At 37.3% G+C, this 72,089-nt stretch overlaps 1 protein-coding gene across 1 annotated transcript; it reads right to left on the bottom strand.

Annotated features, from left to right (window-relative positions):
• Positions 1–43,240: 43,240 nt before the first annotated feature.
• On the bottom strand, positions 43,241–49,214 carry P2RY1 (purinergic receptor P2Y1). Its single transcript, XM_080929144.1, has 2 exons — positions 47,438–49,214; positions 43,241–45,179 (listed from the first exon to the last, which is right to left on the bottom strand). Exon 1 carries the CDS (start codon positions 48,593–48,595, stop codon positions 47,474–47,476), a length of 1,122 nt encoding a protein of 373 aa, XP_080785270.1. The 5' UTR covers positions 48,596–49,214; the 3' UTR covers positions 43,241–45,179; positions 47,438–47,473.
• Between the last annotated feature and the right edge of the window lie 22,875 nt (positions 49,215–72,089).

The raw sequence follows: 72,089 nt of genomic DNA, 5'->3' as shown, positions 1-72,089 counted from the left end.
ACAAACCCAGCATTACAATGAATTTTAGGTAGAAAACCCAATACAATGAGAGAAAATACAGCCTAGTAAAACAAGAAAACTCCTAAGAAAGAAAACCAAAAGAAGAAAGAGACAGAGACACAATTCAAACAACAAAAGCAATAACAGCAGGAAACAGTAACCACTATTGCTTGATATCTATTAACATAAATAAACTCAACTCTTCAATAAAGAGACATAGGCTATCAGACTGGATACAAAAACAAAATCCAGCATTTTGCTGCATACAGGAAACTCATCTAAGAGACAAAGACAGACACTATCTCAGAGTAAAGAGTTAAGAAAAAAACTTCCAAGCAAACAGCCCAAAGAAGCAAGCTGAGTGGCTATTCTAATATGGCATAAAGGAAATTTTTAACCAAAAGTTATCAAAAACAAATTAGGAAGAACATATTTTATTCATTACAGGGGAAATCTGTCAGGAGGAACTCTGAATCCTTAACATATATGCTCCAAATACAAAAGCACACACAGTCATAAAAGAAACCCTTGCAAAGCTTAAATCACCCCACACAATAATAGTGGGAGACTTTAATACCCCATTCTCACCAATAGAAAAATCATGGAAACAGAAACTGAACATGGACACTGTAAAACTAGCAGAGATTATGAACCAAGTGGAATTAATAGATATCTACAGAACATATCATCCTAAAGTAAAAGAATACACATTCTTCTCAGCACCCCATGGCACCTTCTGGAAAATTGACCACATAATTGGACACAGAATGGGTCTCAATTGATATAAGAAGATGAAAATACTCCCATGCATCCTATCAGATCACCATGGTCTAAGGCTGGTCTTTAACAACAAAAAAGACAACAAAAAGCCCACATACACATAGAAACTAAACAACACTCTGTTAAACAATAGTAGGGACAAAGAAGATATAAAGAAATAAGTAAAGGATTTCCTAGAATTCAATGAAAATGAAAACACTAAATACCCAAAAATATGGGATGCAATGAAAGCAGTACTGAGAGGAAAACTCATAGCTCTGGGAGCTTCCAAAAAGAAATTGGAGAGAGCATACATCAACAACTTTACAGCACAGGTAAAAGCTCTAGAACAAAAGGAAGCAGATATACCCAAGAGGAGTAGATGGCAAGAAATAATCAAACTTAGGGCAGAAATAGACCAAATAGAAACAAAAGGAACAATCAAAAGAATCAACAAAACCAAGAGCTGGTTCTTTAATAAAATCAACAAGATTGAAAAACCGCTACCCAGACTAACTAGAGGGCAAAGAGAGAGTATACAAATTAACAAAATCAGAAAGGAAAGGGGAGATATAACAACTGAAACTGAGGAAATTCAAGAAATCATCAGATCCTACTACAAAAGTCTATACTCCACGAAGTTGGAAAATCTGGAGGAAATAAATGAATTCCTAGACAGATACTAGATCCTAAAGTTAAACCAGGACAAGGTAAACCATCTAAATAATCCCATAATACCTAAAGAAAAAGAAGTCATCGAAAGCCTCCCAACCAATAAAAGCCCAGGTCCAGAAGGGTTCAGTGCAGAATTTTATCAGACATTTATTGAGGACATAATATCAATACTCTCCAAACTATTCCACAAGATAGAATCAGATGGAATACTACTTAACTCATAAACTGAGGCTACAATAACCCTCGTTCCTAAACCACACAAAGACCCTACAAGGATAGAGAACTTCAGACAAATCTCACTTATGAACATTGATGCAAAATACTCAACAAAATCCTTGCAAACCGAATCCAAGAATGCATCAAAATGATCATTCACCACGAGCAAGTAGGCTTCATCTCTGGCATTTAAGATGGTTTAATATAAGGAAATACATCACAGTAAACCACCATATAAACAACCTCAAAGAACAAAATTACATGGTCATCTCACTAGATGCTGAGAAAGCATTTGACAAAATTCAACACCCCTTCATGTTAACGTTCTGGAAAGAACAGGATTCCAAGGTCCACACCTAAACATAATAAAAGCAATATATTGCCAACCAACAGCCAACATCAAACTTAACAGTGGGAAACTTGAAGCAATCCCACTAAAATTATGGACTCAACAATGCTGCCCACTCTCCCCCTACCTATTCAACATAGTACTAGAAGTCAAGGCTGGAGCAATGAGACAGCAAAAGAAGATCAAAGTGATACAAGTCGGAAAGGAAGAAGTAAAAACATCACTCTTTGCAGATGACATGATAGTGTACTTAAGTGATTCCACAAATTCCACCAGAGAACTCCTACAGCTGATAAACAAGTTAGGCAAAGTGGCTGGATACAAAATTAACTCAAACAAATCAGAAGCCTTCCTATATTCAATGGACAAACATGTGGAGAAAGAAATTAGGGAAAAGATACCCTTCACAACAATCACAAAAACTCTGAAATACCTTGGTGTGACTCTAAGCAAGTTAAGGATCTGTATGACAAGTACTTCAAACCTCTAAAGAAGGAAATCGAGGAAGATCTCAGAAAATGGAAAGATCTCCCATGCTCATGGATTGGAAGGATCAACATTTTTAAAAATTGACATCATACCAAAAGCAATCTACAGATTCAGTGAAATCCCCATCAAAATTCCAACCCAGTTCTTCATTGAGTTAGAAAGATCAATGTGCAATTTTATCTGCAATAACAAAAGACCTAGAATATTGAAATCCATTCACAAAAACAAGAAAACATCTGCAGGAATCACTATCCCTGACCTCAAGCTATATTACAAGGCAATTGTGCTGAAAACTGCATGGTACTGGTACAGAAATAGGCATGTGGATCAATGGAATAGAATAGAAGATGCAGAAATGAGCCCTCACATATATAGTCACCTGAATTTTGACAAAGGAATTGTAAATATACATTGGAAAAAAGGACAGCCTATTCAACAAATGGTGTGGGTGCAACTGGCACTCAGCATGCAGAAGAATAAAAATACACCATTCCTTATCTCCTTGTATAAAGCTCAAGTGTAAGAGGATCAAAGATCTCCACATTAAACCTGACACATTGAAACTATTAGAATAGAAAGTATGAAAAACCTTAGAACACATAGGCATAAGAGAAAATTTTCTGAACAAAACAACAATGGCTCAAGTTCTAAGGTCAATGATTGACAAATGGTACTTAATGTGATTGCAATGTTTCTGTAAGGCCTACGAAATTGTCAAGAAAACAAAACAGCAGCCAACAGAATAGGAAAATATCTTTACCAACTCCATAACAGATAGATGCCTAATAACCAAGGTATACAATGAACTCAAACAGCTAGACACCAGAGAATCAAACAATCTTATTAAAAAATGGAATAGAAAGCTAAACAAAACATTCCCAAATGAGGAATATGGAATGGCTGAGAAACGTCTAAGGAAGTGCTCAACATCCTTAGCCATCAGGGAAATGCAAATCAAAACAACTCTGAGATTCCACCTCAAACCAGTCAGAATGGCCATGGTCCAAAACTCAGATGACAGCAGATGCTGGCGAGGTTATGGAGATTGTGGAACACTTCTCCACTGTTGGTGGGGTTTTAAACTAATACAACCACTCTGGAAATCAGTCTGGCCATTCCTCAGAAAATTGGACATAGTTCTACCTGAAGATCCAGCTATTCCACCTCTGGGCATATACCCCAGAGACACTTTAATTCACAACAAAGATATATGCACCACAATGTTCATAGTGGCTCTATTTATAATAGCCAGAGGCTGGAAAAAACCCAGATGTCCTTCAGTAGATGAATGGATACAAAAATTGTGGTACATTTACATAATGGAGTACTACTCAGCCACCAGAAACAATGACTTAACCAAATTCTTAAGAAAATGGTTGCATCTAGAGAATATCATCCTGAGTGAGATAACCCAATCACAAAAGAACAGACATAATATGCAGTCACTTATAGTTGGATGCAACCCCCAGAGGCTTGGACTGCCCCAGAAACAACTCACAGACTGTGTGAAGCTCAATAAAAAAGAAAACAAACAAAAAAAAAAAAAACAAACAAAAAAATTATGCTCAATCATTACACACCAAAAAAAAAATTGACTAATTTGGGGTTCCATCCTGTTTTACTTGTACTTTTTACTATTGTAACTAGTAAGACCTTAATGCAGAGTATCAAACCTTAAAAAGAAGAAGAAGAAGAAAAAAGAAAAAGCCAAGCAGTGACAAAATGTATTTGTATACATTTATGTAATAATGCTTAAATTTTTTTTTCTTTTATCTTTGTTTTTCTAAATAAAGTTTTTTAAAAAAAGAAAACTCATCTCAAAGACAAAGACAGCCACTATCTCAGAGTAAAGGGTTGGGGAAAAAAACCTTCTAAGCAAACAGCCCTAAAAAGCAAGATGGACTGGCCATTCTAATGTGAATGAAGTAGATTTTTAACCAAAAGTTATTAAAGTAATTAAGGAAGGACATTTTTTACTCATTTCAGGGGTAATTTGTTAGGAGGAACTCTAAATCCTTAACATAGATGCTCCAAATGCAAAAGCACTGATATTCATAAAAGAAACCCAACTAAAGCTCAAAAAATACATTGTGTACCACACAATAATAGTTGGAGACCTCAATACCCCACTCATACCAGTGGACAGATCATAGAATCAAAAACTGAACAAGGACCCTGTAAAACTAGCAGAGACTATGAACCAACTGGAATTAATAAATATCTACAGAGCATATCATCATAAAAAAAAAGAAAACGCCTTCTTCTCAGCACCTCATGGCACCTTCTCAAAAACTGAACATATAATTAGTCACAAAATGAGCCTCAATCGATATAAGATACTGAAATACTCCCATGCATCTTCTCAGATTACCATGGTGTAAGGCTGTTATTTTATAACAACAAAGACAACAAAAAGCCCATATACACATGGAAACTAAACATTGCTGTATTAAACTATAGCAGCGTTAAAGAAGAAATAAAAAAAGAAATTAAAGATTTTTTAGAATTCAATAAAAAGGAAACACTATATAACCAAACCTATGGGATGCAATGAAAATAGTACTGAGAGTTAAACTTATAGCTCCTAGCACTTCCAAAAAAAAACGGGGGAGAGCATACACCAGAAACTTGACAGAAAACTTGAAAGCTCTAGAACAAAAGGAAGCAGATACAATGAAGAGGAGTAGATGGCAAGAAATAATCAAACTTAGGGCAGAAACAGACCAAATAGAAACAAAAAGAACAATTCAAAGAATCAACAAAACCATGAGCTGGTTCTTTGAGAAATTTAACAAGATTGATAAACGCTTAGCCAAACTAGCTAGAGGGGATAGAGAGATTATCCAAATTAAAAAAAAAAAATCAGAAAAAAAAGTAAAGACATAACAACTGAAACTGAAGAAATTCAAGAAATCATCAGATCCTACTACAAAAGCCTATACTCAAGACAACTTGAAAATCTGGAGGAAATGCATGAATCCAAAGACAGATGCAAGATAACACAGTTAAACCAGGACCAGGTATACCATCTAAATAATCCCATAATACCTAAAGAAATAGACGCAGTCATCAAAAGCCTCCTTACCAAAAAAAGCAGAAATCCAGATGGGTTCAGTGGAGAACATTATCAGATATTTATTGAGGACATAATACCAATACTCTCCAAACTATTTCACAAAATAGAATCAGATGGAACACTACCTAACTCATTTATTGAGGCTACAATAACCCTCATTCCTAAACCACACAGAGACCCTACAAGGAAAGAGAACTTCAGACCAATCTCAATTATGAACATTGATACAAAAATACTCCACAAAATCCTTGCAAACCAAATCCAAGAACACATCAGAAGAATCATTCCCTATGATCAAGTAGGCTTAATCCATGGGATGCAGGTATGGTTAAATATAGAAAAATCCATCAATGTAATCCACCATATAAACAAAATCAATAGAAAAAAAACCCACTTGGTTATCTCACTAGATGCTGAGAAAGCATTTGACAAAATTCAACACCCCTTCATGTTAAAAGTCTTGGAAAGAACAGGAATTCAAGGCCCATACCTAAACATAAATAAAAGCAATATTCAGCAAACCAACAGCCAACATCAAACTTAACGGTGGGTAACTTGAAGCAATTTCACTAAAATCAGGGACTAGACATAGCTGCCCATTCTCCTTCTACCGATTCAACATAGTACTGTAAGTCCTGGCCAGAGCAATTAGACAGCGAAAGTATATCAAAGGGATACACATTGGAAAGAAAGAAATAAAAACATCCCTATTTGCAAATGACATGATAGTGTACTTAAGCGACATCACATATTCCAACAGAGAACTCCTACAGTTGATAAACAAGTTCAGCTAAGTGGATGGATTTAAAATTAACTCAAACAAAACACTAGTCTTTCTCTACTGAAAGGACAAACATGTGAAGAAAAAATTAGGGAAAAGATACCCTTTACAATAGTCAAAAAATAAAAAGTACTTTGGTATGACTCTAACTAAGCAAGTAAAGGACCTGCATCACAAGAACTTTAAACCTCTAAAGAATGAAATCAAGCAAGATCTCAGAAAATAGAAAGATCTCCCATGCTCATGGATTGGAAGGATCAACATTCTAAAAATTGCCATCTTACCAAAAGCAATTTACTGATTCAATGCAATCCCCATCAAAATACCATCCCAATTCTTCCTTGAGTTGGAAATAGCAATGGGCAATTTCATCTAGAATAACAAAAGACCTAGAATATCTAAATCCATCCTCAACAAGAAGAAAACATCTGCAGGAATCATCATCCCTGACCTCAATCTATACTACAAGGCAATTGTGCTAAAAGTTGCATGCTACTGGTACAGAGAAATGTATGTTGATCAATGGAATAGAATAGATTATCCATAAATAAGCCCTCACATACATGGCCACTTGACTTTTGACTATGGAGCTGTAAACATTCAATGGAAAAAAGACAGCCTCTTCAACAAATTGTGTTGGTCCAACTGGTACTCAGCATGCAGAAGAATGAAAATAGACCCTTTCTTATCTCCTTGTGAAAAGCTCATGTGTAAGTAGATCAAAGATCTCCACATTAAACCAAGTGCACTGAAATTATTAGAAGAGAAAGTAGTGATAACCTTAGAACACATAGGCACAGGAGAAAATTTCCTTAACTGAACACCAATGGCTCGAGCTCTAAGGTCAAAGATTGACAAATGGGACTTAATGAGATTGCAAAGTTTCTGTAAGGCTAAGGACACTGTCAAGAAAACAAAATGGCAGCCAACAGAGTGGGAGAAGATCTTTACCACCAGTACATCAAATAGAGGCCTAATATTCAAGGTATACAAAGAACTCAAGAAGCTAGATGCCAGAGAACCAAACAACCATATCAAAATAGGGTACACAGCTAAATAAAAACTTCTCAATTGAGGAATATCGAATGGCTCAGAAGCATCTAAGGAAGTGTCTGACATCATTAGCCATCAGGGAAATGCAAATCAAAACCACCCTGAGATTCCACCTCACACTAGTCAGATTGACCAAGATCAAAAATTCAGATGACATCAGATGCTAGAGAGGGTGTGGAGAACAACATCCACTGTTTGTGGGTGTTGTAAACTGGTATGGCCACTCTGGAAGTCATTCTTGTAGTTTCTCAGAAAATTGGACATAGTACTACCTGAAGACCCCTTTATTCAACTTGTAGGCATTTACTCCAAAGATGCCCCAACATATAACAAAAATATATATACCACAATGTTCATAGAAGCTCTATTTATAATCTCCAGAAGCTGGAAAGAACCCAGATGGCCTTCAGTAGATGAATGGATACTAAAATTGTGATACATTTACACAACGGAATACTACTCAGCTATCAGAAACAGTGACCTTATGGGATTCTTAAGAAAATGGATGCATCTCAAGAATATCATCCAGAGTGAGATACCCCAATCACAAAAGAACAGACATAATATGTAGTCATTGATAATTGGATACTAACCCCGGAAAGGTCTGAACACCCCAGAAACAACTCACAGACTTTGTGAAGATCAAGGTAAAAAAAAAAAGAATAGAAATTAATAAAACCATTATGTTTACTCTTTACACAAAGAAAATTTTGACTAATTGCAGGTTACATGCTGTTTTACATGTACTTTATGGTTATTGTATTTAATAAGATCTTAATGCATACTATCAAACCTTAAAAAAAAGACTATCTAGTATTTCTTAAGTTTTGATTGAGAACTTACTTTTTGTTGATATCCAGCTTTATTCATAAGCAGTACTAATAATTAATTTATGTAATTGTTATTTCAAAAAGCATTCTTATAATACAGAGAATTATTATATTAGAAAAGATCTTAAGTAGTCTGATTTTTATTATAATTCCTAGTTAATTTATTTTATGTTTCTATGCACTCAATAATATAATCACAAAATATAGAACTTAGAAACAATTCAATTTTGAAAGAATTCTGACACACATTAAAAAATGCTTACATAATCAAAAGGTATCTAATTAGAAACTCATAGTAACAAAAAAGTATTATTTCATGTTTATTGACATGTCAAAAGAGGTAATAAGGGATAATGAGGCACAGGTGCTCCAAAAAAGAACTAGTAAGTATTACTGCTGCTAAGCTGGAAAGAGAAAAAGATGAGGGTTTGTAATGTAAGGTAAGGACTAGGTCAAGATCACAGCTACAGAAGGAGCTTCTTGGTAGTTAAGGTACACATCAATAGCTCATGGGAGATGAAAAGTGTGACTCAGACTCTCACCCTTCTTTTTTTCATTTCTTCTATCTTTCCAGCTGTGTCTAACAAGAGCAGCATGGATACTAAGAGCTGGAAAGAGGATTTGGCCACCTCCTAAGGCAACAGTTCACAGAGAAGGAGTCATGGGGGTGGCTCTGGAGAAACACATGAGACTATTAGCCTAACACCTGTCCATATCCCTCTGCCAAAGCCTGCAGTAGCTATTGAAGGAGTAAGCTATTTATAATGAAAAATAGCTTGCTTTGTGCTCTCACATAAATAGAAGGTTCAGCAAGGCATCATCAGGAACACATAATATGCAATGTGTATGCCAAAACCATATGCACACACTTGTGGAATTATAATTTTTCCCAGCTGTCATTCATTCAGTACTACATTCAAGGCACTTTTGCAAAGGCCTTGTATGGAGTTATTCTGATAACATTTAATTATAAGTAGTCATTTTCTCTGTCTTACAGGCAAGGGAACTGAAGCTAAGAAAGGTGTCTCAGATTAATAATTTAAAAAGACAGAACTGAACTCAAGCAAATTTTTGAGAAATTGTCCTGAATTTACATACAAACCCCAAGTTTAAACTTATCCAGTATCCCCAAATATCCAGACATATTCAACAATTTCTTACTAAAGGCCATAATTATGTGAACTTATTGTGTCTCCCCTCACCATTATATGTGAGTAATAATTAGCCAGTTGGGAAGCTAATTTAATCTTTTAGATGACCCAACTCCCAAATTCTGAATTGTAAAAATTATAATCAGGATTGTTCTGTTGGTTCCTACTCCTGATTGCTAGGATTGCTGATAGATATTACTATGTTCATATTTACACAAGATAAAATATATTGTAACAATTTAATATCTAAAAGTAATAATATCCTGACAATTTATTTTTAAAGTTATTAAATATTTAAAATATTAAATATGCTTTCACAAATACCATGTGCCTTTCACTCAATAGCACTATGTGCAAATGTATTAGTTTATATGCTTATAAAATTGGTTATATTAAAGTAACATCATCTAAGGTTTTAATTGGAGCTCTAAAGAGTAATAAATATATGTCTGTACAACTCTAATGGTTACTGATCAGTACTTTTTCACTGTAAAGTCAGTTTTTGCTTCTTAAATCCATAAGTATTTTCTGGGGTATTTCTCTTATTATCTCATCCCACAACAAGCTTTTGACTTACTCATGTATTGATTTGTGTATGAATTGACTGTTTTCCTATGTTATTAAATAGGCAATAGTTGTCCAACTGCCTTTACTGCTTATTTTAATGTTTATCTTGTCTCCAACTGAGTCCTCTTCTCAGCACCCCATCTCATTCTCTATCCTCACTTTTTTTAGATCTGACTGCCATGCTGGGCTACCCTCAAAATGCATCCTTAGGACACCCAGAGCTTAGTCCCCTGGTCTAGGCAACTGTAGATAGCAATTCTGACAAGAATGACTGTGTGGATATGCTCTGACCAAATGGGTTAAGTCTATTGTTCAAGAAAGAAGAGTAGAAGAAAGAAAGGGGGAAGAAAGGAAGAGAGAAACTGAAGAAGAAGAAAAAAAAGAACCAGAATTACAATATCACAATACAGGTAATTTAAAACTTAAAAGTTGCTTAAAAAAACTTTTATTTTCTCAATTTTGAGCAAGAAAAACATCCTTACATTCTTAAATAACCCATACTTCTATAGGGGTCAGAAAGTGTTTGCAGCATACACACTCCTTCTTTTTAATGTAAATGTTTTAATGCTTGTCTTAGAGTGTGTACTGAGTCTGGAATAAGAAAGAGAGAGAGAGAGGATTTGGGGGAGGATCTAGTCACACTAAAAAGAGAACAAATGATGGATTCCTGAAAAGACTCTTTCAGAAGTTTTACAAGCATGCAATTTAAACTGTCTGCTCTCTAAAGATAAAATAATAGGGTATAAATCAAAGTACTTTTAGTATGATAAAAGAAAATATTTCCTTTTAAGGCTAGAACTCCTATGAGAATACTAACTTGGGCCCATTATGCCCTTGGAATGTAAACTTTGAATCTCTTGGAACTTCAGTGAGAAACATACTACTGAAGAAACCTGTCCACATATTTCTTGAAAATATCCCAACAGAAGGGGAATCAGCCACATGACCTCCCACTACTTGCAGCTTGTGACCCTGTATGATCTGCAGGGCTGAGCAGCCTCCAGATCCCTGTACTTCTTGTCATATCTTCTCTACTGTCCTATACTACCATCCATCCTGAAAAATATTTGGTGGTTCTGCATTGCTTCATTCATGACAATACAAACAAATTAGATACATAGACCATCCATTTCTAGCCACTTTTGTTTTTGTCTAAGTATGATTCTACATAGCAATGGGTATGTAATTGTTAAGTGAGTGAGTGAGTCAAACAATTAACCAATGAATTGGTGTTAGTTTATACTTTTGCCCACCTTGAATACTCTTTCTTGGGACAAGGTTTCCAAGAGAGAAAAAAAAAATCTTGCAATTAATGGCCATGTTTGTAGCTTTGATTCTGTGACTTCAAAGCAATTTCCTTTCATAATTAGGATTTCGCATAAGAGAACGTTTCTGGCAGTTTTAGGTAATTCATGTCTCTATTTATACATTTGGAAAATTGCTAAAGCAGCTAAAAGATGATTACATTGTTATAAAAGTCAAATGAAAAGTTTTAAATATAATATTCCTATTCTGTCCCCTCCCCACAAAATAAATGTTTCAGAGTCATTAGAAATTTGGTCACATTATTAAAATGTATGATTATCAGAGCTTTACTCATCACAGAAAGCATTTGTTTTTGCTCTGGTCTATCTACATTAGTTATCATAAAAAAGGGATATGACAAATATTTTTAGTATTGTTATGTAAGTGAAAATTAGAGTATCCTTTTAGAACAAAATGTAATCCTAGTATCCAGGGTCAGCAAGTGCCATTCTGAAAGTTACTAAAGGTTTATAAGCCAAGTTAACCTTTAAAAGCTATTCTAAAGATCTTTATGACATACAGTCCTGAAAACTAATATTTATACAAAATACTGTAAGTATAATAAACCCTCTTCCTGCTCTTTCTCACTTAATGTGCAGTTCTCTATGTCTAGCTGTAGTTTTCTGTGGGTAACTGCACAGTATTTGAAGGTGCAACCCATATAATAGGGATTCTACTTTTGGTCCTATTACAACCTCTCTAAGCCCTTGCTGTTGCCCAATAGCCTAGGTGTGATGGGAACACTGCACCCTGGGGTCATCATCCTTGGTAGTGCATCATTTTCTACCATTCTGAAGTTTGCAGGCTTTCTGTTTGATGATGTGGAATTAAAAGGACTTCTACCTTTACATCTTTACTTTTAATTCTGTTCAGTGTAGGTCTAGTGATCTAAAATGTGACTTGGTGGATGTAAAAATGCTAAACTTAGGTTCCACTTCTGGGCATATACCCCAGAGACACTTTAATACACAACAAAGATATATGCACCACAATGTTCATAGCGGCTATATTTATAATAGCCAGAAGCTGGAAGGAACCCAGATGTCCTTCAGAAGATGAATGGATACAAAAATTGTGGTACATATACACAATGGAATACTACTCAGCCACCAGAAACAATGACTTAACCAAATTCTTTAGAAAATGGCTGCATCTAGAGAATATCATCCTGAGTGAGATAACTCAGTCACAAAAGAACAGATATAATATGCAGTCACTGATAGTGGGATGCTAACCCCAGAGGCTTGCACTCCCCCAGAAACAACTCACAGACTGTATGAAGTCCAAGAAATAAAGAAAACAGAAAATATACATATATTCATAAAACAAGAAGACTTTGACTATTTCCATGTTGCGTTTTGTTTTGCATGTACTTTACGCTTATTGCAACTAGTAGGTTTTCAATGCATACTGTCAAGCCCTTGAAAAAAATTAAGTACTGACTAAAAAACATATTCACATGGTTTTATGTAAAATTTATTTTAATGTCTGAAAAAACAGTACTGACAAAAATGTATAATTTTAAGCAAAAAATGTTTAAAATCTTTACATTTATCTTTGTTTTGCAAAATAAAGTCGTTAAAAAAAGTTTAAAAGAAAAAGAAACAGTTAATATTTTAATCTGATGTTTTTTCCTCAAATCAATATGGACTAAAATTTCACAGAGAATGTTATTTCTGTGAATGTTGCATGAAGTCAATAGGTACCATTTGATTTCTAACATTAAAAGTTTGGAAGCTGACAACTGCTGGAAGTCCACTTTTTTTTTTTTTTACTACTATATTTTTTAAAAAACAGAAATGCATGTGTAGATTTTTAAGATCATTTTGGCATAAAACTATATGAATATATTTTTGTAAGTACTTGATTTTTTAAAGGTTTGATAGTATGCACTGAAATCTTACTAGTTACAATGAGCATAAAGTACATGTAAACAAAACATAACATGCAAATAGGCAAACTTTTCTTGCTGTTTAAAGATTAAACATAATGATTTGTAAATAAATAAGTTGCCACAAGGCTATTTTCATAGATCTTCAGTTATTAATGGCTTAAGATCTAGATGTAAGCCACTTTGAGTGGATGCTAAACACTTATTGTTTTATTTTTTTTTCTAAGAAAGACTGAGGCTTCCAGGTTTGGCATTTCTTTTTTTGAGCTTCATAAAATCTGTGAGTTATTTCTGCAGTATTAAGAGCTTTCTGGGGTTAGTATCCAATTATCACTAATGGCATATTATATCTGTTCTTTTGTGACTGGGTTACCTCTGTAAGAATGATATTCTCTAGATGTGTCCATTTTCCTAGGAATTTCATGAAGTCATTGTTTCTAATAGCTGAGTAATACTCCATTGTCTAAATGTACCACAATTTTTTAAAGAGCAATTATAAAGTTTATTAAATAATTCAAAGTATTTAAGAAAGACATGAGCAAATATCTGAAGAAGCCTGATGATATCAAAGACAACATAAACACAAGACTGGACAGCATGACAACAAAAATCCAGGATTAGCAAACTCAATTCAATAAAGAGAGAAAAAGGTTGAAAAGAGCTATGCCGAAATGAAGACAGCAAATACACAGTGAAACTAGCAGAGGTTATGAACCAATTGTAATTAATAGATAACTAGAGAACATATCATCCTAAAAGAAAAGAATGCACCGTCTTCTCAGCACCTCATAGCACCTTCTCCAAAATTGACCATATAATCGGTCACAAAACAATTCTCAAGAGATATAAGAAGATTGAAAAACTCCCATGCACCCTATCAGATTACCATTGTCTAAGGCTGGTCTTTAATAACAACAAAGACCACAAAAAGCCTATATACACATAGAAACTAAACAATGCAATATTAAATGATAGCATGGTAAAAAAAGAAATAAAAAATTAAGGATTTTCTAGAATTTAATGAAAATGAAAACACAACATACCCAAACATATGGGATGGAATGAAAGCAGTACTGAGAGGAAAACTCATACCTCTGAGTGCTTCCAAAAAGACACTGGAGAGAGCATACACTAGAAAGCACAGTTGAAAGCTCTTAAACAAAAGAAAGCAGATATACCCAATGTGAGTAGAAGGCAAGAAATAATCAAACTCAAAGCAGAAATTGACCAAATAGAAACAAAAAGAACCATTCAAAGTATCAACAAAACCAAGAGCTGGTTCTTTGAGAAAATTAACAAGATTGATAAACACTTAGCCAGACTAACTAGAGGGCAAAGAGAGAATACCCAAATTAACAAAATCAGAAATAAAAGTGGAGACACAACAACTGAAATTGAGGAAATTCAAGAAATCCTCAGATCTTGCTACAAAAGCCTATACTCAACAAAGCTGGAAAATCTGGAAGAAATGGATAAATTTATAGACAGATACCATCTACTAATGTTAAATCAGGACCAGGTAAACCATCTAAATAATCCCATAACACCTAAAGAAATAGAAGCAGTCATTCATAGCCTCCCGATTAGAAAAAGCCCAGGTCCAGATGTATTGAGAGCAAAATTCTATCATACATTTATTGAGGACCTAATGCCAGTACTTTACAAACTATTCCACAAAATAGAGTCAGATGCAACACTACCTAATTAGTTTTTTGATGACATAATGACCCTTGTTCCTTAACCACACAAAGACCCTACAAGGAAAGAGAATTTCAGACCAATCTCACTTATGAACATTAATGCAAAAATACTTAACAAAATCTTTGCAAACCAAATCCAAGAACACATCTAAAGGATCATTTACTATGATCAAGTAGGCTTCATCCCTGGGATGCAGGGATAGTTTAATATGTGGAAATCCATCAACATAATCCACCATATTAACAAACTCAAAAAAAAAAAAAAAAAAAAAAAAACCCACATGGTCATCTCGCTAGATGCTGAGAAATTATTTGACAAAGTTTAACACCACTTCATGTTAAAAGTCTTGGAAAGAACAGGAATCCAAAGCCCATACCTAAACATAATAAAAGCAATATACAGCAAACCAACAGGAAACATCAAATTTAATTGGGGGAAACATGAAACAATCCCACAAAAATCAGGGACTACACAAGGCTGCCCAGGCTCCTCCTACCGATTCAACATAGTACTGGAAGTCCTGGCCAGAGCAATTAGACAGCAAAAAGAAATCAAAGGGATATAAATTGGAAAAAAAGAAGTAAAGCATCACTGTTTTCAGATGACTGGATAGTACACTAAAGTGACTCCAAAAAATTCTACCAGAGAACTTTTACAGCTGATAAACAATTTAAAAAAAGTGGCTGGATATAAAATGAACTCAAACAAATAAGTAGCCTTCCTCTACTCAAAGGACAAACATGAAGAGAATGAAATTAGGGAATAGATACCATCCACAAACAATATGAAATACCTTGGTGTTACTCTAACTAAGCAAGTGAAGCACCTGTATGACAAGAACTTCAGATCTCTAAAGAAGGAAATCGAGTAAGATCTCAGAAAATGGAAAGATCTCCCATGTTCATAGATTGGAAGGATCAACATTGTAAAAATGGCCATCTTACAAAAAGCAATCTGCAGATTCAATGCAATCCCCACCAAAATTCCAACACAATTCTTTATAGAGTTAGAAAGAGCAATGTGTAATTTCATCTGGAATAACAAAAGACCTGAAATAGAGAAATCCATCCATAACAACAAGAAAACATCTGTGAGAATCACCATCCCTGACCTCAAGCTATATTACAAGGCAATTGTGCTGAAAACTTCATGCTACTGGTACAGAGATAGGCACGTGGATCAATGGAATAGAATAGAAGATCCAGAAATGAGCCCTCACATATACGGTCACTTGATTTTGACAAAGGAGCTGTAAACATTCAATGGAAAAAGGACAGCCTATTCAACAAATGGTGTTGGTCCAACTGGCACTCAGCATGCAGAAGAATGAAAATAGACCCTTTCTTATCTCCTTGTACAAAGCTCAAGTGCAAGTTGATCAAAGATCACCACATTAAACCATGTGCACTGAAATTATTAGAAGAAATATAGGGATCTGCCACCCGGAATGGCGGCTCATAGAGGCTGAGCAACTAGTAGGTGGGAGACCTGGGCTGCTGGGGAGCAGAGAGATCTCTGCAGAGTGCACACGGAAAGTGCACACACTGCCTTGCCCTGTGCTGCCTTGCCCGATCCAGCGATTGGGAACAGAAAATTATAACTTCTGTTTCCACCCGGAGGCGACTTCAGGATGCAGAGCGGAGCCTGGCCCATCTGCCACCTGGAACAGCGGCTCGTAGAGGCTGAGAAACTGGTGGGTGGGAGACCTAGGTTGCAGGGGAGCAGAGAGATCTCTGCGGAGTGCACACAGAAAGTGCACCACCTGCCTTGTACTGCCCTGCCTTGCCTGATCCAGCAACCAGAAACAGAATGTTGGAACTTCTGTTCACACCCGACAACTCTGAGGCATAAAACAGGGCTAGGCCAATCTGACACCTGGACCAGTGGAGAACCAGGGACACAGACCAGATACAAGGGATAGGCAAAAACATATCACTGACAACAAAATGGCAAAAGGAAAGAGAAAGAATATATCCCAAGGAAACCAAGACAATCTAGCAACACCAGAACCCAGCTCTCCCATAACAGCAAACATCGGAATTCCAAACACTCCAGAAAAAGAAGACACAGACTTGAAATCATACCTCAAGATGCTGATAGAGATACTTAAACAAGAAAGAGAGGAAAAGCAAAAATATTCAGAATCTTTTTAAGAAGAAACAAGAAAAACACTCAAAGAACTCAAAGAACTAGAGGAAAACAGAACCAAAGAAATAAAGGAATGGTGAGGGAAATTAAAACAGAAATTGACACAATAAAGAAAACGCTAAAAGAGATTACGCTAGAGTCAGAACACCAAAAAAAAAAAAAAATCAGGAGTCACAGAAACAAGCATTTCCAATAGATTACAAGAGATGGAAGAGAGAATCTCAGAGGCAGAAGACAACATTGGAAACATAGACAAAACAGCCAGAGAAGATGCAAAAAACAAAAAGCCCCTAACCCAAAATGTCCAGGAAATCCAAGACACAATGAGAAGACAGAACCTAATAATAATAGGAATAGAAGAAGGAGAAGAGTATCAACTAAGAGGCACAGTAAATATCTTCAACAAATTCATAGAAGAAATTTCCCTATCCTCAAGAATGAGATGACCACGAGCATAAAAGAAGCCTTCAGAACTCCAAATAGCTTGGACCAGAAAAGAAATACCTCCCAACATATAATAGTAAAAACATCAGGTACCCAAAGCAAAGAAAGAATACTAAAAGCAGTAAGTGAAAAAGGTCAGGTAACATATAAAGGCAGACCAATCAGACTCACACCCGATTTCTCAACAGAGACTATGAAAGCTAGAAGAGCCTGGACAGACATCATGCACTCCTTAAGAGAGCACAAGTGCCAGCCCAAGCTGCTATACCCAGCTAAACTATCAATCACCATCGATGGAGAGACGAAGATATTTCAAGACATATCAAAATTCACACAATATCTGACCACAAACCCAGCACTACAACAAATTATAGGTGGAAAACCCAATACAATGAGGGAAAATACAGCCTAGTAAAAACAAGAAAACTCCTAAACAAGAAAACTAAAAGAAGAAAAAAACACAGACACAACTCAACCCTAAAAAGCAATAATAGCAGGAAACAGAAACAACTATTCCTTGATATCTATTAACATAAATGGTCTCAAGTCCCCAATAAAGAGACATAGACTATCAGACTGGATACATAAACAAAATCCAGCATTTTGCTGCATACAGAAAACTCATCTCAGAGACAGAGATAGACACCATCTCAGAGTAAAAGAGTGGGAAAAACACTTCCAAGCAAACAGCTCCAAGAAGCAAGCTGGAGTGAATATTCTAATATCGAATAAAGTAAATTTCCAACCAAAAGTTATCAAAAATGATAAGGAAGGACACTTTATACGCATTACTGGGGAAATATGTCAGGAAGAACTCTCAATCCTTAACATATATGCTCCAAATAAAAAATCACCCACATTCATAAAAGAAACCCTACTAAAGCTCAAAAAATACATTTCACTCCAAACAATAATATTGGGATACTTTAATACCCCACTCTCACCAATGGACAGATCAGGGAAACAGAAATTGAACAACGACACTGCAAAACTAGCAGAGACTTTGAAGCAACTAGAATTAATAGACATATACAGAACATACTATTCTAAAGTAAAAGAATACACCTTCTTCTGACCAACCCATGGCACCTTCTCGAATATTGACCACATAATTGGACACAGAGCGAGCCTCCATCGATATAAGAAGACTGAAATACTCCCATGCATCCTCTCAGATCACCATGGTCTACGGCTGGTCTTTAACAACAAGAAAGACAACAAAAAGCCCACATACACATCGAAACTAAACCACACTCTGTTAAAGGATAGGAGGTTAAAGACGAAATAAAGAAAGAAATTAAGGATTTTTGAGAATTCAACGAAAACGAAAACACAACATACCCAAACCTATGGGATGCACTGAAAGCAGTATATAGAGGAAAACTCATAGCACTAAGTGCTTCCAAAAAAAAACTGGAGAGAGCTCACATCACCAACCTGACAGCACAGCTAAAAGACCTAGAACAAAAGGAAGCAGATATACCAAAAAAGAGAAGACGGCAAGAAATAATCAAAATTAGGGCAGAAATAGACCAAATAGAAACAAAAAGAACCATTGAAAAAATCAACAAAACCAAGAGTTGGTTCTTTGAGAAAATCAACAAGATTGATAAAGCCCTAACCAGACTAACTAGAGGGCAAAGAGAGAGTATTTAAATTAACAAAATCGGAAAGGAAAGTGGGGACATAACAATTGAAACTGAGGAAATTCAAGAAATCATCGGATCCTACTACAAAAACTTATACTCCACAAAATTGGAAAATCTGGAGGAAATGGACAAATTTCTAGACAGATACAAGATCCCAAAGTTAAACCAGGACCAAGTAAACCATCTAAATAACCCTATAACACCTAAAGAAATAGAAGAAGTCATCAAAAGCCTCCCAACCAAAAAAAAGCCCAGGTCCAGATGAGTTCTGTGCAGAATTTTATCAGACATTTATTGGGGATATAACACCAATACTCGCCAAACTATTCCAAAAGATAGAATCAGATGGAATATTACCCAACTAAATTTTTGAGGCTACAATATCCCTTGTACCTAAACCCCACAAAGACCCTACAAAAAAATAGAACTTCAGACCAATTTCACTTATGAACATTGATGCAAAAATACTCCACAAAATCCTTGCAAACCGAATCCAAAAACACATCAAAATGATAATTCATCATGACCAAGTAAGCTTCAACCATGGGATGCAGTGATGGTTTAACCTAAGGAAATCCATCAACGTAATCCACCATATAAACAAACTCAAATACCAAAATCACAGGGTCATCTCACTAGATGCTGAGAAAGCATTCAACAAAATCCAACACCCCTTCATGTTAAAAGTCCTGGAAAGAACAGAAATTCAAGGTCTATACTTAAACATAATAAAAGCAATATACAGCAAACCAACAGCCAACATCAATCTTAATGGCGAGAAACTTGAAGAAATCCCACTAAAATCAGGGACTAGACAAGGCTGTCCACTCTCCACCTACCTATTCAACATAGTACTGAAAGTCCTGGCTGGAGCAATTAGACATCAAAAGGAGTTCAAGGGGATACAAATCGGAAAGGAGGGAGATAAAAACATCACTCTTTGCCGATGACATGATAGTGTACTTGAGTGACCCCAAAAATTCCACCAGAGAACTCCTACAGCTGATAAACAAGTTCAGCAAAGTGGCTGGATACAAAATTAACTCAAACAAATCAGTAGCTTTCCTGTACTCAAAGGACAAACATGTGGAGAAAGAAATTAGGGAAAACGTACCCTTCACAATTGTGACAAAAACTATGAAATATCTTGGTGTGACTCTAAGAAAGTGAACGACCTGTATGACAAGAACTTCAAACCTCTAAAGAAAGAAATTGAGGAGGATCTCAGAAAATGGAAAGAACTCCAATGCTCATAGATTGGAAAAATCAACATCTTAAAAATGGCCATCCTACCAAAAGCAATCTACAGATTCAATGCAATCACCATCAAAATTCCAACCCAGTTCCTCATGGAATTGGAAAGATCAATGTGCAATTTCATATGGAATAACAAAAGACCTAGAATAGCAAAATCCAACCTCAACAACAAAAAAACATCTGCGGGAATCACTATCCCTGACCTCAACCTATATTACAAGGCAATTGTGCTGAAAACTGCATGGTACTGGTAGAGAAATAGGCATGTTGATCAATGGAATAGAATAGAAGATTCAGAAATGAGCCCTCATGTATATGGTCACATGATTTTTGACAAAGGAGCAAGTAAACATTCAATGGATAAAGGACATCCTATTCAACAAATGGTGCTGGTCCAACTGGCACTCAGCATGCAAAAGAATGAAAATAGACCCGTTTTTATCTCCTTGTACAAAGCTCAAGTGTAAGTGGATCAAAGATCTCCACATTAAACCAGATACACTGAAACTATAAGATGAGAAAGTAGGGAAAACCTTAGAACACATAGGCACAGGAGAAAATTTCCTGAACAAAACACCAATGGCTCAAGCTCTAAGGTCAAAGATTAACAAATGGGACTTAATGAGATTGCAAAGTTTCTGTAAGGCTAAGGACATCGTCAAGAAAACAAAACGGCAACCAACAGAATGGGAAAAGATCTTTACCAACACCACATCACATAGAGGCCTAATATCTAAGGTGTACAAGGAACTCAAAAAGCTAGATACCAGAGAATCAAATTACCCTATTAAAAATGGGGTACAGAGCTAAACAAAATGTTTTCAATTGAGGAACACAAAATGGCCAAGAAACATCTGAGGAAGTGCTCGACATCCTTAGCCATCAGGGAAATGCAAATCAAAACAACCCTGAGATTCCACCTCACACCAGTCCATTGGCCAAGATCCAAAATCAGATGACAGCAGATGCTGGCGAGGGCTGCGGAAAAAGAGGAACACTTCTCCGCTGTTGGTGGGTTTGCAAGCTAATACAACCACTCTGGAAATCTGTCTGGCGATACCTCAAAAAATTGGATGTAGTACTACCTGAAGACCCAGCTATTCCACTTCTGGGCATATACCCCAGAGACACTTTAATACACAACAAAGATATATGCACCACAATGTTCATAGCGGCTCTATTTATAATAGCCAGAAGCTGGAAGGAACCCAGATGTCCTTCAGAAGATGAATGGATACAAAAATTGTGGTACATATACACAATGGAATACTACTCAGCCACCAGAAACAATGACTTAACCAAATTCTTAAGAAAATGGCTGCATCTAGAGAATATCATCCTGAATGAGATAACCCAGTCACAAAATAACAGACATAATATGCATTCACTGATAGTGGGATGCTAACCCCAGAGGCTTGCACTCCCTCAGAAACAACTCACAGACTGTATGAAGTCCAAGAAATAAAGAAAACAAAACAAAACAAAAAAAATATTTACAAAACAAGAAACCTTTAACTATTTCCATGTTACATTATGTTTTACATGTACTTTAGCTCATTGTAACTATTAAGTTTTCAAGGCATGCTATCAAACCTTGACGAAAATCAAGTACTGACTAAAAAATATATTCATATAGTTTTATGTAAAAATTATGTTAAAATCTGAAGAAAAGTACTGACAAAAAATGTATAATTTTAAGCAAAAAATGTTTAAAATCTGTACATTTATCTTTGTTTTGTAAAATAAAGTTGTTTAAACAAAAAACAAATGGATGCAAAGACATGGACAAAAAAACCCCTATTTATCTATGTATCATTTTGTGCTTAATAAAATAATTTTCTTCTGAAAAAAAAAAGAAATATAGGGAAAACCTTAGAACACATAGGCACAGGAGAAAAGTTCCTGAACAGAACACCAATGGCTACTGCTCTAAGGTCAAATATTTACAAATGGGACTTAATGAGATTTCAAAGTTCCTGTAATGCTAAGGACACTGCCGAGAAATCAAAATGGCAACCAACAGATTGGGAAAGGATCTTTACCAACCCCACATCTGATAGAGGCATAATTTCCAAGGTATACAAAGAACTCATGAAGCAAAACACTAAGGAATCCAACAACCCTATTAATCAATGGGGTACAGAGTTAAACAAAAATTTCTCAGCTGAGGAATATCAAATGGCTGAGAAGCATCTAAGGAAGTACTGGACATCATTAGTCATCAGGGAAATGCAAATCAAAGCAATCCTGAAATTCCTCCTAACACCAACAAGAATGGCTAAGATCAAAAATTCAGATGACATTAGATGCTGGGAAAGATGCGGAGAAAGAGGAACACTTCCTACTATTGGTGAGGTTGTAAACTGGTATAACCACTCTGGAAATCAGTCTGGTGATTCTTCAGAAAATTGAACATAGTACTACTTGAAGACCCAGTTATTCCACTTCTGGGCATATACCCCAGAGAAGCTCCAACATACAACAAAGACACATGCACCACAATGTTTATAGCAGCCATATTTATAATAACCAGAACCTGTGAAGAACCCAGATGTCCTTCAGTAGATGAATGGATCCAAAAATTGTGGTATATTTACACAATGGGGTTCTCCTCAGCTATCAGAAACAATGACTTTATGAAATTCTTAAGTAAATGGATGCATCTAGAAAATAGCATTCTGAGTGAGATAACCCAGTCACAAAAGAACAGACATAATGTGCAGTCACTGATAATTGCATTCTAACCCCAGAAAACACTGAACACCCCAGAAACAGTTTACAGACTCTATACTGTTCAAGAAAAAACAAAGACCAAAAAATTAGTGTAGAACCATTATGCTTAATCTTTACACACCAAGAAAACATTGATTATTTCCAGGTTACATCTTTTTTTACATGTAGTTTATGCTCTTTGTAACGAGTAAGATTTTAATGCATAATTTCTAACCTTTAAAAAAAATCAAGTACTGACAAAGATGTATTCTTATACTTTTATGCAATAATGCTTAAAATCTGTATATTTATCTTTGTTTTTTAAAATAAATTGTTCAATTTTAAAAAGGTTTAAAAAAATAAACCAGCCTTAATCCATGGTGATCTGATAAGATGCATGGGAGTATTTCAAACTTATATTTATAGAAGCTTGTTTTTGGAATGACTATATGGTCAGTTTTATAAAAGGTGTTGTGAGGTGCTGAGAAAAAGGCGTATTCTTTTGTTTTTAGATAAAATGTCCTGTAGATGTCTGTTAACTCCAGCTGTTTCATAACCTCTGCTAGTTTCACTGTATCTCTGTTCAGTTTCTGCTTCTAGGTATTTGGTGCTTAGAGTCTTGTCCAATGTTGAAAATGTCATCTTGTCGCCCAATATTAAGCAAACAGATAGTTTGCAAACCTGACAGTGTCTATACAAATTTCTTACTATCAAGAACTTTTCCAAATGGGGAATATTTTATATTGGGCATTAGAGAGTGTCTGGTGTTTGATGAATCCTTTTGTTCTGCACAGTTAGAACTCTTAAATAAGCAAGGAACAATTCCCTGAACCCATGGGTGCCTTTGGCATATTTAAAGGCATGGAGGCTTATATATTGTTTGGTCCTAAGATCTAGAGATACATGGCTCAAAAAGCCAGAGAGACTTTGGTTCTTAGGTGAGAGGCTTTTTGCTCTGGGCTTTGATTGAAAATAGACTAGCTCCCAGGAGCTAGTGTTAAAACTTTTAAGTTGCAACTGTCAGGGGATCTCAGTGCTCAACTTTAGGAAGCTCTCTGGAATTCTGCTAGGACAATAGGTTGCAGGAACTCATTCTGTATTGCAGGTTGTTCTGTGTAGCCAGACTGCTGTAGAACTTGTATTCATCCTGCCTCTGCCCCCTGAGTGTTGAGATGACAGTTACAAACTGTCCTGACTGGCTTTCCACTTAGCTCTCAATGCCTGGCATTTAATCTTCTATCCTCTTCAGAGACTCATTAGCTACATTTTGTCTACTCAAAGCCCCAGGAGTGTTCCTTATCTTTGGACAACCAACTCTTTTATTCCTACCTATGAGAAAGGTATCACAAGTAGGCGATTAAAAACCTATATTTCAAGAGAAAGGTAGTTTTGTACCACTACTAGTGGGGAAGTAGCAGAGACAAAATCTCTCTATTTTATCTTATATTAGTCTCAGTACCATGATGTGTATGCAGTCTGAGAAAATGCACACAACTTTTAGTTTTGTCACATGAGTCAACATGTCTACCAATCAAATCTCTCAAATATGAGTAGCCTATTGAAACTTTTGCTAGAATCATTGGAGAACACTCAACCTCATTAATTCCTCCTACCCACCAGTACCGAATAAATATATATAAGGGTCATCTAAAGGTGGTCATCCAGAGTGGGACCTGTTTAACATGTAGTGAACTTTCCTAGAGCTGATACAAACAGTCTGGAGCAACAGTGTCTAACAAAGGACCTCCTAAGCAGGGGGTATTATTTTATCAGCAGTCAGGAGTGCAATAATATTTTGTAGTTTGAAGTGTCTTTGGTGTGTTCATGAACTGTCTAAAGCAGCCAGGTTGTTCTAATTATATTCGTTTCTAAGCTATCCAGGGGAAAGCTCTCACAGGTGTCAATCAAATGGTCTAATCAGCCTATTCTGAACATCTTTCATTACTGAAAGGAAAAACAACAGTAATGATGCTTATGATGAGGAGTAATAAAACTTAACCATAGTATTTGACAATTATTAATTCTCAGCAAAATATGGAAAATTGGGTCTTATATATCTCTAAAGGAGCCAGCTGAGAGTAAATGCTACAAATAAGCTTTGGAGACACATATGGTGCTGTTGATTTTATTTCAAACCACTCCTCTCTGACTTACTCTGGATTTTATTCTTGTGTTGTCTCAGAAGTCAGATTTTTCTTCTGGGATATTATTTTACATGTTGTCCATCACGACCCTTGGCTCACTTTCTCTTGGGTTTAATCTTGACCTATCTAGGTAGGCTGCACAAGTAGCTTTGCTATTCTACCAACAACCTACTTTCACATGTCTTAAACTTACATTGAGACTGTCAACCACCCTGGGAGTTCTTTTACCCTTCTGTGCTACAGGTGCCTTACAGAAAACTTCTCTGATCCCTAGTTACTCTACCTCTATCTACATACTCAGACTAACAGAGTAAGAAAATTCCAGAAGAATCCAAGCCTTTGCACCAACCTCAATTGACTTTTTTTGTTTTAATTAAAATAATAATCCATAAATTAAATCTTATTTTCTATACAATAGCTTATTTTTTTACATTTATGCAAATCTATTTTCTTTTTTAAGTAAATTATTTTATTTATTTACATTTCAAATATTGACCCCCCTCTCATTTCTCCTCTGCAAGTCCCCCACCCATCACCCCTCCTCTTTGCATCTGAGATGGACTTCCTCACCTACCCACCCATCCATCCACTCCCACCTCACCTCTTTAGTATCCCCCTTCACTGGAGTAACAAGCTTCCACAAGACCAAGTGCTTGCCCTCTCACTGGTGCCAGATAAGGCATTCTTCGGCTATAGCTGGAGCCTTAGACCTACCCATGTATATTCTTTGTTTGGTGGTTTAGTTTCTGGGAGCTTTGAGAGGTCTGGTTAGTTGATATTATTGTTCTTCCTATAAGGTTGCAATTGCCTTCAGTTCCTTCAGTCGTTCCCTGTGGGAAGCCACTGTATTCGCCATTACAAGATGGTGCCCAGCCTGAAGGGAGGGTGGCCAGTTTTGAGATAAACAACCTAAGTGCGCATGCACGCCTACCTGTTTTTGCTGAACCATGGTGACTCTGAGTATGCTAATTACGGCCCACAGAATGCACCAATCAGGTGGCAGCACAGTCCTCCTAAGCATATATAAGGAGGGCTGGTTTCTGGGCTCGGGGTCTTTCGCTACTGCAATCAAGCCCGCAATAAACGCCTGTAGAAGGATCCTGTTGTGGTGCGTCTTTCTTGCCGGCGAGATGGGCGATCGCTACAATTGGTGCCGCCCCGGGAACAAGAAACATCTGAGGCACACTCGAAGACCCCAGTACTCTGGAGGATTCAGAAATATACGGCGTGGGAATAGTCCGGTAAGTATCACGGAAGGTGTACCGGATTGCTCTGAGAGGTATGCCTCCATTTGCTGTAGATCTGCTGTGGGTTGGGTTAGCTTTCCCTGTCTTGGTCGTAATTGTGCTGCTTATCTGCTATTGTCTCAATTGTCATCACCCTGGAAAAGAGTGTATTTGTTTGGTATAGAAAAGCTGGTAACACGAGCGTAGATAGACTCGCTAGCCCCGTGTGTAAGTCCTTGTGTAGCTAAATAAGCGACATGGGAAATTCACCATCTAAAGCTATGATATCTGCTCTCGAAGCATTACTAAAAGAAAGGGGATTGAAGATTTTGGAATCAAATTTGGGACGTTTTATAAAAGAAGTAGATAAGATGGCGCCTTGGTTTGATACCACAGGTTCTCTCAATTTACCAAGTTGGTCTAAGTTGGGGCGTGATATAGAAAGGGCTGCAGAAGAAGGGACTTTAGCCTCGGGGATAAGGCCAATATGAAAGTTGGTAAAAGCTTGCATGCAAGACAAAAAATGTGAGGTACAAGTTAGACAGGGACAAAAGGTGCTATCGGATTACCAGGAGAGCATGTCAGAAACAGAGCGAGAAAAGAAATTAGGAGCGCACGAGAAAAACCCGTTAAAGGGAAAAGAAAAAAAGAAAGTGCACAAAGAACAAAAAGGACCAGAGGAAGAAAAGCGCGGAGCAAAGCTGCTTTACCCTCTGGCAGAGTTAGAGCTCCTCAAGCTGACAAGTTCTGAGGAGTCTGGGCTTTCTGAAAGTGAAAAGGAGGATTTAGAAGAAGCTGCCACTGAATATGAAGCAGAGCGCTATAGTCCAGAAAGCCTTGCTAAGATGGCGGCTAGCACGCCACCGCCGCCACCTTATCATAATAAAGGCAGAAATGAGTGTAAGTTCTCCTTCTGCTCAGAAAAGACGCGTAGAAAATTACAACAAATGTTTCCAGTGTTTGAGGATGCAAACAATGTTAGATTCCACCAACCTTTAGAACTTAAGTGAAAGAGTTAGCAGAATCTGTGAGAACATATGGCGTTAATGCTAATTATACACAGTCTCAAATTGAGAAATTAGCAAGTACAGCAATAACTCCTGCTGATTGGATGCAAGTGACAAAGGCCTGTTTATCAATGGGTCAGTATTTAGAATGAAAATCTATTTGGCATGACTATTGTCTAACCCAAGCTCTCGCTAACGCGGCAGCGGGACAAGCTGCTTGGACCTTTGACATGTTAACAGGGCAGGGTCAGTGGTCCAACAATCAAACGGCTTTTCCTTTGCCAGTATATGAGCAGATTAATATGACAGCAGTAAAAGCATGGAAAAATCTGCCAAATAGAGGGGAGGTCAGAGGAAATCTTAAAAAAATAATACAAGGAGCTACTGAACCTTTTTCGGACTTTGTTGCTCGCATGATGGAAGCAGCAGGTAGAATATTTGGGGATCATAAAACTGCCATGCCTCTGATAGAGCAGTTGATATATGAGCAATGTACTAGAGAATGTAGAAACGCCATAACCCCATGGAAGGCTAAAAGATTACAGGCCTGGATGAAGGCATGCAGAGAGATAGGTGGGCCACCCTCTAGTGCAGGCCTGGCAGCAGCTGTTTTGGCTGCCCAAAAAAGGAAAGAGATCACCTGTTACAAATGTGGTAAACGGGAACATGTACAAAAACAATGTAGACAGGAAATAACTCAGCTCAGACAGGAAAAGACCCTGGGGATGTGTCCAAAGTGCAGAAAGGGAAGACATTGGGCTAATGAATGCATATCTGTAAGAGATATGCAAGGACGACTGCTTACCCCAAATAATCGAGAGTCAAAAAACGGACAGAGGGGCCCATGTCCCCAGGGCCTGCAAATGTATGGGGCAGTTTAGTCTCCTGTATCTCTCCATCCACCGAATCCCCGCACAGAGCCACTACGGGTTCGGCAGGACTGGACCTACCACCAGAACAGTATTAACACCCCAGATGGGATACCAACCTGTCGCTGTAGATTTTAAAGGACCCTTACCAAAAGATACTGTAGGGCTATTACTAGGGAGATCATCTTCTACCTTAAAAGGCTTAGTAGTGCATCCTGGAGTTATTGATCAAGATTTTACTGGACAGATAAAAGCTATGTGACCTTCCCCATGAGGAATCTTTGCCATTTCACCAGGAGATGGGATAGCTCAGTTATTAGTGTTGCCAAGTTGTCATAGAATGTATCCTAGCTCTGATAAAATTAGAAAAAATCATGGCTTCAGTTCCTCAGGTACAGATGGAGCTTTCATGTCATTACAATTAGATCAACGCCCTATGCTCACATTACAAATTGAAGGCAAACAATTTTCAGGTATATTGGACACTGAGGCAGATAAGAGTATACTTGCAAGTAAGTGGTGGCCTATCTGTTGGCCTGTAAATCAATCAGCTCATTCATTGCAAGGATTGGGTTATGAGTCCACCCCCTTGATTAGTGCTAAAACTTTAACCTGTAAAGATGCAGAAGGAAGGACTGGTCAATTCCAACTGTATGTTTTCCCTCTTCCAGTTAATCTCTGGGGCAGAGATGTACTAATGTCCCTAGAATTTATTCTGACCAATGGATATTCAAAAAATAGCCAACAACTTTTGAGAAATATGGGTTATATACCTGGGAAGGGTTTAGGAAAGGCATTGCAAGGAAGATTGGACCCTATTCCAGCCTTGGGAAAAACAGATAGTGCAGGACTGGGTTTTTCATAGGGGCCACTGAGGAGCCTACCCATTCCATGGCATACGGACAAGTTCATCTGGGTACCTCAGTGGCCACTACCCAAAGAAAAACTTGAAGTGGCACAGCTTTTGGCCACAGAACAACTAACATTAGGCCATTTAGAACCAACCCAATCGCCTTGGAATACCCCTATTTTTGTGATTAAGAAAGAATCTGGAAAATGGAGACTGTTACATGATCTTAGGGCTATCAATGCGCAGATGAATATTATGGGACCTGTACAAAGAGGTCTCCCTTTGCTTTCCGCATTACCAAAGAATTGGTCAGTTATTATTATAGATATTAAAGACTGCTTTTTCTCAATTCCTTTAAATGAAAAAGATAGGTGCAGGTTTGCTTTTACCCTACCATCTATTAATCATGAGCAACCGGATAGGAGATATCAGTGGAAAGTTCTTCCCCAAGGTATGGCCAATAGTCCCACTATGTGTCAACTTTATGTGTGTCATGCTATAAGTCCAATAAGAAAAGAATGTCCTGATGTAAAAATACTTCATTATATGGATGGTATTCTTTTGGTTGGCTCACAAGAAAAAGATGTTATTAATGCTTATACAAAAATTGTTAGTACCTTAGAAGAGCATGGCTTACACATTGCATCAGACAAAGTACAATATTTGACCATGGGACACTTTCTGGGAGCCATCATTAAGCCTGTAAGCATTAGACCTCAAATGTTACAAATTCAAAGAGATCATTTGAAAACTCTAAATGACTTTCAAAAATTATTAGGTGATATAAATTTGCTCAGACCTTTTTTAAAGATTCCTACATCTGATTTAAAACCATTATTTGCCATCCTTGAAGAAGAAACTCATATTTCTTCTCCACGTCGCTTGACCCCTAGCACCTTGAAGGCTCTTCAACAAGTAGAGACTGCCATCACTAAAGCTCAGTTGAGCAGGATAGATCCTAAAAAACCATTCTCTTTATGTCTATTGCAAACTGCCCTAATCCCAACAGTCGTTCTGTGGCAAGATGGGCCACTTTTATGGGTCCATTCACACTCATCTGGTTCCAAGACAATAGAGCATTATCCTACAATGATTGCTGAGTTAGCCCAAGCAGGACTTAAATGAGCTTTAACACATTTTGGTATGTTACCTGAAAAAATTATTATCCCATATACAACAGACCAAATTCAGGTATTGAGTGCCACTCTCAATGAATGGGCTATATTGCTTTGCACTTTTCCAGGAAAATTTGACAACCATTATCCAAAACATCCTTTGTTACAGTTTGCCATTAAGCATCCTATTATATTTCCAAAATTAACCTCCACAAAACCCCTTGTTAATGCATTAGATATTTATACTGATGGTTCAAAAAACAGGAAGAGGATACTATGTTGTGAAAGATCAAGTGCATTCCTTTCAATTTTCACCTGATGCACCTCAATTGGTTGAATGTATGGTGGTATTGAGAGTTTTCCAGCATTTCCCCCTACAGTCAATTAACATAATTTCAGATTCTCATTATGTGGTAAATGCGGTTTCTCAGCTAGAAACTGCGGGGACAATTAAACAATCTAGCAAAGTGGCAGACATATTTGGTAATATACAAAATTGTATCCTTTCCCGATCACACCCATTCTTTATTCAACACATTTGAGCTCATAGTCTGTTACCAGGTCCTATGGTACAAAAAATGCATTGGCTGATCATGCCACAAAAATATTCCCCATCTTAACTAAATCACCTTTAGAAGCCGCTGCAGACTTCCATGCTCTCTATCATGTACCTGCCACTACATTGAGGCTTAAATTTTCTATCTCTCGTGCAGAAGCACAAGATATAGTCCTAAGATGCAGTAAATGTGCAGACTTTATTTCTAAACCTAATGTGGGGGTCAACCCTCGTGGTATAAGACCTTTAGACATATGGCAAATGGATGTGACTCATATCCAATTTTTTGGTAAACCACAATATGTCCATGTGTCTGTAGACATTAGTTCTGGCGTCATGCATGCTACACCCCTTTCAGGTGAAAAGGCTTCCCATGTCATTCAAAATTGTTTGGAGGCCTGGAACACGTGGGGAAAACCACTGTTGCTAAAAACAGACAATGGTCCAGCTTATACCTCAAGCAAATTTCAACAATTCTGTCTACATATGCAGGTTAAACATCTTACAGGATTACCCTATAATCCTCAAGGACAAGGCATAGTTGAACGGGCGCATCGCACCCTTACACAATATTTACTAAAACAAAAAGGGGGAATAGAAGGAGTTGCATCTACCCCTTGCTCTATTTACACTTAATTTTTTAAATTTGGATGATAATGGCCAATCAGTGGCAGAAAGACATGGTCAATGGCCTAAACCACCCATTGATAAGGCACGATGAAAAAATGTATTGACTAATAAATGGCAAGCCCGGATCCCAGGTTAATCAGATCCAGGGGAGCTGTTTGTGTTTTCCCACAGGATGAAGAAAATCCCATCTGGGTGCCAACGAGATTGGTGAGGATCATCAAAGACCAGGATGAAGGATGAGCGACAACCCCGGAAAAGGATCCACCCATGGATTCTGGGAATACTGATGGGAATGTGGTTTGTACAGACTGAAAGTATCCCATTATGGGCCATCGTTAGAACCTGGCCTGTCCCTATACCTGTGCATGCTAATTCCATGGTGTTGCCAGTGTTTTTCTCAGTAAACTGTGCACAAGATGTTCATTGTATAACACCTCTTGGGGAAAGCCCTCAGCCTTATAATGCTACCAATTTTACAATATCTGGTACCTTATGTTTTGCTCTTTCTTCTGACTCGAACCCTTGCATTTGGATCTGTAAAGGTGTTATTGCACATTGGAAAAACCCTCTTGAGGGTGCATCAGCTAATACCATACAATCTGCTCTAAACACCCTTCAAGAGGTTGCTAAGGGATCCCAAACAGGGTCGAGAAATAATGATAGTCATGTTGAGACATATAATTTAACCACACTTCTTATGATTCATGAAGGTACAAGACCATTTAAGCCAAAAGATACTACTATTGTTGCTAACAAATCTTCAACTAATAGGAAGATTTTACCCTTTTGTTATCCCTATGAGGGCTTTCCACCAGTATATACCCCCTGCCAATCTCCTAAAAGTCACCCCCAAGATATTATTCCAGGATTTGAATTTTCACCACCTCTTGGTAATGTCAATTGGGATAAAAAGAATAAGCAAACTGGCATAGATAATACTGGGCCTTGGTTCCAGTGGATTCTGTCTAATAAGAAAGGCACTGCTACAGTTTTGACTCCTTTTGACAGATTTCTTGGAGCGTCTTATAAATTGTATAATATATCAGGATATTATAATTTTTCGGATGGACGTGTCACAGTGACTTCATTTAATCAAAAAATTAATGAGGTAAATATTTCTGCCTCACCTGTGTGCTTAAAACCCCCCATTTTTCTTTTTGTTGACCAATAATGTAACTAATAGTATGATCTTATGCAATGATACACAAGTTTCTTGTCTACTTGCTGAATGCTGGAATAAAACCTATAAGTACGCTGTGGTGGTTAAAATTCCCACTTTGGTATCTATTCCATTAGAAGCTAATCCTGAAGAATTTCCCATTGCCCAGCTTTTCAGATATAAAAGAGATTTTGGAATTACAGCCGCTATTATAACTGCTGTAGTGATATCTGCTGGTGCAGCAGTTACTGCTGGGATTGCCATGGCCAATCAAGTTAATACTGCTACAACTATAAATGAAATATCAGAACAGACTTCAGAAGCATTCGTAACCCTACAAAGGATCAATGCGCAATTGGCATCTGGTCTCCTCTTTGTTAATCAAAGAGTGGACCTATTACAACACCAGATAGATGCTTTAACTGATATGGTACAATTAAGTTGTGTTTCCCAACAACAAAACTTATGTATAATCCCTATAAAGTATATTAATGACTCTCGATTTTCTAGTGAAAATATTTCAGATTATTTAAAAGGAGAATGGTCTGCAGAATTGGAAGTTCTACAATAAAGACTTCAAATACAGATCCTGACCTTAAATGGCACTCGAGTGGAACCAATTACTCTTGGAGATTTTACTTCTTGGCTTTCTTCTGCATTTTCCTACTTTAAAGAGTGGGTGGGAGTTGTTATTTTTGGTGCACTAATATGCTGTGGAGGTGTGTCGCTTCTATGGTTGTTGTGCAGACTTAGAGCCCAACAAAGACGAGATAAGGTCATCATTACTCAGGCTCTTATGGCCATTGAAGGTGGTGCTTCTCAAGATATCTGGCTATCCCTACTTAAAGAATCTTAATTCCCGAAATGGTCAGCTTCCACAATCTCCTAAAGTAATCTAGGCCCTACCCTTCGTCCCTGGGTCCTTGGGAGGAATGAAAGAATGACCCAAAGTAGCCATTCTTGATGACGGGCAACTTCCTTTAGCCCCTGACCAACCTAAGACACGGAGACTTTAGGACAACAAGGTAATCCTACGACAGGTAAGGCTTGGGATCGAGAGGCCGATCCTAAGACAGAGATGGTTACAGATCAGTCACGTATTCCTCTGCCCAGTTGTTCCCCAGAGGCCTCATAAAAAAGAAAAAATGAGGAGATGTGGGAAGCCACTGTATTCGCCATTACAAGATGGCGCCCAGCCTGAAGGGAGGGTGGCCAGTTTTGAGATAAACAACCTAAGTGTGCATGCATGCATGCCTGCCTGTTTTTGCTGAATCATGGTGACTCTGAGTATGCTAATTACGGCCCACAGAATGCACCAAACAGGTGGCGGCACAGTCCTCCTAAGCATATATAAGGAGGGCTGGTTTCTGGGCTCGGGGTCTTTCGCTACTGCAATCAAGCCCGCAATAAACGCCTGTAAAAGGATCCTGTTGTGGTGCGTCTTCCTTGCCGGCGAGATAGGCAATCGCTACACTTCCTCTAACTCTTCCACTGGGGTGCCTGAACTCAGTCTAATGATTGGCTGTAAGTATCTACAGCTGTCTTAGTCAGGTATTGGCAGAGCCTCTCAGGGGGCAGCTATACCAGGCTCCTTTCTGAAAGTACTTCTTGGCATCAATAATAGTGTCAGAGTTTGGTGTCTGCCAATGGGATGGATCCCAAAGCTAAAACATCTCTGAATGGCCTTTTCTTCAGTCTCTGTGCCATTTTTTTTTTTTTTTTTGTCCCTGCATTATTTCTTTTAGACATAAACAATTCTGGGCTAAAGATTTTAAAATGGGTGGATGGCTCCATCTCTCAATTTGTCATGTCTATCTATTGAGGGTGTTCTCCTCTGGTTGTATCTCCCTGCTATTAGGTATTTCTTACATCTCTGATGTCTGGGACTTTCTAGTTGTTCTCCACCCCATTTCTCATTACACCCCAACTGCAACATTATTTCATTCATTTTTTTGGCCTTCTGGACTTCTCTTCTGTCTCTTACCATGCCTGATTCTGCCCTTTCTCCCACCTTTTTCCTTCTGCCTTTCCTTTCCCACCGGGATCACTTCTTCCCTCTGCCTCCTGTGATTATTTTGTTCCCCCTTCTAAGTATTGAAGCATGCACACTTTGGCCTTTTATCTATTTAAGCTTTATATGGTCTGTGAGTTTTATCGTGGGTATTCTGAGCTTTGGGGCTAATATCCACTTATCCATGAGTACATGCCATGTATGCCCTACTGGGTATGTGTTACCTCACTGAGAATAATATTTTCAAGTTTTATTTATTTGCCTGCAAAATTTGTAAAGTTCTCATTTTTAATAGCTGAGTAGTATTACACGTGTAAATATATCACATTTTCTATATACATTCTTCTGTTGAGGGGTATCTGGGTTGTTTCCAGCTTCTGACTATTATAAATACAGCTGATATGAACTTAGTTAAACAGGTGTCTTTGTGATATGGTGGATCGTCGTTTGGGTTTTAGAGCTTGTATAAAAAACCCACACTTGAAATTTCCATATCCAGGTTCATAACTAGAAGGTAAAATGCAACTATATTTACATATTTGTCTTGTTCCTTTTATTGTCAATGTACTTATTAATTTTAGCACTTTGATGTTGAAGATATATTGGTATCTTTTTCTTTTACCTCTACTATTCCTTGAGTGACCTGCTTATAGCAACAGTGTCGTAGCAGATGTGACCTCTGAACCCATTGACAAAGTCTTACAATATTATTCCTCTGATTTAAATGTAACCACAGCTTTCATTTGCCTACTACAATAAATATGGTCTTCTCTACTTTTCTTAGAAAATATGGTTATGGTTTTATTTTGTCTAAATTTAAACTTTTTATCCACTATGTTATTCTGAAACTGTATTTCCCCTTATTCTACTCAACCCATTCTCTTTCTACTTATAATTGCTCATTCTTCTACTGAGAACCAAATTTCTCTGTCCATGAAATTTCAACCAAGACTCTCTCCTTTGTAGGGCTGTGATGGTTATAGAACATTGTCTACACTTACTTTACTTGCTTTCCACATGTGAATTGTTCTGCCTTAATTTAAGTAACCATTAGACCCCTGACTTTGTTTTGAAAGCAGATGTCATAATAGCAACTTTTATCCATGGCTGGGTACTAACACTTATAACAAGTCACCTAATCAATTATCTTGCTAACTAAAAAAAATAAGTTATCATTATACTTAAATGATATTCTGTACACATATAAACATCCGGATATCATTCTTGCTTGTAGTAATAGCATATATGCCTATGACAGTAAGTTTTAATTGACAACATGACATGACCTGGAATCATCTGGAAAGAAAGTATCCGTGAAGGTTGCCTATAGTGAGTGATCTGTGGGGAATTGTTTTGATTATATTTACTGAGGATAGAAAACTCCACAGTGAGGAGCACCATTCCTTAGGTATCAAGTTTTGGACAGTGGAGTTGAGGAATGGAGAAACTGAGTTGAGTGTAAGAATGCGTACATTCACTGCTCTCTGTTGTTGATTATAGATGTGATTTGACCAACTCTACCAAGTTCCTGCTTCTGTGACCTCACATGATGAACTGTAAGATGGAACTATGAAATAAAATAATCTAGTTCTTCTCTGAGATGCTTTAGTCAGATTATGTTGTCACAGAAAATTAAGAGAGAAATTGGCATAAAGAAGAAGTCTAGTGCCGTGACTAACTTTGCAATGTGGTGAGTTGTTATGCCTTGTGGGAGAGATGTGAGTTTGCACCTTTGCCCTACAAAAGTCAGTGAGTACCTGGTATTCTCAAAAGTAAATATATATATATATATATATATATATATATATATATATATATAAATCTTGTAATACATATATATATTCCTTCTCCTTCTCAATCTTGTTATATATATATATATATATAAAACAAGATTGAGAAGGAGAAGGAATATAGTTGAGATCAGGAATTGTATAGAAGAGTCAACATTCCTGCATCAAGGTCCCACATTGCATGAGCTGTGAAGGTCAAGCTTCAGTTGTAATTGAGAACATAATACTGAAAATGCCAGGACTGTGGGACATCTGCCAAGGAGGGCTGAAGCTCTAGAGTGGAAATTGTCCTCAGCCTAAAAGAAAAACTGTGCTCTATCTAGCAAAACTGGGAAGTGGGTTTATCTGGTAGTTTGACTGAGAAAAGTCCATAGATTTGAATACTTGGTCATCAGGAAATGGCATTTGTTTTTAAAAATAGAAAATGTGGCCTTGTTGGGTAAGTGTGTCATGGTGGTGGGCTTTGAGTCTTTCTCTTCCTGCTGCCTGGAGATCTAGATGTAGAATTATAGGGTACTTCTCCAGTACCATTTCTAACTGCATTCCACCATGCCTTCTGCCATGAAAATAATGTAATATACCTCTGAAACTGTAAGGCAGCTTCAGTTAAATAGTTGCTTTGGTAAGAGTTGGTGTGGTCATTGTGGTTTTTCACAGCAAAAGAACACCATCTATTCACACTGGGAGTGGGCATTGAATAAGAAATGCCCTCCATATGTTTGGGTATTTAAATATTTGATTTGTAGTTGTTGATGTTGTTTGGAAAGGCTTGCTATAGCCTTGATGGAGAAAGTACATCACTGGGAGCAGCTTTGGAACTATATAACTTTATCTTCCTTCTAGTTTACTCCCTCTCTTTCATCCTTATGATTGAGATGTGTTTTCCCAGCTTCCTGCTGGCCTTCCTGCAGCTTTCTGCCATATCTGACCACAATAATGGAGTCTTATTTCTCTGGGACCATAAGCCAAAATAAACTTTCTTCTGTAAGTCACCTTTGGTTATGGTGCTTTATCACAGCAACTGAAAAGCAACTAACGAAGTTGGATCTACCCAAGTCCCTTAGAACAAGAAGATCACAAGTTCCAGATACTAGACATAGACATGAAAGCTTTCATATCTACTACCTCAGAGGATCTACAGTATTGTTAAGATGTGGGTATTCTTTATGGCACCCTAGTCTTTTGCTCTTATAACAAAATGCTTATTTTGTGCTACTATGTGTTAGAAGTATGAATTTGCTTTTGATTTTAGAGGAGCTCACAGAACTGACTTTTTAATGTATTGCAACTATTAATGCCTCTAGAGGCTTCTAAGCCTGGACTACAAGAATTCTTAAAATTCGACTATATTTATATTATGAGATAAAAATTAGACTTTGGGTACAAGGGTTAAAAGGTTATGTTTTAAGTGATGAATTGTGTGTCAAAATGGCAAGGGTTATGTTATGATAGTTAATTCTATCAACTTGACACCTTCTAGAATCACCTGTGAAAATATTCATGATTAAGTTGTCCTATATGCATGTCTGTGGAAATTATTTTGATGCTCTTGTGTGGGCTGTCTGATGTTAATTAATATGGAAGACCTGAAAGATTGTGGGTCGCACCATTCTATAGGCAGGGGAATATGGACCATGAAACATGGAGAAAGCGAGATGACAATGTGTATGCATACATTCACTGCTCTCTACTACTGCTAATTTTGCTATGACTTCTCTAATAAAATAGCTTGTAAGATAGAACTGTGCACTAAAATAAGCTCCTATGGTAAAGTCCAACCAACTCTGTTTTTGAAGAAACTCCATTTATATAAGAACAGGGGCTCAACTCTAATCCCAGGAAAATAATCAGAGTCCTCCGACTCAAGCATCCTATGGAAACTCACACACACCCCTTAGCAACAGCCAGTCAAGCTACAATAGCACAGTACATATAGGTAACTTAAAAAATTCTGAAGATCAGTTAGCCATTTTCTTCATCAGGTGGTTTTGTCCCCATGGTCAGTTTTTGTAGAGTACAAAAGAAATGCAGTTTTAAAACTATTAACTTGTTGACCCATATAGAAATTCCCAAAGCTTGCTGTAACTACAATAAATATCCTTTATCCCTAGACTTGAGGCTCTTACTCCACCTCACTGCAATGTGTACTATGAAAGACCTTGCTCAAGGGATTGTAATAAATACCTTTATGTACTTACATCAGAATTTCCTCCTCTGTAGGCTTTGGTTCAACATGGTTAAACATTTTTACTCAAGAGTTGCTTGTATCAGTGTATAGAAGTAGCAGAAAATAAAACTTCAATGACCCCTAAGTAACCTGTACATTCAGCCTCCTCCTGTACTCCCACACTTGTTGTACCAATCCAAAAACAACACAAAGACACTGAGAGTTCACCATATGTTCAGCTCTAACTATAGTCTCAGTTTGTTCCAGCCACATGTTGCTGTGTAAAGAAGTATCCTAAAGCCAGAGGTATAAATCAGTCACAGTATTGTTCTCATAATACCTTTTTGTGATTTATGGATTAAAAAAGAATCTTAGCAGGGAGGGTCTTTCTCAGTTACATAGTTTCTAAGACCTACTCTATAAAAGCTTGTAAAATTCTGTGGGTCTAGACCCTAGGGGCTCTCAGAGACTGAACAACCAACCAAAGAACAAACACAGGCTGGGCCTAGGTCTCCTTCCACACATGTAGCAGATGTGCACTTTGGTCTTCATGTGGTTCCTGAACAGATGGAGTGAGGGCTATGCCAAAGCCTGTTACCCGAACATAGGGTATGTTATTGTATCTGGGCTGCCTTCCGTGGCCTCAGTGGGAGAAGATGCACCTGGCTTCACAGAGACTGGAAGTTCTAGAGTAGGGGGATACCCAGGGAGCCCCATCTGCTCAGAGGAGAAAAGAAAAATGGGGTAAGAATTGTGGGAGGGGGTAACCAGGAAGGGATCAGTAAGTGGGATGTAAGACAAATAAGTAATAAATAAATACATTTTAAAAAATTAAAGCTGTGGGTAGCTGGACCAGCTGGAGACTTGACCATTTGCTTCCAACAGTATATCTGAGGCCAGGCTAGTATTAACAGAATGGTTGAATGGCTGAAGCCAGACTCTGCCTGTCTCTATTCTTTGAAGAACCTTATGAATAAATTTGCCCCTCAGTATAGCTTTCTGACATGCATTCTAGAATCCAGCCTTAGTCCTTTTCCTTGTCAACACCAGATCTCCTATCTTACTATTTTGCACACCAGATAAGAGCCTTCCAGATCCTTTCTGCTTAACATTAATCAAGTGCTACATAAGATTGTCAAATAAAAGACATATACTGGTTAACAAGGCAAGTGTCTCTGGGGATATGTCATTCTTTCAGCTGTCCTTTCCATTTTAAACAGACTTTTCAGGAATGTTTCAATCTTTGTTCCTATTTCAAGTTCTGCAGGCATCTTTCTGATATATAATTAGATCTCCCGGAACAAAACGGCAGATGCCTATTATTGTGACTAGAATATGACCACTGTGCGTAAGAATCACTAATCTAGCTGGTAAATGATTCTCTTGTCAGTTTGCTTGGTGTGAGTCAGTCCCTCAGTGTTGGTGAACTCTAGATGAACTGTGGAGATCAAGTTTCTGGATCTGCACAAATAAAGACCAGACTCTGAACTGTGGTGACTGAAAATAAACCATGAACTTAAGAGGTAAGGCCTGGTGAGGGAGACCAGTAGGTACTTCCTCTTAATATGCTTTTAGTTGAATATAAATTGTCATCTGTATCTTTGTCTCACAGAGTAAATACTGAACCCATTACAAAGCATCAAATTTTGGCTTTTTTCTGACTATGAATTTGAACGTAAGTGAACTGAGTAAAAGAACAGTATTATGTGTCCACAGGGTCTCACAAGGAGAGACCCACAAAGCCTCCATGTGTGATCAGAGGCATCAGAAATCTGAAACAACAACAGAAAAAGCAGCACTTGCTTGCAAATTGCCAAGGAAAAGGCAGCATAGTGATTTCATGGATTCTAAATGAAGGAGCAGAAAAAGACCCTAGCATGTTTACCTGATGTTCAGGTGTGCACTATGGGGAATACTGTGTGTATTTTGTGTTATTCCTTCAACATTATTTATATATATTATGATGGTCTTCTTGTAGTTGTAGAATATCCGCTGTAAAGGTTTAAATATCCTGACCTAGGAATGGAAGCTGTAAGTAGCAGCCTTTAGTTCAGAACTGAGGTTTTCTGCTAGCAAACTCCTCTTCTTACATTGAAGTGGAAGATTACTATCCAAAGCTAAAAAAAATAATGAAAAGTTATGTTGCAAAATTTGTACAAATGAATTGCATCGACTTTAAATACACTTTTCTGAAAATTCTTAATGGAAGAGAATAGCATAAACAGTTTTTTTAAAAAAACAAACTGCATGGAACAAAGTTAAACAAATTTATTTTTGTTTTGCATTTGATATTTATTATTAAGTAAGTGCATTTGCATTAAAAAGTTTTGAGAAATGCTGTCACCCTGTTTCTTTAAATTCATGTAATCTTTTACTAAATAAAGAATAATTTACAGTTTTTGAACATCTAAAATGTTCAAAGTGTATAATCTCTAACAAAACCTACAACACAAGTAAATGTAGACACACACCCACACACACTGAATTCATTTTACTGATACTGATCAATACTATTCTATTTTTTGTTGTTGTTGAAGCCCTTTTTTAATAAGGCATTATACTAATGTGTGTTCTTTCTTCTTTCAGCTTTTGAATAGAAATTTTACTCTCACCTGGTAGAATTTACTGGATCATCTCCAAGATCATCTCTGTCTTAGCCCCTCTTGGGGGATTTGCCATTTTACATGGGTGGTTTCTCTTCAACAAGCAATCAAAAATGGTAGGGAGGATTTTTTTCTAAATCTGTATGAAAACAGCTCACTTACCTCCATAGCCCCATCCATTCCCAGCTCTATTTCTGGGTCACTGTGGTCCAATCAGTTGCTCAGCTCAGAGGCCAGACACAACCACAACTGCTGGTTTGGGTTGTCCATCAATCCCATCAGCCATACTGACTGCATCGGGCAAACCCCCAGGACCAGTCCAGGGTACTGCAACTCAGTGGAGTTACCACATACCACAGAAGAAGCATTAACAAATTTCAAGTGACATCTGCTGTGTCTGTGATGCTTGCGCTATCAGCTCTCTGCACAATAATAGATGGACTTTGATCATACAGACAGGTTTTGCATTTGGTAATGGAATCTCTTACTGTATTGGGGGGTCAGAATTCCAAATTGGCTGAAAAGAGCTTTTAAATTGTTAAATTGATTAAAAAATGAAAAAAATAAAATTTACTTTTATTTCCAGAAAAAAAAAAGTGCTGTAATTATAAACTGAAGGTGAGATACAACGTCAAAGTTGTTAAAATTTGTGGAGAAACTCTTAAAATATCAAGATAGTCATATGCTTTATTCCCAACTATGAATTACAAACATTCCAACACAAAACACTCTAGTACACTACACACACTCTGAGATACTTCCTAGCACACATACACACTCACACACACTTCAACATACAGACTATAGCACACACATACACACTAACACACTCAAATGCACTTTAACATAAACTTTAGCACACTCTAGCAAATGTACATTCCAATATATTCTAATGTGCATCTACACTCCAACACACACACACACACACACACACACACACACACACACACTTACTCACTCACACTCATCAGGAACAGTGCAGTCTGACTAGCATATCTAATGAAGGAGTTCCTAAGGACTTCCAGGTGTCTTAAAGGCTTGCAGAGATCCTGATGTCCTCTCCAGAAGATTTTGTTAATAGGCAGTTCTGTAGATGCCAGAAAACCCAGTATAGGAATATTTCAGGTTTACCCTCTTTACTGAGATAATCTTTACTCTCTTGCTCTTGATCTTCTTGCTTTTGCTCTGTCCTCTTGCCCCTTTCACCTTCTCTTCCAATTCCTCTCCCCACTCTCCCTCCAAGTGCTCATGGCTAGCCCGTACTCCACTACTCCTCTGCTTTTTCTGCCATTTTCTGCCTCTACTACCATCTCAACTTCTGTCTCCACATGCCCTGAATAAACTCTATTCTATACTAAAAGAGAGAGATAATCTTTATTATAAGCAATCACACACACACACACACACACACACACACACACACACACACGTGAGAGAGAGAGAGAGAGAGAGAGAGAGAGAGAGAGAGAGAGAGAGAGAGAGAGAGAGAATTATCTTACACTTGGGAGGCAAAGGCAATATAAAATAAAAAACAAAGTACAACAGACTGTTAGTATAATTTCTTTCAGGGATAGGCCAAATTTTTGTAAATCTGAGGTCAGCCTGGTCTGCAAAGTGAGTTCTAAGACCACCAAGGCTATTACACAGAGAGACCCTGTTTCAAAGAAAGAACAAAACAAGAGAGAGAATAAAATATATTCTTATTTGTGACTAAAAATCAAATAAGAACAGTGTTAAAGATTATCTTACATCAGAATTCTCCTTTTATCATAAAATGTTATAGCCCAGTTGTCATTTTAAGAAATTGCTCAAATTAAAACAATGCATCTTGCCTTGTATGTTAAAATGTGGCAAAACATTTGAGCAAGAACAGTCTAATAATACAGACACCATCACCATGTTTCATAGTTTTATTGAATCATTCTCAGTTTTAATTTTCTATAAGTACAATTCTAATGACCACAATTATGAAGCTCTGGTGTTATTATAAATAGCAGATACAAGGTTGGCTGCCATTCCTGGGAGACACCCCCCAGTATGCAGGCTTACACACACACCCACACATACACACACACACACACACACACACACACACACACACACACACACACACACACACAAAAGAGATAGAGAGCAAAGTCACAGAAATATGGGCAATTCTTCCGAACCCTAGAGTCAAACAGTACTGTGCTTTTGTGCTTTTAAGGTCTGTGAACCTCATTTAATACAAAAACAGTTATACACAATCAATCCAGAGTTTGTTAAGCTACCACTGATGAGATAAACCTGAGAAGCTCAAAATGCCAAGTAACACTGTTCATACCACGCAATAGTAACCACAAAGAAATCTCCTTCAATTGGTTACATGGAAATCACAGATATTATAAAAATAAAATTTTTCTTGCAAAAGCACTAAAACAACATAAACTCAAATGTACAAATTTTGATATGTAACATAAAGTCACCTTAATGTTAAAAATGACAGAATTTAGCAGCCAAATAACATAGTTATCACTTGAAATGTTAGTATTAAAGTTACCAACTGCCTGAAGAAAGCGGATTAAAACCAATAGCAATGCTCAATTTGTTGGTAGTGTTACTTAAAACTAAACCCACCTCAAAGAAGAATATACACTGTAAAACTTCAAGATCTAGTAGAAAACTATCAGCTGTACTTTTATAGCATTCTCTCAGAAACGTTTGTCTTCAAATTCTCACATATTCACACTACCCAACCCACTAGACCTCTAAATCATCAAATTTGAATAAGAGACGAGCCTTTAGCCTTTGGGAGTGGGAGCTGTGACCATAGGGTAATATTCTAAACCTTCTGAAATGACAACACGAACCTTCTATAATATAAATATATATAATGTACATTATACATCACATGTCTAAAATACCCTATACTTGTTATAACTCTTACAATGATCTAACACCAAGTCATGTCTGTATACCAAGAACCCCACACAAAAGAAAAGCATGCAAATTCAAATCTAGTAAAAATTAAAACGCATTTTATAAAGCACATTTCATCCTTTCAGATTCAAGTACAATCTGGTCTTAAATGTTCAAAGATACTAATATCTGGAAATAAATCTTAAATATAATTTCTATTTTATCTAGTATTATATATTACTGTAAAATATACGTATGACATTTAGACATTATACATTGCAATAGATAAAATTTATACCAGTTTGTTGCATTCTCAAGGAAGCTTTAAAATATGTATAGCTGAAGGCCCATATACATCTTCAATAAATACTATTACAATAATTACATTTGACAAATAAAAGAAAGGTTCTGATACATATTGACTAATATCACATTACCTAAGTACTGTCCCTAATTGAATTCAAGCTGCTACTAAGTACTAATATATGTCACATCAAGATTGGTTAATGTACTGGCTGAGCAAGCAGAGATTTATAGGTTTTAACCTGTCCATACCACAGTTGGTTGAAAATGAGAACTTTATCCAAGGGCTAGACTGGAGAGCCCTAGGAAGCATAGAAGCAGATTCTGAATAGTTCTCACTGCTTTTCAAGATTGAGCACAGCACCTATAAAATCAATAAATGATTTCCTGTCACCTTTCCTGTTCATGAAGAGTGGTCTTCCACGTGTCTTCCCAGTGGCCCCATTATGATTTTAATTTTGAATTCTGTCTTGTTTGCTAAGTTTCTTCTTAATTTATCATTTTAGTTCAATACAGGCTCAAAACAACCTCCAAAGAGTTGAAGACAGCACTTTGTAAGAAATAATAACAGATAGCAACAAGAAAAACAAACCCTTGAGCTTGGAATGAAGACATCTTTGCAGTGTGAAGTTTAGTCACTTGTTGATTTCACAATTTTAAGTGTCTTTCAACAAAACATCAACATAACTATTTTTGTATAAAATGCCTACTCAGGTGGCACAAACTGGTCTTTTGGCCAATAGTGTTGCTTCTTCTGGACCTGTGTATGCATAGGTCATCTCAGGGACTTGTAGTGACCTGGAAGAAGTTGGCACAGACAGTCTTGTTACTATGTTGACAAATCATTGCTTAATTAATGATGTAGTAAGCCAAGGAAAAACACTTTTGAGGCTGCAGCAATAGCTCAGTAGTATCCATAAGGCACTGGGGCCAATCCTCAGAATGAGGAACATGACAAGAAACATAAGAGGACTTTGGTCCTCTAACCAATTATAAACCCAAAGAGCATTTTCTGAAATTTGAAACAATGCCTTTAACACGCATCCAAAGCCAGGCTGATATTCTAAGCCTCAAGTGGAGAAAACTGTATTAAATAATGAGGAAGTGATACAGACAGATGGAGCACTGAGCCATGGGTTTCTGGCATTTGGGTCAGTTTAACAAAATTACTTTTGAGCCACTGAACATATTTGAACTGTCAATATAATAAAGTTGTATTTTAGATCTTTTCTATAGGATTGTGAACCAGAAAATGTTGCATTAGTCTTGCCACTTGAGAATGAAAAACCTCAAAAGCTGGAAACACAGTAAACATCTTTGGTTGGCTTCTTTACCTCTCTGTTTTTACTAAATGTGTAGAAGAGCCACTATTTAGTAAGGCTAAAAACAGCTTTTCTTTATGTATGTGAGTATTAAGACATTGGGCAAATGTAAGCACTCCAAAGATCTCCCAGATGCCCGGTTACTGATGTGTTTAACAAATGACATGAAATCCTGAATGTCATTTATCCTACTAAGTACAATGGTTGTTTTCTCAAAGAGTACTTTGAAAGCACTGTCTACCATTCTTTACAAACTCAGAAAGTGGCTGTGAGAGGACTAGCTTTCCGAACTAAAATTCCTTGCACATTAGATTACTTGATTTGCAATATTTAATTCCTCATTATTTTAATTAAATTAAATCTGACCATTTCAAGAACCATAAATGTAGCAATTTGTTATTTGTTGGAAATTGTTTTTAGAATTCAATATACATTATAACTATTTCATTACTGTCTAGATTAGAAAACACTACTGTCTCTTTACTATGAGTATCCTAATGAACACTTGTAATGGACTTCTCTTCAGTTTTATCATGACTGAAGCACTTAAATTTTAATTTCTTTTATTTTCTCCTTGCAAATGTTTCTCATTTCCCAAATTTCTAAAAGGTTACAACTTGTTATAAGATAACAGCTTTCCAAGATCTTGGCACACCTAAGTGATTTCCTTTCATCCCCTTTCATTCTGCATCTATTGTTTTCAAGAGCTCTGAAGAGACAGAAAGAACCCTCCTGTTATTTTTTAGTTTTACATCCTTCTTTTTGAACTCTTCTCCTGAGCTCCTGCTGTAGAGAACCACTGTCAGCCATGGCCCACTGAAACATCAACAGTCTTGCCCACTCCCCACAGTGTGCTCCACTGCTGCCTTCCCCCTTAATCTGAAGTTTAACTGGCATTTCTCAAAATTGTTCTCACAGAAGTGAGTGAGCACTTGTCTTGGAACACAGAATCCTAAGACAATACACAGCAGTGGTGCAAGTGAGAACTTTGTATCCCAGGAAGCCTAACAGTCCACAGCATTTATCGGAAAAACACTTGCACTTCATTATTTTGAATGTATGTTGCCAATATTATAATATCCACTGCCTCCCACCACCAAATATTAAAGAAGTGATGTTTACAAATCAGTTTTCCAGAAATAACTGGAAATGTTCATTTTCCTAGTCCATTGATTTTATTTTTCTATTCAGTTCCCCAAAGATATTATCAGGCCACCATGTATGCTTCTGAGGAACTGAAAAAAATGTCTGTGCCTCATGCATCTGCTCATTCAATGGACTGACCAGTATGTCATTATACTATGCCAAATTGTTTTCCAAAATATAGATTTTACTTTGTTGGGGCCAATAGTTATTCACAGCAACACAGGCTAAACAAATCAGATTCAAGTTCCATTGGCCAGTTTTCTTGGAGAAAATCTTAATATCAAAATTGCTCTGCTACACATGCACACACACACACTTTAAACAGAAAAAAAAATCTGTGAATTGAAAAAGAGAAAGGGGGCATGTTTATCTAGTAGTACTATTTTATTACACATACTTCTAGTCAGTAAAAAAGAAGCTCACAGCAGAGAACAAAAAGCTAAATGTGGATGTGTACATCAAATTGATGCATTTTTTTTTTTTTTTTTTTTTTTTTTTTTTTTTTTTTTTTTACTTTCTTGTTTGGAGTATGCTCTAATATTGCTAGGAACTTAGAGAAAAAAGCATCTGGTTCTATGAGGATCCTACCATGTTACAAAACTGAGGAGGTTGGATCTTGTGCCTTCACAAACTTGTGTCTCCATTCAGCTTGAACTCGGATAAAATATTGAGAGTCATTTCTTCACTCTTGGATTGTAAATTGGCCTCACTCCTCCGGGAAGCTTTCCTGGTGGCTCGGGACAGTCTCCTTCTGAAGGTATCTCCAGCCAAGAAATAAAGAATGGGGTCCACACAGCTGTTGAGACTTGCTAGACCTCTTGTTACCTGATAAGTGGCATAAACCCTGTCGTTGAAATCACACATTTCTGGGGTCTGGAAATCTAGCCGTGCCCGCAAATTCATCGTTTTCATCACATGGAAAGGGATGTAAGACACAGCAAACACCGTCAAGACAATTATCACCAGGTAAATGGATTTCCTCCGGAGAGGAGAGTTGTCCAGGTCTTTGTAAATCAAAGCTCTAACAATTAATCCATAACAGCCCAGGATCAGCACCAAGGGGATGCAGAACATGGCCACAGTCGTGCACATACTGTAAATGAAATAACTTCGCAGGTACTCATCTGATGTGGTGTCATAGCATGTGACAGTTTTGTTTTTCCGAATACCAGTACCAGAGTAGAAGAGAATTGGGGAAATGGCCACAACCACAATGAGCCATACCAGCATGCTGACATAAATGGCATTCTTTTTCTTGAGCCTGCCGAGAGACTTGAGTGGATACACCACACCACTGTACCTGTGAGCACTAATGCAGGTGAGGAACAAGATGCTGCCATAGAGGTTTACGTGGAAGATGAATCTCTGCAGCTTGCACATAGCATCCCCGAAGATCCAGTCAGTCTTGTTGAAGTAGTAGAAGATGAGGGCTGGTAGGGTGAGCACGTACAAAAAGTCAGCCAGAGCCAAATTGAACATATACACTGAGATGCCGCTCCAAGGCTTCATGTGGAAAACGAACATCCAGATTGCCACGCTGTTGCCAAGGAAGCCTATGATGAACACTATGATGTAGACAGCGGGCAGGTAGTAGAACTGGAAGCCGGTCTTGGTCAGGGCACATCGGAATGAAGAGGAAACTGCTGCAGTTGAGGCGACTGTACTATTTCCCCAAAGCGAGCCCAAGCCAGCCAGGAAGGCAGCATCCGTCCCGTTGGGGACAACAGACCAAGGCACCTCGGTCATCCTCTTCTTTCCAACTCAGGCAGCTACTATGAAGGGCAGACCGCCGCGAGCAGGCAGCAGCAGTGAGAGGCTCAGCGCGCATCGGAGGCGCGGGCCAGGGGCAGGGACCGTGCGCGGGAGTTCCTTACGGGTCAGAGCGCGCGGGGGCTCGCCCACACCGGCTCTGGCCGCGCGTTTGTCGCAGGCCATGAAATTTGCCCGGGGCTGCGTCCGATCCAAGTTGAAGGACGGGCGGGCAACTTCCCGGTCCAGCTGCCGGCGGGTAGGTTACACAACAGGACGCGCAGGGCACCTCCACCAAGTTTGCAAGTTTGCACGCTCAGGGCGACAGAAAGGTGCTTCTTAAAGCGCCTGGGGCACGGTGGAGTCAACTCCAAGTAGCTCTGCGGTTCCCAGAGTCCGGAGGGCGCAGGCCAACCACCTCCTCGCTCCGATCAACTTTGCCTGGCCATCTTCCTACTTCCTACCTTGTAATCCCGGACCTTCACCAGGGACGCCGCGACTCTTCTTCAGGCCGCATTCCCAGCCGGCGCTCAGCTTCGGCGAGTCGTTTGGAGATCGCGTGGCCGCGGACCCTGGGTGCTTCCCTGCACCCGCGCACAGTCTTTCAAGGCTGGTCTCTGCGCTCCGTTGAGTGCAGGGATAGGAGAGAGAGAGAGAGAGAGAGAGAGAGAGAGAGAGAGAGAGAGAGAGAGAGAGAGAGAGAGAGAGAGAGAGAGAGAGAGAGAGAGAGAGAGAGAGAGAGAGAGAGAGAGAGAGAGAGAGAGAGAGAGAGAACTAAGCTCCCAGCGGGGTGGGCGGTCTCTGCGCTCCGTTGAGTGCAGGGATAGGAGAGAGAGAGAGAGAGAGAGAGAGAGAGAGAGAGAGAGAGAGAGAGAGAGAGAGAGAGAGAGAGAGAGAGAGAGAGAGAGAGAGAGAGAGAGAGAACTAAGCAACCAGCGGGGTGGGCGGAGCCTGGGAGCCTGGGCGAGTCTGTTCACCGCGAGGAGGCGAGGGGCACGTCTCTGCCTTGTAAACTTAAAGCCGCTGGCTCAGGGCTGGGCGCCCAGGGCGGGAGGTGGCCTCTAAAAGCAGGGATCACAGTGCCCCTGATCTCCTGGTATAGCTGTCACTACTCAATGGTCAGGACAAAAGGTGCTCTAGGGCAGCGGTGGCTTCTGGCCAGCGTATGGCTGGAGGGGTTTCCTCGGTCCTCCACCGGCTAGCTCTGTAAAGTGAAGTTGCTGACACAGTGAAAACCTTCTGGACGCTGGCAGCATCCTGTCTAAAGCTTTGAGTTGAACAGTCTGAGACAGACATCTCCAGAGCCTTCCCTGGAACTCACAAGGTGTTTGCAGACAACCAGCAGTTTGCAGGTGGGCACGCCCTGGCCCTGCACTGCGCCCTGCTTTGCCCAGCGCGTGTAGGAACCTGCTGATTCCAGAGGCTGCCAGCTCTAAATGAGTGAGGGTGGTAAGCGGCATGGGCAAGTCGCTTTCTGCCCTTCATGTCTGTTTGTTTGCATTGTTATTTGTTTTGTTACTACTCTGAATACTATTTTTGCACTACTTAGAAAAATGCTAATACACCAGTATCACTCGTAGCGTTATTGTGAAAGGGTACATAATAGCTAACCTAACTGCTTAACTAATGCATCAGTACAACTTGACTGATAACACTTGCTGGAAAGAACAAACACCCTTAAACCTCCATTTACCATTTACATATATTTAAATGTTAGAGACTACAGTAAAAGTGAATCAAAATCAAGCTGAATATTAAACAGAGCCTTATAAAGAAAGAAGGTTCATCTTTTGAGAAATTAGTTTACTGTTGGGCTTTATTGTGAATCTTTCTTTCAATGCCTAGAGAGACATGTTCTGCTAGTAGATATCCTTAATATATAGATAGAGACCAATGTAATCAGTTTATTTATTGTAAATCTTAGTCTGGAGCTCCAAATACATAAAATGTGAGCAATATATTCCAAAAATGTGTTTATGTTTAATTGTTAACTAAATGACTTGTATTTTACCTGAAGACATAATTAAACAGACCCACCTAAGAATGGAACCAACCAAGCACTTCTTGACTATTTACTGATTAATGTATTTTATCTGCCATATTTATCTTTTGTAGAAAAAAATAAATGTCTTCAATTATTTACTATAACCATTTCTTTCTAGCCTCATATATTAAACAACTTTGTTTCCTTAAAACTACTCAAGAGTGGAAGTTAGTAAACTTGTTCAGCTGGTAAAGGCATTAGACATTTAACACCAAGTCTGAAGACTTGAGTTTGCTCCCTTAACTCACGTGGTGGAAGGAAAGAATTGATTCCTATTACCCTGTTACCTGTGCACATATATTGTGAACATGTGGGCTGTCACACAAGAGCATATGCACATGTACACAAACACAGAGAAAGAGAGAGGTACAGACAGACAGACAGAGACAGAGAGGCTGACACAGAGATACACAGAGAATAAATATACAGGACAAACAAACAAAGGTAGAATGCTTAGAGGAAAATCATGAGCTCCTTGCTCAGACAGAGAAGGAAATTACTCCACGCCACCCAGCAGATCCTTACAGGGAACAGAAAGCTGTGACTAAAGAGACAGAATGAGCACACTGATGCTGTGAGTCATGATTGAACCCAAGAGCACAGTGATGATAAACTAGACCAAGCCCAAGTGCAAAGGTGCTGCAGTTATGACACACTCTGTTACCATTCTGTTACACTCCAATCTTCATATCTGATGATTCTGTAATTTTAACCTTAAAAGATATTCTCTTATTGTTTAATTGACAAGTTACTAGCTGGGCTGCATGATCTACTATAAAAAAAAAAAAAAAGGAAACTAGAAAACTCACTAAGCATTTCAAGGGTATTCAGGGGATCTTGACTCTTGGTTCCTTTGCACTTTTAGTTTCAGGCACTCTGAACAATATACCACCTCCCTTAGAAGTCTGTAGCAAATGCGGGGGTGTTTTGAAATCTATCTTTGGTCCAAATAGTGCTAAGTACTTTCCAACAGCCTGCTAGAAATTTGGGAAACTGATAAAATTAACCAGACTGTATCATAGGCATTTTTAATTTGGGGTTTTAAAAGAGTGATTATTTTAAACATAACTTTCATCATATTTAACTATGTATACTCTATACTTAAGTTATATTTAAATTAAAGATGTACATTATAGGAATAAGATACAGTCATTTGTTATTAACTTTCCATTCATAATATATTCAACTAGATTCAATGAAGGAAAAATTAAAAAATTGCTCAAGACAGAATATGTTCATATTTATATTAGAATGCAATTGTATATGCCTTAAAAGTATAAGAGAAACATATGCCTCAAAATGCAACAAGTGTTGCAATTACTTGGATGCTAATTGGTATTGAATTTGAGTTACAGTGTGTTAGGGCTCAGGTACTGTCCTTGACATGCCTATAATCTGAATTACGGGGTGGGGGTGTGCAGGGGGTAGATGTCTCTGGATTTCTCTTCTCCTGTCTTTAGTCTCCACTTTGTCTCTTGCAGTGAGATACAGCAGGTAGAATGTCTTGTGCTCAGAGGTTTTTTCCCCTTGGCCAACCATGAGTCTAAAATGGTCACTGACACTGCCTTAAAGGAAGAAATGCTACCCAGAAAAACCAAGATGAATCTAAGCAGATAGTGCTAGAAGACGTACTCTTCTATTTGCTGGCATCTTTATAAAGCCTAAGAATTAAGACAAATGGCTTTCCTTGTTGCTTTGTTTGTTCAAGTTCCCATGCCACATAAACTTTGGTTACAGAATATTGGTGTTTTCTTCTAAGTAACCTGTTATGTGTTCTACGTATGTTCACCATTACTCTTGGGGTGGGTGATCATACCATTACATCCTTAAAGTGGCTTGTAAGAGATATAAATTTAGTTAATAAAAGTGTCATATTGTTGTTTTCTTCTAATTAACCTGTTACATGTTATAAGTATGATATAAATTTAGTTAATAAAAGTGTCATGAACACATCATCACAATATTGTGTCATATAGCAACAAAAGACTTATGCATGGCTTCCAGAACCCTGACTTGGGGTCACAAGGGAATGAAGACAGGATAAGGCACATACAGAGTAACACAGAGAAGAGCTGGGATCAGGTGGTCTGGGGTCTCAGTTGGAGAAGTCACAGAACCCCAGAAGTGTATCATGTTTGTTATACTAAAATGAAAAAAGGGAGGAAAGGTTCCTGCATACAGATGAACAATGAGACGGGGCAAATTTAGCTAATGTCAGTAGGAATATCACATTGGCTGTTCCAAAAAAACTGGGATCAATATCAATCACTTACGTGATGGCTCACAACTATCTGTAACCCTAGGTCTAGGAGATGCAAACCCTTCTTCTGACTTCCAAGGGCACCACACACACATGATTCACAGACACACATGTAGCTCAGACATCCATACATATACACCAATAAAATAATTTTAAAGTAGAAAAATTTAAAGAAAACAAAAATAAATAAAAGCATTCTCTGTGTTTCTATCCTAGAGTATGCCCCATTGCTACAAGTGGCAATAATGTTACAATTATAAGTAATGAAAGTGATAAAATGACCTGAACAGAAAGGTTAGGTAATTAACCCCTGTCCAACCCTAGAAACAGGGACTTAGACTTGGGTCACAACCTTTATAAAGTGAAACAACAAAACAACAAAAAAATGAAGGTCCCTGATAGGAAAGCTTAAATCCCATTGGCCAGAACAGGCTTACTATATAAAACAGCCATCCTGGGAATACTTCTCTCAAGACAGAACACATTAGTTTAATCCCTGAAGGGAGTCATAGCCATAAACACTCTTAGATGATTCTTGAATGTACTTCTTGTGTTTTAACATAGCACTCATAAACATACCCACCAATCCATAGACAAAAAGAAGAAAACAGTTATGTGAAGTTTGATCTATTTGTACTTAAACCCATAAGCAAAAAATCCTTGTGCTCAAATTCTCATTACCATCTTTAGAAAATTTAACTTTTAAATTGTAAAACAAGAATGAAAAGATCATTAAAATTAATTCTAGTTTATGTCAGGAAGCAAAAAAGTAAAAGAAAAAATTGATTAATAAGAGCATCAATGGCTGCTACAGTTAGTTGTTCTGTGTTTTCAGGAATGAGACCTTTATAATCAGACAAGAAGACCCAGTAGTAGCTCCTAAGAATAAGGAATAAAACAGGATGATTTCTGAAGAATACCTTAGAAAATGAGGAAAATATTCATTTAAAAAAAAAAAAAGGAAAAAAATTGAAATGAAAAACCTAAGGGATTCTCAGAGTCATAGTCCAACAAAGTAGAAACAGGAGAGAAGTCTGATGTAGTAAGGAATGAGAAAAGAAGCCAACATAGAGAATGAATTGCCAAGAGGACCCAGCTGTTCTTGCCAATTATACACTTGTCATGTATCCAAACGGTAGGCTTCCTGAAATGTATTTCATTAGGGATCACAGCAGAGCAAGAAAAAGAGGAGACAGAAAGACTGTCCAAGGATGGGATGGGGAGAGAACAGTGAGGAGAGCAGTGCAAAAGACCACCGCACTGTGGAGTTATCACGAGTTTTCAGCAGTGTCTCAACCCTTGCACAAATGGTATTCCATCAGTTCTATAAATGCCTCCAGTGACCTCTTTATGTTGTTTGTTCCATCTGAAACAAAGTTCCTCTGTGTAGCCTTGTCTGAGATGGGATTTTTGTTGTTGTTGTTAGCAATCTTCCTGCTTCTACTTCTCAAGTATTGAGACTACAGATGTGTGCTGCTGTGCCTGGCTTGGTTTCAAATTTTATGCAGGTTAAAATCTAGCCTCAGATAGTCTTCATGCAATGAGCAAAGTTTTAGACACTCTTCTAGTACTAAACATGGTAACTGAGGAAACCATTTGATGAGTTAACCTGTTAAAAAACAAATAGCTCCAATGGCCTGTTTATAACAGCAAAATGAAGCAAAAACTTAAATAGAAATCAGCATAACAATTATTAGTTTTGTTCGGAAAGAACTGACATGGGAGTGAGGTGATGCTTCATGTAGAAAAATAATCATCTGATTCTTATGATTTCAATAATCAGAGGAGCATTGTTGAAACTTCGGTCTGAAATTAATACTTCTTAAAGGCTTACGATTCTTGAATTGTGAGATATATCTGCCATTCACTGTACAGAAGGAGAATCATGTACTGACTCGTTATTGAGTATAGGAGTCCAGAGAAAAGGACTGGGTTCAGAATTTAGTTAAGGCCACTTAAAAGCTAAGTAAACTCCACCTTGTCAAATCAATTCTATGGTGACATTTTAACAACAATTCCTCTATCACAAACCAGCTATAAGAATAAAAAGTAGTTAGACTATGCCTAGAACACAGTATATACAAAATAAATAACAGGTTTTCTTTTTAATTGGGGTGTGATTACTATTTGAAATGTGTTTACTTGGATTTTATCCTAATGTATATAGATCTTTTCAGGAAGGTACTTTCATGTAACAAACAAAACCAAATTTTGTCAAAGTGACTCTTTTTAAAACGGTATAGAAATAGTACCAAAAAGTTAGCATTAGAACCTGAAAATAGAGTCTTTTCTTTCTACTCTTTTTGAGCCTTGGTGCACAATCAAGAAACAGATTTCAAGAAATTGGAATCATGGGCTACTTACCTTGGAAGGAGATATTGAAGGAGGGGATGAGAGTGCCAAATGGTTCTGAAATTGCTCCCACTGAAAAGAAGATACTGTGGCCATGCTTGTGATTGAAAGCTACAGGCACTAAAAGAATTTCATAAAATTCAATTCAAAATCTCCCTCAATGTCCTTAAGATAGAGAATTGTGACCATGGGAGAAAACAATGTTCCTAGAGATTTGAGGGCAGGCCCTGGAAGTCTGTTGCCTGGCTTTGGCAGAGAGATGTGTGAACACTCATTACCTGTATAGACAGAAAGGAAAATATCCTCAAGGATATCTGGATTTCTGAGTTCCAGAATTCACTACAGAGAGAAAGGTAGAATACACTGTGATTTTCCTTGTTTTGTCTTTGCTAAGGATGAAAAATGTAACAAAAGAAAGAATAAGAAGGAAAGAAGGGGGCCGGGAGAAAGAGGAGGAGGAAGGAGAAATGGAGGGAGGGAAAGAGGGAGCCTTCACATGCATGCTTGCAGAACACTAGACAGGTTTCTTCCATCAAAGTATAAAGTTCTGCTCCCATCACAGAAATTAGCCTGGGGAAAGGCATAAGCCTGTGGACACTAATTATTAATTCAATTGGAAATAACCCAAGGGATATATTTATAGTAGTTAAAATCACTGGAAATAAAAGGTTTGACATGAGCTTTGGAGCAGCAGAGAAATTGAATTTCGTTTAGTGAACTAGTGCCTCAGGAGAAAGTCGAAACCAAGAATGGAAAAACTTTGGACTGATTGCATTAGCCAGGCATAATCGATGCTCTATAAATTCTGCTCAGGCTATAAGACAAACTGCAGTTTCCTTTAACAAGATACCTTTAGAGATTGACAGCACCAATGAATATGGCCAACTTTCAGGTATTACAACTGAAATGCAGTTTGAAAGTCACCTATGGAAAGGAGAAGCTGAACCTAGACACCAGCCAACTTATTAGTACTTAGAGACTCGATATTATTACTCAGCTCAGACACAGAATTGTGCTATATGGCTGAGCCATTCTATTCTAAAGTATGCACTTAAGGGACTTCAAGTTAGCAAACTGAGATACTTGTACATCCGTGTTCAGTGCTGTACTGTTCACAATAGCAAATAAATGAAACCATCTTAAACCATCATCACTAGGAGTAATACCAGGAGTCACTGCACCTGACCAAGAGTACCATGTAACCTCATACTGGGATACACTGCAAGATAAGATGTGAACTGGGAAAATGAAACACTAACTGGAAAATTCACAGAAAGGGAACTCTAGGTAGCAGACATAGGAAGATTTAAATAAAAATTTACCACATGCTATTGAAATGAAAAGAAACACATTTAAGTCCTAATCACAAGGCTGAAATCTCCAGAGAAAAAAAGTTTACAAGCTTACATATGAATGAGAGAGAAAAGAGAATGTGCCAACTGGGGGAGCCCTATATTATAAAGGAGATAGGAAAGAGAAGGGGAAGAAATGTGAGCAATCACTTTTCATAGCCATGTTTATTGTCAAGAGAAAAAAGACTTTAGGCTGTTATTAATGACAATAACTGTTGAGATAGATGTTCTTTGTGTGGCATAAATATTAAGACACAGGAGATAAATTGTTTTGGTGAATTTCAGATCATGAGTTTGATGTTCAATGTTATATTTCAAAAAGTATAGAACAAATAATATGTAGAATTCAAACTTTTTGCATATAAATTTCCCAAGATTTTAAGAGAAGATTATATTTCAGATACTAGCCTTATATTTTTCTTAAGATGTTTTTTTTCTTTTAAATTACAGCAACAGGAAAAGTAACAATGAGGATCTAGGATTCCCTGGGTTGAAGGTATCTCCAAGGGCACTAATGAGCACTCAGCCTCCTCACGACTGTAAATCAGGAGCATTCCTTTCTGTAGTCATTCATCTGAGGATATTTTGAAAATTGTGTAATGGACTCCTATTTTGAGCTATTTGGAAAAGCCAATGCTATACAAATTTAAAGAAGTGTTTTTAAAAACATTGTGCTTTTCAACAAAGCTGTGTAAGTATTTAAGATTCATCTCTACCAAATCAATTACAAACACTTTATAAAGCTTCTCAGGAAAGTGTTCCTCAGCACTGGATTTTACTATTTGCTACACAAATTCTTAATAATGTAGAATCTCTATTTTTTAACTAGAGTCTACTCCTTTTGAAATAATGTAACAGGAAAGTAGATTGTAGGAGTCCATACAGAACACAAGTATATTTATCCCTCCTTTTTTCTATTGGGCTTTCCCATTGCTTGCTGACGTTAAAGAATTTCACATTTTCTAACTCTTTCCTTAATATTTTTTCAAAACTGTTTATAATAATCCCATATCATCCTTTCTATATCCTAATCTGCTGTATGAGGCCCATAAAAACTCGATATGTATTTTGTGATATTATGGCTTTTGATCTTTATGACATTTAATATGTTCTCTGTCCTTTCTTTTTCATTTTATTCATTTTTCAAAATGAAAATTTGATACAGTGAAATGAGCACACATAATACTGTATGTTACATTTTGTGGTCTTGCAGCAGAGAACAAACCATTCATTTAGATCCATTTGACTTCCATATAATATTGAAAGCCTTCATTCTGAGGACAGTTTCTTAGTACTGAGACTGTCTCTGTGCATTTTGTCTGACATGAAGCCCATTACATGAACTCTCCCTGTAGCTTTGAGAGTGATGAAGAGAAAGGGGAAAGACACATATTTAACTCTCTGCAAGCTTTTATTGCTTTATATGCTAAACAATTTCTTGAGTATTTTTCAAATAAGCTTTTTAGATGAATTCATCTTACTTCTTTTATTCATGGGACTTAAAAAATGATCTGTTGTGGGTATCAATAAAAAAGAGTGTTTGTAAAAGAAAATTAAAAATAAGATCCTTATTGGACACAATAAACTATTGTTGTGAAAAAATATAGCAATTCATTCAATAAATATGTATACTGATTAGAGTAATTTGCAAGAAATGACATAGTTTATATGTTTGTAGGAGAAAATGTATGCATGACCTGGCAGCCAGCATATGTGGCATACTGTACCTCTAAATGAGAGAACACCATGCTTCTGAGTGTTCCTGGAAGTCAACACTGAATTCTAAAGAAGTTGGCCTACTGACATGTTTGTATTCTCCAGGTCTTCTTTTATGTGATTCTTCTGCATAGAGCCCTTGGTGGTATGAAGGCTCACTGAACAATCTGAAGTAATTTGTTAAGTAAGCACAGTCTATAGGCTTCCTTCCACTATATAAGTATTGTTTACATGCAATAAAGAAGACACTGTTCCCTGAAACAGTCTCCAGAGTCGGCGTTTTTGGTGCCCTTCTTTGCAATTGTGGTCTTCTTGAGGGAGAGCCTGGTAACGAATAAAATGGCATATAATAATAAATTTTTAACTAAAACAGTAATGCCGGGGCTTTGAGATAAGATAGCATATTAGAAGTCCTATCATTAAAACTTGGTACAAGAAAACAGTCAAGGCAATATATAACAAGCTTTTTTTTTTAAATAGAGACAAAGTCTATAAATAACTCTATTAAGCTATAGGAGCTCTCCACAAGGAAGCAGGCAAGAAGGCTAGCTTAAAATCTTGTAGAGGAGGTAAAATGTGAGGAATATCTAGTTTTATAAGAGAGAGCAACATGCTACTGCTCACAAACATCTTATCTGAAATGTCAGGAGAGGACAAGGTAGAGGGTAGAGGCCGAAGGGAACACCAGAAAAGGACTAACAGCATCATTCCTCAACAGAACCAGAAGGAACACTGAGGCCTACAGCTGATACTCAACTTTCTTCAACACAACACTACTTGGAACCTGCTGGTGCAACAGGGCTTTGAGGATTCCTCTTTCAGTCTAATGTAGCTGTGCCAAATATTTGCTCCAAAAGTATTACTTTTATTTTAAAATTTGCAGTGTCCTATGTACCTATTTTTCTGTATATCCTTTATATGTATATATATACACATATAGTATATTAATATTTGTATATTCATCAATTATGTTTTAAGATATTTCCTATTTTCTAAAGGATAGTTTGTCCACAATACTCAAATAATACTACTGCAGTGACTTACATACACACACACACACACAAACATACACACATACACACACATGAGTTAAAAAAAATGCACTTAGACATAGATGCTACCTATGTGACCCTAGTAGGTTATGAAACTAATATAATTACAGAATGTGAATCATACAATATTTTTAGAGATAACACAAAATAATATCTATTTGGGATGAATGACATCTTTTAAGATTCAATATTTTAAACACAACTCATTAAAGATATAGGTGATATTATAAGTGCCATTAAACTTAAGTTGGGAAGGAGTGGTGCACATGGCTTGACAGGAACTAGGGAGAGTGATGTGGGAAAATCATACGACTTGATCCCAGGAGTTCTGGGCTAAAATGTATTATGGTGGACTCATTGGTGAATGGAGACTATGAACAGTCACTAAAGCCTTTTCTAGTTAATGTAATGAGGACATGTCACTTACATTTTGGCTCTGTGAATGATACTGCCAAGAGATTTACATAAAATCAGACATAGCTGCCGGAATATATATATATGATAAGATTGTACTATAAAACATGCAAATAACTAGCCCTTAATAATAAGAAAACCCAGAAACCCAATTATGATGTTTAAAATATGTGAATAGATAACTCACCAACATAAATCTGTAGGTGCCAGAAGAGCACATGAGATCATGTCCAGGGTCATTTTATCTTCAAAAATTTTGAATCCAAGCATCTCTTCAAACCTATCAGAATAGATGGAACATGAAACACATAATGCCAATACTGTTTCATAATTTGAAACAAATCAGATGCTAGCTATGGAAAGATATTGGATATGAAAATAAAATTAGTAAATGGAAGATGCTAGGCAAAAAGTTACCTACTATGAGACCCCAATTTTGTTATATTCCAAAGCCAGAAAAGCATCAGTGTTTCTCAGGTTTTAAGAGTAAGGGGAAGATGAAAACTCAAAGCACAGTGGATTTTTATAGCAGTGAATCTATTTCATACAATCCTGTACCAGAAGCTATATGTCATTACAGATATTTTCCAATGCACTGCACTAATCGAAAGTGAACTCTAATGTAAACAAGAGACTTGGAGTGATAATGATGCTTCAACCATCACAGTCTCATCAAACATAACAAGCATCCTATATCGGAGCAAGATGTTGATTGTGGATGACATTGTATGTGGCCTTGAAAGACACATGGAAACTCGGTGCTTCAGGCTCACTATCATTGTGAAACTCAAATTACTCTAAAACACTGCTTTGAAATTTTAACCATAGTTAACCTTAAAAGTATTCTGTGGATTTTCTTTCAATATTATAAATATATCCTGTATTCATTACTCTGTTGCTGTGATAAAACTGGATGTCTAAAGCAATTTACAGAAATTTTTTGTTTTGGCTTATGATTCCAAGGATATGAGAGTCCATTATGGTGGGGAAGTATATCAGCATGAGGCAGGTATGGATCAGGAAAAGGTGTCAGAGGAATCAATAGTATCTTCACTCACAAGCAGGAAGGAGAAAATGAGAGGAGGAAATTGGCAAGACTGGACATCTCAAAGCTGTTTCCTGATGACACACTTTTCTCAGTGATATTGTACCATTTAACTCCTCCAAGCATTTCCCCATCTGTGAATTAAGAGTTCAAATTCGCTCCTGACAGGGAAATTTCTTATTCAAACCACCTAATCCCCTTTTTCCTAACATATTTCTGAAATAAAAAAGCTGTAAACTGATAAAACTCATTAGGGGGAAAATATAACACAGTGTGGAACATTAACAGATGAGGCGATTAAGTTTGTGGGAGAGAAGTTAAGCTTCCTTAAGCCAAAAAAAAAAAAAAAAAAAAAAAAAAAAGACAGCTCAATTTTAAAGCTCAGCCTTTGTACAAGGAGCGACTGGGTTTAAGAACAGTAAGATTTATCAAGTTTGGAAACTAGAAGTGACAAGACAGGTGAGAAGGGAGTGTGATTGACAGTAATGGTAAAGGAGATGTCTTGGAACTTTGTTTCTCCTCCTTCACTCAGCTAGAAAACATTCTCCCTTTTCTCTCCTCAGTGCTAACACACCACTCACACTCGGATCTTAGAATTCTTTCTGAGTGAAATGGTGATTGTGGTGATGTCAGATCTCACATTATAAAGACTCTTTATGAAACTACAGAATCAACTAGTGGCGCCTCCCGACAGCCTCCTAAAATCCCATAAAAGGTGACATTGGTTTTTATACTTCAGCTCCAACTGTGAATGGAAACTTGAACGAAGCTCCTCTACCGGTCCAAAAGACCCTTCTTTCAACTTGTTTTCCTCCTTTATTTTTCTTTTTTAAAATTATTTATTTACATTCCGTTGTTGCACCCTCCAGTCAGCCCTCCGTCCCACAGTTCTTCATTCCATTATTCCTCCCCCTTGCCGCCCAGAGGCCCTATATGCACTGAGATCTTTAATGACTGTTGCTTTCTGCTCGTTCCAAAGCATGACTGCAAAGCCCTCTCTCTCCTTTACCTCTTGGGTTCCAGAAGTCCGACCTGTATCTTCTGCCCCACAATTGACCCCTAGACTTCTTTACTGACAAGTCAAAAACCAGTCGAGAAACAAGATTTTAGCTACAAAACCTCCCCTTACAGGATTGCTTCTAGTTTCTCTTCATTTCATTTGAAGCTATCTGTTGGTTTGCTATATATTGGTTCAATGAATTTCTGATCTCTCCAAGACTTTTAACATGAAGGGGTACTGTATTTTGTTGAAGGCGTTTCCAGCATCTATTAAGATGATTATGGGATTTTTTTCCTTAAGTTTGTTTATATATTACATTACATTGATGGCTTTTTGTACATTGAACCAGCCCTGCCTTCCTGGGATGAAGCACACATAATTGTGGTGAATGATGATTTTAGTGTGTTCTTGGACTTGATTTGTGATAATTTTATTGAGTATTTTTGCCTTGATATTTATAAGTGAAATTGTCTTAAGGTTCTCTTTGTTGGGCTTTTGTGTGGTTTAGGTATCAGAGTAACTTCACACAATTTATTAGGTAGTGTTCCTTCTACCTTCCTTGCTATTTTGTGGAATAGTGTGAAGAGTATTGGTTTTAATTCTTTAAAGGTCTGGTAAAGTTGCACACTAAAACCATCTGGTTCTGGGCTTTTTATTTTTTAATTTGGAGGTAATTAATGACTTTCTTTTTTCTTAAGGGTTATATAACGGTTTAGATAGTCCACCTGATCTTGATTTAACTTTGGTAGATGGTATCTGTCTAGAACATCATTCATTTTATCAAGTTTTTCCAGTTTGAGTATAGGCTTTTGACATAAATTCCAATCATTTTTTTTTCATTTCCTCAGTTTCCATTCTTATGGCTTCCTTTCCATTCCTAATTTTGTTAATTTGTATAATGTCTCTGTGCCCTTTAGTTAGTTTCGCTAAGGGTTTATCTATCTTGTTGATTCTCAAAATATCCAACTCTTGATTTTGTTTATTCATTGTATAGTTCTCTTTGTTTCAAATTGGATGACTTCAGCCCCATGTTTGACTACTTCCTGTTCTCTACTTCCCTTGGATGTGTGTTTTTTTTTTTTTTGTTTTTTTTTTTTTTTTTTTTTTTTTTTTTTTTTTTTTTCCTTCCTGGAGCTTTCAGTTGTACTGTTAAGTTGCTAGCAGGAAATCTCTCAAATTTCTTTATTAAGATACTTAGTGTTATGAATTTTCTTCTTAGTACTGCTTTTATTGTGTACCATTCATTTGTGTATGTCATGTCTCTATTTTCATTTAATTCTATAAAATCATTGATTTATTTCTTTACTTCGTCTCTGCTCTGACTGAGTAGAGAGTTGTTTATGTCCATAAGTATGTGGGCTTTCTGTTGTCTTTATAGTTATTGTAGTCCATCCAGCCTTATTCTGGGTGATCAGATTTGATAATTTCAATATTCTTATATCTTTTGAGGATTCTTTTGTGTCCTATTATATAGACAATTTTGGAGAAGGTACCATGATGTGCTGAGAAGAAAGTATATTGTATTATTTTGGGGTAAAATGTTCAGTAGATAACCATTAAATAAATTTGATACATAACATTTGTTAGTTTCACTGTGTTTATTTCTTGTTTCAATAACCTGTCAGTGGGAGAGAGTCAGGTGTTGATGTCTTCCTCTATTAATGTGTGAGGTTCAATATGTGTTTTGAACTTTAGTAATGTATCTTGCATCAATGTGGGTGCCCTTGCATTGGGGGCATAGCTGTTCAGAATTGAGATTTTTCTCTTGGTAAATTTTTTCTTTGAATATGAAGTGTCCTTCCCTATTTGACTTGATGACTTTTGGTTGAAAATTTATTTAATGGATATTAGAATGGCTACTCTAGCTTATTTCTTGGGACTATTTTTTTTCTAGTCATTTATTCTTAGGTAGTGCCTGTCTTAGTCATTGAGGTGTGTTTCTGGTATGGAGTAAAATGCTGGATCCAGTTTAAGTGTCCAGTCTGTTAGCTTGTATAGTTTTATTGGGGAATTAAGTCCATTAATGTTGAGAGATATTAAAGACAGATGATTGTTATTTTCTGTTTTTATTGTTGCTGGGGGTGATGTATGTGTATGTTTCTATTTTTGGGGGTATATTGTAAATATTTTATTGCTTGTGTTTTATTTGGGGTAGTTGCCCTACTTGTGTTTGAGTTTTGCTTCCTCTGTGGGACTAAATTAGTAAAAATATATTGTTTAAATTTGGTTTTGCCATGGAATATCTTAGTTTCTCCATTTACAGTGATTGAGAGTTTTGCTGATTATAGTGTTCTGGACTGGCATTTATGTTCTCTTAAGTTATGGATGACATTTGTTCAGTACTTCTGGTTATAAGAGTCTTTGTTGAGGAGTCTGGTGTAATTCAGATAGTTCTGCCTTAAGATGTTGCTTGGTGTTCTGTAGGCTTATTGTACATTAATGGCCATTTATTTCTTTAGATTAAGGAAGTTTTCTTGTACAATTTTGTTGAATATGTTTTCTGGCCCTTTAATCTGGAAATCTTCAATGTCTTCTATTTTTATTTTTCTAAGGTTTGATCTTTTTATTTTTTTTTTCCTGGATGTACTGTGTTCAGAGTTTTTTCACTCTGTATTTTCTTGGCCAGTGTGTCAATATCTTCTATGGTATCTTTTATGCCTGAGATTTTTCTTTCCATCTTTTGTATTCTGTTAGTGCTGATCTTTTTTCTAAGTTGTCCATCTCCAGAGTTGCTTCCATTTGTGGTTTCTTTTGTTTGTTTTATCATTTATTTGTTTGTTTTTTTCTATTTCTGTTTTTAGATTTTGGACCATTTTGTTCAATTTCTTCACCTGCTTCCTTGCATTTTTCCGCATGTTCTTTAAGGATTAAGAAAATATAAAAAGCTTCCATAATTGTGTGGCTTCCTTGCTGTGATGGTTTGTATATGCTCAGCCCAATGAGTAACACTACTAGAAGATATGGCCCAGTTGGTGTAGGTGTGGTCTTGTTGGAGTAGTTGTGTCATTGTGAGTGTGGGCTTTAAGACTCTCATCCTAGCTACCTAGAAGCCAGTATCTGCTAGTAGCCTTCAGATGAAGATGTAGAACTCTCTGGTCCTCCTGCACCATGCCTGTCTAGATGCTGCCATGTTCCCACCTTGATGATAATAATGGACTAAACCTCTGAACCTGTAAGCTAGCTATAATTAAATGTTGACCTTATGAGAACTGCTTTGGTCATGATGTCTGTTCACAGCACTAAAACCCCAACTAGGACACTTGTGCAGGGTCCATGCTAATCTTCTGTGTGTTTCTGATTATAGAAGGCCCTCTGTGTTCTTGGTTAGGTCAGACCTCCTGGGGGAGAGACAGGCTTTGTGTTCCATGGGGAGAATCTGTCACAGTTACAGGTGGAGGTGCAAACCAGAAGGACTATTCCCCAGGTTAAAGCAGACCTCCTGTGTTCCTGATTATTGCAGACCTCCTAGGAGTCACACAGGCTGTAAACTTGCTGGCAGACAGGCATGCTGTAGACTATGAGAGGAAATCAAGTTCACTGATCTGGCTCAACTCTACTCTTACACCCATCAAACATGTCTACATTCTAATGTTTCTTAGTTTCAATTGTGAATAAATAGCCAACACTCCCAATTGCTCAAAAGAAGCTTTAATATGAAAGTAAAGGTTGGTAAAAAGAGCACCACTGAATACAAATGTTTGATGAAAATGAAAGAAAAAATAAAGATAATGAAGGAAAAGTAACAGTGTAAGGGCAAAAATCAATTTGTAATAATGGTGAGTAAAGGAGCTGAAAGGCTACCAAAGGAAACACAGGGAAAGGGTGTGCTATAAAACATGAGGACTTACACTTGAATCCCAAGAACTGATATAAATTCAGGATGTTATGATATATCTATTACCCTAGTGATGGGGTAGGCAAAGATAGATTTCAAAGCCTAGTGTTCATGCAGCCTACTTAATTTGTGATCTCTGGTTTCTGTGAAGGGCTTTCTTAAGAAACTAGGTAGAGGAACAGAACAATCGAGGTAGGTGCTTGAACTTATTGACCTTTGACCTTCATGTATATATGCATACACTCAAAGACATGCATGCTCCACAATTATATACATACAGAAATAAAAATAAAATAATGCCATGGAAAAAAATAAAGATCTCTCAGATATTCTACATAACTACACTCATTAATATCTATATTCTCTGTAATTCTTCAATAGTATTATCAAAGAATATTGTTTGGGCAAGGACAAAAAGGCAAAGTTATGGGAGGTAATAAAAAGGAGCAGAAAATTAATGTCAGTGTAGGACCAGCATACAAGCGTCAAGTGTTGAAGTTGGAGACAGTAGAACAATAAAGTAAAGTAGAAATGGTGACTCCCTAGCACCAAAGAGAGTACAGAATGATCATCATCAGGTGAAATAATTTTCATGTCCTAATAAAATTCAGAAAAAAAGGGGATGAAGAAGAGATATGATGGCGATCAGCCCCTGCGTAGAGTAAGTTCTGCTTTCTTGTTGATTCTTCTTGAGGCAACAGAGGGGGAAGGGCATTGGTGGGGGTAAGACTATCTTACAAGATGTTTAGGGTTGCTGTCTAATAAAAAGTTTACCATGTCTAACTTATTATACTACTGTAGCTGACCTGCTTTTTATGATCTTCTGAGGCCAGAAACTGCAGTCTCTGGCACCTACTACCTCTTTCTAAAACAGCAAAGAATTAAGTAAATAGCCTTTGTCCTACCTCAGCTGAAACTGCTGGGCTCTAACTTTTAGCTTGCTAGTCAGAAGTAGCAGGGAAAAAAAGGACACTTAGAAAAGAGATTATAATTTTATTACAAGTAGTAAAAAGTATTCTATGAAAGCTATCTAAGGAAAAAGCAGAAAGATTCTAAGTGAATAAAGGAAAATGCTGTTCTAAGAGAAAAAAGTTCTTCCAAGGGAAAAGGGGGTGGGGAGGGAATGGAATGGAGTGGGAATGGAGTGGAATGGAATGAAAAGGGTATGAAATGGAATAAGATGAGATAATGCCTCTCTCTTTGTCCTCAGTACACCTTTTATAATACATGCTCAGATGTTACAAAGTTTATCACAAGTTCACACAAAAATCAAATCATAAATTGAAATAGACATTTACTACAGAGAATATTTACATGCAAATCTATTAGGAGTAATTATCTGGCTAAACATTTATTGCCTGACTCAGCTCCACAGGTTCACTGAAGGTTTAAAACCATAACTACGCTATTAGTGAAGTTTTGTAAAGATAAATACAGTCAAAAATTTATTCTCTGTTCTAGCACCTATAATAAATCATTAGTTCCCTTTTTATGACCTTTGGTTAATTGTTTAACAACCTCTTAAAATGTGCTCTGAGTTGGAGAAGTCTGGTTACTATCTAAGAGCAATCAACCGGTGACACTTGGGAGACTGGCAAAGTTCTCACTGCAGTTTTGACTATCAGAAATTACCTAATGTCAGTCTCACTATAAAAGAGCTTAATAATTAGTTATAATTTTAGGAATTCTTGTAAGATCATCATTAAGACTTAAGAAGTCATTTATATGTCTATATAACATCACCAGAAGACAGGATACCTTCATAGATCTGCAGAGATCTGCTCTAAAGAGGTGCATAATCACTTAATGATTATTATATATGCTTAATAATAATCGGAAAAAAAATATAAATAGCAAGAATGTTTCCTAAAATGAATCCCATAAAGCCTTGCTGAATAAGGAAAAACCAGCCACAGATTATATAATAATCCAAGGCTGGCTATCTCAGGATGATCACCTGCGCTAGATATTAGCTTGTCCAGTTATGTCTCCTGATAAAGATCCTAAGAATTTCTAGACATGGGAAACAACACACATGCATCAAAGGTACAGGTATAATCTCTCACACAAATGACTCATATAAGGGAGAAAGTGAACATGTTTAAGAAATACTATGTCTTAAAAATAGCTACAGTAAATGATAACAAAGGAAGGCAGAGTTTAGTTCTCAAGAGAGTAGAAAATAGAGTTTCCGAGTTCTAGGTGCCTGAACTCAGGGAGATATAAGTTAGTTTGCATCAAGAGGCTAAGTAATACAGTAGACCATCTAGAAGAAAGCCATTGGAACTGACTGTAGTAAATGTCTAGACAGAATAAAAATGTTTTACTGGTATACAAACAGCTATGAGCAAACCAAATTCTATGCATAAAGTAAGACAAACAAAAAGTTTTAATTCAATAGGGGTTTTGATTTTAATTATGCAATCTGTACTTGTTAAAAGCTAGATTTACTCTTGCAATTAGGTACAAAAATCACAAAGGTATATGAATCAACAATGGCTATCAAGATAAGTAAGTTAAAAATTCACCTTCATGCTTTAAGCTCTTTGGTAAAGCACTTTATCAATATTTGATAAATTGACCAGGTTCACTTCTCCTGTTGTAAGCCTTGTCCTTGGCTCTTTTTAAGATTGATGGCTTGCTTCCTTTCATATTGCCCCATGTGTTGTTTGTTACCTTCTCATCAAAAAATATTTAAACAATATTTAAATGAATTCCCACTCTATCGTTTCTGATTGTGTGCTATTAATGATCACTGAATTGCCACTATTCTAAATATAAATATTCATGTTGGAATTAATAGTTTTTATATTTTAATATTTGTATAATTGATTTGTTTTTATATCTTTGTATTGTGTGTGCTCATGGCATGGCTGGAATTCAATTGTGGGACAGTATGTGAGAGTTGGTTTTGTTTGTTTTGTTTTTCTCTATGTAGGTGACAGGGAACAGGTTAAGGGTGTCAGGTTAGGTAGATGACACCAACAGAACTGTCATTCTGGCCCAACTTTAAATGTGTTGCCTAAGTTTCTATTTGTATAGATAAACCCATTCAATACACTCACTATTCACAAGCAGGGATGCCTTCTAAATGAACCCACCTTCCAACTGCTTGTTTTGTTTGTTTTGTTGTTGATTTTTAAAGTGTATATGCATTAATAGAGTTGTGCTGTGACTTATAGGATCCCCTGTTTATGTGCAACTCCCCATTCATCAAGTGTTATTATAAAGCAATGCCTAATAATTATGGCTAAGCCATTTCCTAATTTCTCTAAGATGAAAACCAAATGCAGAATTTTTTTTCAAACACTCACCCAGAAGATTGGTATGCAGTGTCAGCTTTGCGAAATGATCTTGCTAGGTACCATGCTTTACCTCATACTTGCTTCATAGCCTAGCTTAGCTGCAACCTACCACATTCTTTCTGTCTTAGCTTCCCAAAACTATTGGGATTTCCGGCATGTGACAGTGTGTATATAGATAGTCACATTTGGCAGGGAAAACAAATTGTCACATTGGTAACTGTGGGTTAAGATGATACATGATTGGGCAGTAGAGAGATAGGCAGAAAAAAGGATAAGAAAACAGAAGAAAAGGGGAGAAAATACTCTGCGGGAATGAAGATGGAGGCAGATGTGTACATTTCTCTCAGCCCTTCTCTTCATAAATAAAATTGCAACAGGTAACCTTTAACTAATAGAAAGATTTTCTTCCAAAAGAAAACTGAACTATAATTTTCAGGGATAAACTGGTATTGCCATTTGTTAATACCAGCTACCAGAGATATTCTGCAAAGCAGCCACAATATTAAAAAATCAAATTAACTAGAAAAATTGACTGTGAGCCACTGGTTTATATAATACTCATTTTCTTACAAACATTAGATAAACATATTTGTATCTTAGACATACTTGCCATTCCATTCTTACTGTTTCCACATAAAACACTCATGTCTTGAATGTGATGTGGAAATAATTCCTAAGGAGACTCTCCTACAAAATGAACCAGATGTAATCTGTGAACTGTCTTTTCTGTCTCTAGGGTAATGTGCAAGGTATCTAATACTTTTGCATTGACTTCACTATAATAACATTACAGATACTGAAGTTAAAATAAAACTGTGTACTTAAATTTTAATGCAATATCAATGGATTGTATAGAAGGCAGTTGATGTATGCTAATGCTAAGTGACAATGAAAATGGGGAGGATGTAGACAGGCTCATCACTTTGGCATTTAAAGATAATAATAACTGTTCTGTTGTATCACCGTGCCAATATCTGACAGAAACAACTTAGGTGGAAAAAAGGAGCTATTTTGGTTCATGGTTTCATTCATCAAAATGAAAAAATGGATAGTGAAGAGGCTTAGTGCTTAGTGGCAGAGACCATTCACACACCCATGAACCAGAAAACAAAGAGAAAACCAAGATATGGGGAAAATTGTCCCCAGTGGATCTACCCCCCAGTAACCTATTTCTTTCTTCCAGCTAAGTGTCACTGCCTGAATTTCTATAACCTTCAAAAATAGTGCTACCAGCTCATAAGTAAGTATTTAAATAATGAAGCTGTAAAGGATATTCATATTCAAACTATAGCACAGCTACGCTACACAAACACACATACACGCACACACACACACACACACACACACACACACACACACACACAGAGGGAGAGAGAGAGAGAGAGAGAGAGAGAGAGAGAGAGAGAGAGAGAGAGAGAGAACATGTTTTAAAACTTCTAAAATATGGTTTAACATTAGAAAAAGAAGAGCTAAAGCAACACTTTATTCATAAGAAAAAAACCATGTAGAAAAAATAATGAATCTACAGGCATCTAGATGCATAGTAAGAAAAAATGTCTCTAACAGAATTTCATAGGACTTTTAAATAAGCAGGATTGGAATCCTACTCCTATACATTGATATGTTCTTCCCAGGTTTCCATTAATGATTAGTCATCCCCAGTAATATCTACTGCTTATAATCTTACCCATTTAATGTAGAAAAGTGCCTGTGGACATCATCTCTGTGTTTATTTAGTACAGTGTTCATAGCAGGTCTAGAACTGTAATTTTTGAATGAAACACTTCTATAAGGCTAAAGACACTGTCAAGAAGACAAAAAGGCAAGCCAGAGATTGGGAAAAGATCTATAACAACCCTACATCTGATAAAGGGCTAATACCCAAAATATACAAAGAACTCAAAAAATTAGTCTCCAGAGAACCAAATAATGCTTTTAAAAATAGAGTAAAATATCAACCAACCAGACACCACAGAGCTCCCAGAGACTAAACCACCAACCAAAGAATACACATGGAGGAACGTATGGTTTCAGCAAAATATTTAGCAGAGGATGGCCTTATCAGGTATCAAGGATTAAAGATATCCTTGGCCTTATAGTAAAGATATCCTTGGCAGAACACTCATAGAGGTAGGGGGAGGGGAGATTGGATAATAGAATTCCAGAGGGAAAAATGACAGGAAATGGGATAATATGTGAAATATAAGTTATATATATATGTATGTAAATATATATGTATATATATACATACATATATATATATATATGTATAACCCAGTTGTTTCTGTATAAAAAACTTTCACTTGTACCTTGTAAAACTTGCAGCTCAGCCTGGCTTCATCAGATTTTCTAAAAAGAATTGAGCAAGGAGTAGCCAGAGAGTATCTTGAAGCAACTGGGATATCAGAGCAGCCTTTAAGCTTGGAACTGCTATCTCATCCTACCCATGGCCCTCATGTCTGTCAGTTTTGTTTTGTTTTGTTTGTTTTTTTGTTTTGGTTTCTGTCACTTTTAGTTTTATTGTGACTCCATTAAAAGGCATAACAGGATCAGGACTTAGGATTTTCCCGAAGGAGGCTGAGCTTCCAGATCAACTCCACAAGCACTCTTCCACCTGGACCAAGGTTAAGCCTAACACACTTAGGTTGGGGAAGGGGGTGGGGAACATCGGGAGTTCTCTGAGCACAGAGAGAACAGTGCTCTCTGGAAAAGGGTATTATCCAGCCTACAGAGGGCCTGGTTTCTGTCATTAGGACTTGGGATCTTCCCACAGGAGTCTGAGCTTCCAGAACAGTAGCACAGGCATTCTTTCACCTGGACAAAGGGTGAGCCTGCCACACATGCTGGGCAGCTGTCCAGAGAGGGAATGCCTGGAGTTCTTAGAGGGCAGAGAGTATGCTGCTCTCAGGGGAGGGAGGGAAGGGTCCTTTGTAGTCTAAAGAGAAAGCTGGGTCTACACCAATAGGATTCAGGGCCTGTGGGCAGAAGGCTGGGGTTTCAGAAGAGCCTTACAAGATCTCACACACCTGATGCCACAAAGACAGAACTGAGTCATTGCCATCAGAACTCACTGCTTGCCCACAAAGAGCCAAAAACCCAGGAGCAATCTCTCTTCT

The sequence above is a fragment of the Micromys minutus genome (genome assembly GCF_963924665.1).
Source record: "Micromys minutus genome assembly, chromosome: 15".
Taxonomy (NCBI): domain Eukaryota; kingdom Metazoa; phylum Chordata; class Mammalia; order Rodentia; family Muridae; genus Micromys; species Micromys minutus.
Note: the sequence above shows the minus strand (reverse complement) of the source record. Positions and strands in the feature narration are given on the sequence as shown.

Bases quoted from the DNA above. Each gene is read 5' to 3' on its own strand.
- P2RY1 (XM_080929144.1), bottom strand. From the start codon at position 48,595: ATGACCGAGGTGCCTTGGTCTGTTGTCCCCAACGGGACGGATGCTGCC.